The sequence below is a fragment of the Medicago truncatula genome, chromosome 1, assembly GCF_003473485.1.
Source record: "Medicago truncatula cultivar Jemalong A17 chromosome 1, MtrunA17r5.0-ANR, whole genome shotgun sequence".
NCBI classification, from domain to species: Eukaryota; Viridiplantae; Streptophyta; class Magnoliopsida; order Fabales; family Fabaceae; genus Medicago; species Medicago truncatula.
Genome location: NC_053042.1, coordinates 34,698,561 through 34,769,019, shown reverse-complemented (window position 1 = coordinate 34,769,019; position 70,459 = coordinate 34,698,561). Strand labels below are relative to the sequence as shown.

Genomic DNA, 70,459 nt, shown 5'->3' with positions numbered 1-70,459 from the left:
CCACCAAAGAGGTGTGATTCAAGGTCAATTTTTGACCCAAAATCACCCCCACTAAGTCATTTTTCTCTTTCCCTTTCATTGAAATAAATGATTTTCACATCTATTTTGTTTTTTTATTTCGTCGCCTTAGTGCGACGTTGGTTTGTTCATCGTGTTTGTGCGGCGTTGTTTGTACTTTGTTGTTTTATGCAATTAATATGGATGTTGTGAGTTTGTTTGCAGATTCATCCTTTTTGTTCTAGCGAATTTGCATTGTATCGATGTATTATATCAATTTGAATAAATGAATATCATTTATTTTTGTAAAAGAAATCTTAAATGTAGATTGACCTCTCAAAAAATAATCTTAAGTGTAAATAAAGAACTCTAAAAAAGACGAGTTTCTAAATAAAAAAACTCATAATTGTATATGCAAATGTTGTAGTCCATTTTTGGATCATTAATAATTACTAATGGTTTATGATTATGATGATAACGACAACTATGTTAATGTGGTCCGAAATCTAGTTGATCACTTTCGACAAAGTTAAATTTCAGGTGGAATTATGGAGTACCATTGATTGATTTCTATGGATATGTTCAAGAAGATATTGACCATATCTAACAGCATTTAATCTTGAATGATACTGTTACAAGGAAAAGTCAAGCATGATGTGTAATTAAAAACAGATAAACTTTGTGCTAAAAAGGTTATTCCTACCACCATTATGAAAGCTCTACATGATCAATTTCTAACCACATGTAATTTAGGTAAGATAATTAGATTTAGAGTGTTAATTTAAATATATGCCCTTGGAAATAAGGTAGCTAGGTTTAATTAGTGGCAATCGTCATTCAATAAGCTCTCACCCATATTGTATCCATGAATCTAATGTAATTTTGTTATTCAAGATTTCAATTAAAATATTTTTGGGCTTGTTTACTTTTTAATAGTGTTAAATTTTTCTTTTCCTAAAATTTGTGTTTATCATAAATTGCTAATAAGAAAGATAAAAAATTCTTTTGTAAAAAATAAAAAATAAAAAACTTTTGTAGTAAACAAGAAAAGAGTATAATTTATGAGTGCAAGAGAACACAAAAAATGAGAGAATTTTTTAATTGTGTTGAACAAAAAATTCTTGTGCTTGACTCAAATTAACAAGAACTGAAATTGTTGTCGGATTAAGACATCAACCATCTACCTTCTCCATTTTATTGAAAAGTTAATTTGTATCATAAAATCATGTGGGTAACCCTAATTTATCAAATCATAAACTTTTTCAAAATCAATTTTAAATAAAATAATATCCCCTTTCCTCCCTTTTGTTCCATCCATCGCCTCATTAGATATTGAAATACCGTCCAAAATTTGATCAGGATGTAATAAAAATATGCTTGAGTTTTTTGTCTTCTTTTTAAAGGTGAAGTTACAAAATACAAATGTCAATTACAAAATAGACTTCAAAACAACAGCACCACCAAAACAAAATAATGATAAATAATATCACATCTAAACATTTTGAATGGTTGAATATATGATTGATAAAAATCATATTTGAAGCCCTTTCCTTTGGTTTGATCCATTACTAGACCAATAGCTTCACCAAGTCAATCAATGAACCCATTAAAGTATGTCACCCAAAGATCACCAAATTTCGATGCTTCCAAATAGTTCATACACAAGTCAACTAAATCAAATGAATCTATTCCTTCAAAGCCTTTAAATTGAACCATATGACAAAAATTATTGTTTGTCACTGCACAATATAATCCTAACTAAAACAATATATTCGAAAATAATTTACTAGAAACTCAACATTCAAAACACGTATACTTCTTCTCCGATTCCACCCCCACCCTTTTAAAAAAGCATCTTGAGTTTTAGCATTCACCTTCCCAATGACCACCTTCAAATTATTCGCCAACAACTTAGATAAATTCAATGTTTATTTTCACTACAAAAACGCATGTTCAACTGCCACATTAATTTTTAGCTTCACAAGTTTACGTTGAGTATTGCCTTAGGAAGCGAGAGCGATATGCTTGATGTTAGTGGCAAAGTTGGCCAATTTTTTATGAGGGTGGCCAAATATAATGAAATAAAATAAAATAGTATTTTTTTTAAGGAAATATAAAATTTATTTTTAAAATTAATATATTAAATTTAATCATTAAGGAAAAAACACAACAATTTTACTTATGTAAAATGTAAGTTAAAGATGCATTTTACTTATATAAAATCACAACTAAGAGTCATTTACAAGAAATTTATCGTTCATTTTATATTTGAGTTTTGTCTTTATAATTTTATTGTTAACAAAATTCTGTTTTTGTATTCGCTTAGGATACCAAAAATATCTAAATAAGACAAAATAAATCTATCAAATAAGTGATAATTATTTCAGTATCATATTTCTCATAACCTTTGATAAATAATTTTTTTTTTTGAAGGATAAATAAACTTATTTGAGATAATTAAATATATTTTATGGAGGATAGTTAATCAGAAAATATGATACTGATAATAAAGTATGATATTAAATATATTTAACTACCTCAAATAAATTTAATAACGAGTTAAAGAGAGACTTTTGAAAGTGTTACAATTCCACACTGCTTGTTTAACCTCCTCCTCACTAAGCTTGAAGATAAAGAGAATCATTATCATCAATTCTATGAAAATATAAAAATGTCCTATATTCAACGTTTTAATTTTATTTTATCGTTATTATACCTCATTTACAACATAAACAATTTTACTATTAGTCAATGGTTGTATGTATTCTATTATTATCAATTCTATAAATGTCGATTAAGATTATGCACACTTCGTAATAAAATAATCGAATGCACTCACTTCTGTTACAAATGAGTTTAACGGTCTAAAATACAATTATTAGTAAAGTTACTAGATATGTGTATATTGAAAGAGAAAGAAGCAAACTAGTGAAAACAGATCTTAAATCCGAGAGAACTCGGGTTCGAGCCCCGTTAGTGTCTTTGGAGGGAGGTAAATATAATTGCCTTTGTAAGTGCTCTTTGAACCCGAAGGTCTTTCCTGTCTTGGACTGGGGCACCATCCCCTCACCCTAAAATTATGTAACAAAAAAAAAGTAGATACGTGTATTGAAAATATAATAAGAGTTTTAGTGAAATAATATTTAATGATAAATAATAAGATAAACATATATACGCATAATATGTATTTTAAATTGTTGAGTGGTGCTTGACATAATATCTCTTGTTTTGGTGAATCTCTTGTTTTTTGTGAATAAAAGGAGTAAGCCCCGCAAAAGAAACAAGAAACATCTAAGAAAACTAATACACACATCATCTTTATACAAGTAGTGTATGTTTGATTTCATTTTAGGGGATCAGAATTGATTCAGGAGATGTAGAATTGATTATGAAGGTGTTTGGTTGTTGTCGAGTATAATTGGTTTTGTCTCTGGACTGATTCTACTTGAAACTAGGATTTGTAGTTTTTAATTTTAGAATTGATTTTAACATACAAATTTATAGTTCAACTCACTTTTACATGAATGAATGTATTCAAATACAAATCATTTTTAGCTGCACAACCAAACGCACGCGTAATGTGTAACATGAATAATAGTATATTTTTTGTTTTGTTTTTACTTGTGCAGTAACCAACCATGGTTCATAGCCTCATAGGCAGCTCCTAGAAGTAATGAAGTGATAATAAAGTATTTATTGCGAGTGAAGCTCTGAAGCATGGGTACTCCAAACATGGAGAAGTACCGGTACCGCGTACGCGTAAGGTATTCGTAACTTAGTATTGAACCGTACCTATTTTTATTTAATTATTTCGTCGCAATTGGTGCAGCAAAAACGTACTGGCTTTGAAAAAATAATCAAAATTATCTTGCTTTTGATGAAAATAGTAGAGAGGATGCACAAAAAAAAAAAAAAAAAACTCTCAAGCAACATGATGATAGAAATGTAGTGATTCACTCTTTTTTTTCTATAACGTACCTTCATTTTTTAAAATTTACCCTATTACGTACCGGTACCAATACCTATGCATCATAGGAGTGAAGTTATGTGGTTCGATTTTTATCTAGACAAATCAACCTGCACAATTTTGTGCAATGTCTTTTGAGTAAAGCTTTTCCATTTTGAGGTAGCTAGAAAGGATCAGAGAGAAGAATCCAATTTATTTAGGAAGATTGAGACTTATACTAGAGACATATATTATATATAGGGTAGGATGACTACTTCAACAGCTGGATTACGCAAAAGTTGATTTGTATTAAGCGAAAAACAAGGTCCATAAGGTTATTAAGGTCACATTTTATCTTAATGGAACAAACAAAGATCTAATATGATTTTTGTTCGTTTATTTATTCTATATGACTTATGATTTGCAAAAGGCTTAATAGCAGTTTTAGTCTCCTAATTTTTTTAAAGTTGCGATTTTGGACTTTAATAAAAAAAACTACAAAACCGTCCCCTAAGTTTTGCATCTGTGATAGTTTTGGCCCACAAGGCCAATTTTAACTTGGTCTATGCTGACGTAACACCCTAAGTGAGGTGCCACGTGTTATTTTTTATTTTTATTTTTTACCAAAAATTGATCTTGGGGGTCAAAACTGCTATAGTTGCAAAATTTAGAGGACGGTTTTGTAGTTTTTTTTTCTTAGAGGCAACTTCGTAAAATTTAAGGGGTGAAAACTGCTATTAAGTCTTTGCAAAACACATGAATTTCGTGTAAATACTTGGACCTTCTCATTTCAAGTACATGTTATGTTAGCCACATGAATTATGTTTAATTACATAAACCAAGAAATGATTAAACAGTTTGTTAGAACAAAAACCGGTAACAAAAGATTAATAAGAAACTAAAATAAAAGACAATGAACACACTATCTTTGTTAAAACAGTTTAGCCAATGGTGCCTACCTCTGCGATTATAGAGCAACTATAGTATTGTTTCTGCTACTGTGATGAATTAGGGTTTAAGTGGTACAAACAATATATATAGTACCACTACAATTCAGTTTACAATATTACCCTTGAACCGTACCGCGAGAGCCTCCGCCTCTTGCCTTCTTTAGTGTCTTGAATATATGAGCCATACTTTAACACATTTGAAGAAAGAAGGTATATATTCCAGTGAATCTACCGGAAAAAAAAAAAAAAAAAAAAAAAAGAGGAAAGAATGCAGGAGGAGCAAGTAAAAATTGGAGGATAAAAACTAGTGAATTTCTAGCCTATATTATTCCTGCCAAGGGAAAAAAAAAAAATCAAAGGCCAAAATTGAAAAGGATAAGTTCATTCATGAAATAAATTAATCTGCATTTTTGCATGTATTAGAGACAACCATATTAGTATATTTATGCTCATGCATATTTTTTTTTGAAACTAGAACAGAATTAACTTTCACCTCCAAAATATTTGTCCATAGTATATATTATTCTGTATTCCTTCAAGTCTAGGAGATAAAAGTTAATAAGATATAGGTGTGTAATGAAGCTGTCAATATTCTATGATGATAATATATTGTCGAAGAATTACTTTCAATTCTTTGATAGACCATTTAATCAAATTAGTTTTCACCTTTCAAATCAGTTTCCATTAGGAATTTGATGCAAGCATGCATGTATATATAAATAAATAAGTCTATAACTTCTACACACAAATATAATCAAGGAGAACTTAAGTTAAGCACAAAATTTTAAAGCTATGACTAACAATGAACAAACATTTTGGGTGGTGTATGAGAAATTTAAGCCTCACCTTTTTATGGTTCTTGTTCAGGTGGCTCTTGTGCTTCAATATTTCCTAGTAGAGGCTTCATTTAATAATGGAATGGACCCTCATGTCTTTGTTACTTATCGTCATGCTATTGGGGGCATAGTAGTGCTTCCTTTTGCTTATTTTCTTGAAAGGTGAATCACTTATCCATCTATTGTGGCATGCATTCAATAAATTTGATAAAATAAGATCTTGTTTGGATAAATACTTTAGTTAAGCCCTTATAACATAAATGCTTATCATATAAGTTCATATTAATAAACCATTTCTATAACAAAAGATATAATAAGTTAAACTATTTTCATGAGTTCTTTTGACAAGCTTATGAAAATAAGCTGAGAACTATGAAGTATGGACCGACACGGGCACCGACATGCTGACACTGCTAATAATTTGAAAAAATGACATAATTCAATGTAATCATATGTGTCAGTGTTGAACACCGATGTGTGTCCGACACTAGAACACACCTAATCCGAAGATTGTTCCGTGCTTCATAGACTGAGCATAGTTTATGAACATGACATAAGTTGCTTTCACACGCTCTCTCAGACAATCTCACATTTGCTTAAGTCACTAGATAAACTCAAATAAGTCGAATCAAACTGGCCTAAGTCCTGTTGATACTACAAATCATATATGTCAAAATCAACAGCCCCTAAGTCATGTTGATGCTTGCAAAACCACTTATGTTACTTGCCAAAACATTCATGGTAAACCTATGACATTATGTGTGTTCATAAAAAGAATACGTATTTTGATATCCTTCATTCAGTTATGATCTAGAGCATGAACTTTTGTGAGAAAAATCATTCTCATATTATAAGTGTTGACTTTCATCCATATCTAATATTCTTCTTTGTAGAGAAGCAAGGCCAAAGTTGACAATGACAATGTTCATGGGGCTCTTTCTTCTTCCCTTATTCGGGTACTGTTGTAAAACGATTATACTTTTTCTTAAACAGAAACACAGTTATTTAGTTCTAATAACCAAATCTTGAAGAAACTCACATCTATCTTTGTTTACTTTCACTACGAAGAACAGAATCGGTCTTACCCTGAACATGTTTTTCGCAAGCTTGAAATATACCACTCCTTCCTTTGTAACATCAATGATCAACACAATCTCATCAATTACATTTATATTTGCAATTGGATTCAGGTGAGTAATTGAGTTTCTAATGTTATTTTTCAAGATTAGTCCTATTTTTCTTTTTCTAATAATCAATGTTCTACTAAAAATAATAGTTATATTCTTGTTGATTATTTTGTTTATGATTCATTGTAATAGGCTAGAGGCTATTGATGTTAAGAGCCCTCGCGGGCTGGCGAAAATCGTTGGAACTGTATTATCTTTGACTGGTGCTTTGATAATGATTTTGTATAAAGGACATACAATACAAAGCTTAAAGGGTGCCCCATTCCATCTTGGAGGCAAAATGGCTCATAATAACTGGATTAAAGGAACAATTTTGACTGTTGTGAGCTGCATATCATGGTCATTATGGTACATACTGCAGGTATATTCATCCATAATCAAGTACACATATACTTTTTATTTTCTGTTTTTAGGTGTTACCATGAAGAATTTAGGCCCAGATTGAATGTGGTTAGAACTTAGAATATCGTGCATTCGTTAAGAAAGCTAGAATGCTGGATAAAGATCGAGCGGTTTATATTTCAAACTCTGTAAATTAGATTTAAAAAGAAGATTGTGAACGCGAGTCGTTGAATTTTGATATTGTGACCGCATAAAATCTATTTTTGAGGAATTCCCCTGTAATATTTTTTTATCTTAGCTATAATATTTTGATTCCAATTTTAAAACGATGTCAAAAATAATATGTTTTTCACGAAACAGAATCATACTTGCACATTGAGAGATTTTGTAATGGTACCAACAAAAAGGAAAACAGACCACATACATCAAAGCTCATAGTTATTTTTCTTGCCTTTGTAGGCAATCATTGTGAAGAAATATCCTGCAAAACTGTCGCTAACAGCATGGATAAATTGCATTGGTGCAGCACAATCGGCTGTCTTTACAGTACTCGTGCAACGCAAACCTAGAGCATGGTTCTTAACATCAAGTGTTGAACTCTGCTGCATTTTATACGCGGTGAGTAAAGCATCTTATATGGTTATCAACACAAAAAAAAGAGTAAAGCATTTAGATGCTGAAACTTAGTCAACTTAAACAAAAATCTGAATTCAATCATGTATGAGTGATGACAGGGAGTTATATGTGGTGGTTTGCTTATCTACATTCAAATCTGGACCATGGCACAAAAAGGGCCAGTATTTGTGAGTATGTTTAATCCCCTTGGAACAATTTTGGTGTCTATGCTAGCATATTTTGTTTTGGGAGAACAACTTCACATTGGCAGGTAAATGCATTTAACTGTTCAAGCACATTATAAGTTTTATGTCCATGTTTCAAATGTTTAAGTATGTTTGGTTGTTTCAGTATACTGGGAGTGCTGATTGTTATCATGGGTCTTTACCTGCTAGTGTGGGGAAAAGAAGCGGATAGAGATTACAAGTCACAAGAGTCCTTTCCAGCACATGTTGAGGAGAAAGATTGCAAGACACAGATACAGACTTCAGTAACAGAGGAAGCATAAAAGAACCAAGCACAGAACTCAAATTAACAAATGTTGAAAAATGCACCTATTATTTACTGTGATGAACGAATCAGTCTCCCTAAGCTATGAATAACTGAAGGGTATATAGGAATAGAGTGCATGGCTAGCATTACTTTCATTGTATGCTGCTTGTTTAGATTATGAATTGATATAAGAACTCGGTAGTATTGGTTGTAGGTGTAGATATCGGAACTTAGCTGCTGAAGTAAATTTTGGCTGGTGTTATTGTACAAGAAATTTCCCTCAACCTTCTAAAAAGGTGGAAAGAATCTTTAAAATACATTTTAACAGAAATTAAGAAAAAGAAAGCATCAGCTACCATGATCCATTAGTCACTTGTGACTACACTAGTAAGGATTAAGGAATATATTTTCTATTTTGCTTTTACATGGATATGAAAAGTATAATAAATCAGCAGCAGTTAGTAAGCATGGATACTTCTGCAACAAGAAACATTTCCAGTCCATTCTAAGTTAATTTCATGGTCAAGTTGTATTCTGATTACACCATTTGCCCAAAAAGACGAGGTGATCTACAAAATTTACCTCTCCTAAATATACCAATAAGAAAGTAGATTTAACCAAGTACACAGAATGTCAAAAGAAAACAGATTCAAAATTTACAAGCAGCCCAAAAGAAAAGAACAATATACTTCTAAGCTCCAATGTGTCTCCTCCTTTGCTCATTTTGCTTCTTCAAGTGATGCTCTTAAGGATTCAGGGTTCAACATTTTGTTTACGCTACAAAAAAACATAATAATATAATCAATACAATGGCAAAGGGTATATTGTTGGAATTGTAAATTCATAACGGGCTATATTTTTTTAGAAAAGAAACTTACGAGACTAGCATATCTCCACTGGAGGCCGCCTTCTCAGAAATCCATTCAGGAACTAATTCTAACAACAAATGCAACTGTTCTTCAACTTCACCTATGAAACAAACAAGAAAGGTTTAATATCCAGAAGATTATAAATTAGCCAATCAATTATTTTTTTATAGAATTGTGTCTTACTTCTATCAACAATATCACGGTGACTTGAAATTATCTTGCTCATCAGCTCCTCTTTTGTGATAACAGAACGGTTTATTGAATGAAACATCATGTGAATCATGTTAAAGAGCTTAGGGAGGCTGGCAATAATTTTCTTCCGCTTCTTAGCTTGTGAGATAGCTGGATCCCTTTCCTCCATTGCTATTCTTTCTTTTTCCTGAATCTGCAGAAGGAATGGTTAATCTTGAATTCACTCATAAAAATAAATAAAGGATCTTAAAAGTATTCTTCATGTAGCAAAAGCAAGAGCATACCGAATGGAGAAGATTATCCGGGAGGATATCAAAAATGTCATCATCAATTGACAAACCGCCAGCATCATTTTCATTTTTCATAGGAGTGTCAAATTTCAATGACCTTGAACGAGGTGGGCGCTTAACCAACTTGTCCGGCGAGCTGGTAGAGTTGTCATCTGGGGTCATAAAACTTCTTTTAGGTGGCTTCAATGCAGGTGTAGCTGACATCAGCCTGGCTGGAGTAGATACAAATTTAGCTGGAGTTGACATAGCATCAACGGTTTTGAAGGATCCATCTTTGCTTTCAGCATACTCAATGGTTTTGCTAGGTGTAGCTAGTGTAACTCTGGATGGTGTGAAGCAGTCTGAAGAACCATGAATCGCAGGATGTGCTTCACTACTGGATGATTCTACAACGAACTCGGGTGTAGCTAGTGTAACTCTGGATGGTGTGAAGCAGTCTGAAGAACCATGAATCGCAGGATGTGCTTCACTACTGGATGATTCTACAACGAACTCGGGTGGGGATATTTTAGGGACCTCAGAGGTGGAATTTATTCTCAAGCTTGACTCTGATACTGGCACAACTGAGGGTTGGAATGAATCAGACTGAAGTGGCTGTACATTTTCCTTTAATTTCTGAGAAAACCGCCTTCTGAAAGATTGAGGCATATGAGAGGCAACTGCCGGCTTCTGGTTAAGAGCTTCAACTGATGTCTCAGCAGGAACTGACACATGACTTTCTGAGTTAGCAGGGTCTGTATTATCCGCAATGTCACTAGAAGCACGTGCAACAGATAGTTTCACTGCAGGGAATGATGAAGGAGGTTTCATCATGTGTACAAGAGGATCTTGTTTTGGGCGACTGAATGGCTCAGGCAGCATTTCCTCTGGAACTTCATCACCCTATACATAAAAGCATCTTTTAGGCTAAATAATATGCAATTTCCAAAAGGACTAACAATTGTGCTAGCATTAGCAAAAACTCATCATCAAAAGTTAACATCATTGATTAAAATTATCATTCCTTAGACTTTAAGCTACTTTCACACTGTTGAACTTGAACGAAGTGTCCCACAAACTTGGCCTTTTACTCAATTAGCAATAAAGCAGATTTAATAATAGAATCTTCAAATAGCAAATATCATACCATTAAAATCTCATAGTGACAAACTAAATGAAAAAATAAATTGAACATAAATTGTTTTGTATGACACCCACCACCACCTGACTATTCTTTCTACCAAACAAAGTCTTCACATGTATCAACACAATAAATGGAACCACCAACCAGTGTATGAAATTTATCTTGTCCCACAAATATAATGCAAAACTAGATAATCATTGATAACACAAAGCAAAGCCACAAGCAAAATGAAATATCAATAAGTATTGCTTCATAATAAAGCTATCAAACAGATAAGCAAAACTTAGAATTCATGCACACTATCATACCTCTGGGTGGGATTTCCAAAACTCATTAAGCCGCACACGAAACAACTTCCTCAGAGACATAGTCCCAGATTCAGACAACAACTTAGCATTAAACTCTACTGCATCAGGGTTTATACTAACATGAAGATCCGGCTTCATACAACTAGTTCGCTCATCAAACACCAACAACTTCTTAATAGCAATCGCTTCGGGTAAGATAAACTTCAACTGAGCCAAATGAGCATGCGTAAACCTCCTAAAAAAACTCATCAAAAACCAAAATCAGAAAGAAAAAAAACAATGGAAAATGTTTTTTTTTTAAAAAAAAAAACCAAAAATTAAATCTATCACAAAACAAACCTATCAGTTAAAGTTTCAATCTTTGGCCTGATATTATTAAACGACGTCATCGATCCTTTTAATCGCAACAATCTAATCGAACTATCCAAACTATCGAAAAACTCCCCCAAATTCTCATACCTGCAACAACAAAAAATTCAAAATTTTCAAAAACCTTAGATCCAAAAATTCAAAAATGCTTAAGAAAATCATAACCCACATCAAATAAATCAACAACAAAATTGACAATTACCAAAAACCCTAGATCTGAAAATTGAAACACTTACTTCTCAGGAAGATTGGATGATTCACTGCTCTTCCGCGGAGAAGCCAATGTGATTTGCCTTCTAGCAGATTTCCCCTTCAACGATGTCGTTTCATTGCTTTGTTTTTTCTGATCTTGAAGACCCTTAGCAACTTTTCTAATATCCGATATCGAAAGTGCGACACCGCGATTGCGGGTTCGCATCGGTGGTGGCTTCTCCAGTGATTTTTCTGGGGTTTTTGTGGTTAGTTCAATTGGATCTTTGAATAAAGATTTTGAGCTACGAAGATTGGGTTTTTTGGATCTGGTGTTGTGTGAAGATTGTGAAGGAGTTTCTGAAGAAGTTTTCATGGTTATGGATCTGAGAATGAGTGAAGAAGAAGAATTTTGGGTGAATGTGAGAGAAATTGGGGGTGGATTTTATTTATTAGGGTTTAATAGCGCGGGAAAATTGAGGGGTATTTCTCGCGTGCGATGATTGTGACGTTGCTTCCCGCCAAATAGACCCGTTGCTTACCGCGATTGATAAATGGGTTTGGGCCTGTGGGCTTTCTTGTTGAGGCCCAGTTCAATTTTTGTTAGATTTGGCCTGGTTCGAGATTATTGGAAATGGAATATTCGTTTTGAGACATTGCTTCTTCTAAATATAATCTAAAATTAGAAACTTGTGGGACAGGTTACCTATAGAGTTATATCCATATAAGGAATTGACCCTCAACTTTGATTAGGCACTAGATTATCCTAAAAAATATTGTAATTATAATATTAATATGAAATTTTATATTTGAAGTACTTCATGATCCGTTTCACCTTTAAGTATGTTGCCTCGTGTTTTGAGGTATTGTTCGTTTTAAGTGTGAGTTCTCACGATTTTGTCTTTTTGTAAAAGACGTCTCGTTAGTTTGAGAAGTGCAAGTGTTGTATATAAACTACCATTGATCTTGACTCCAAAGCTTTGTGAGACTTTTAAATTACCATTGAAGCTTATTTTATTTTGGCCCAATATTTTTTTTTTTAGCAAAAGCAAAATTAGGCCATTTCATTCAATAAAAGAGAGTACAAGTAATCAGGTGCATCACTAAAGATATGGGAGCTAGGATATGATAAGGCAGCTCTAGCTATAATATCAGCAATCTTATTAGCTTGCCTCCTGACGTGCCTCACAACATATCCATTGCGAGTTGCCAATAGATCCTTACATCTATAACAATTTTACTATCGGACTCAAAGATAACTGAGTTCATGCCCCTATCAATAGAAAATTTAACGGCCTCTAATAGTCCTAAAGCTTCAACAGGTGACGAAGAAGAAAGATTGAAATTCGACAACCCCAAAACAAGCTGTCTAGCAGAATCTCGAATGCATAAGCCATGTAATAGAACTATTGTTAAAGAGAGTGCAATCGACATTACACTTCATAGTTACAATTAGGGGCTTTGTCCAAGTGTCCGTCATTGTCGGTGATTGCACGGGTTTCCTAGCTTTCTGCATAAACTGCCATTCGTGAAGTGACTCTCATGCGCATCTGACCATGATAGATGGTGGTTGATCGACATTCTCCCAAAGTTTGGAGTTGCGATTCTTCCAAAGACTCCAAAGAATCATTGCCACAAGTTGCTGTTGATGTGAAGATAACCTGCTTAAAAAATCAAACAAAAAGATATTGAAGTCATTTGTATTGCCCAACATTTCACGGATCATGGTACCGAACTCCACAAGGTCCCAGCACTTTGTAGCCTTTGGACATACAAATAAAATGTGCATATGGGTTTCCGCCATGACTTCACAGCTTACACAAGACTCTTCACAGTGGACACCTCTTTTATTCAACCGGGTACGTGTAGGTAGGCAGCTATGACCAACACGCCATAAGAAGGACCGAACTTTGTGAGGGACGAGAAGCTTCCATATTATTTTCCAATTTCGGTCAAGACCGGCCTCAATGTTCCGCCGCTAAGGACATGCAAAGAGAGTAGGCCGATTTTACTATATAAGAGCCATTCACCGTACAATTCCATACCAGACTATCAACAAGAGATCTTTCTCGAAGGGGGATAGAAAGTATAACATTTTCATCGAGGACATTGAAAATAGAGGAAACGAGATTAGTGTTCTAAGATACCAAATCATTATTCATGAGATCCCGAACAAGCAAATTGTCTGTGTTAGGGAGAGGTGGAGTTGATGGTTTAGAGAATGGTAAAGATCGAATCCACGGTTCAGACCAAACACGGATTAGAGAGCCATCGCCAATCTTCCATCTCAAATCCAATTTAACAAGATTTTGGGAACTCCAAATGCTCCTCCAAGTATAGCTTGGATTATGATCTATACCAGCCTCTAAGAAACCCCGCCTAGAAAAATATTTTGCTTTGAGAATATGAGTGAGTAAGGAGCTAGGATCTTTGAGGAGTTTCCAACCTTGTTTACCAAGCATAGAGAGATTGAAAGCTTCCATGTTTCGAAAACCAAGACAACCTGAACTCTTGTGATGCGTTAACTTATCCCATCTCAACCAGTTTATACCGCGACTTCCATTCTTTTTTGAACCCTAATAAAAAGAATTCATCATTCTCTCTAATTCTTCACAGAGGGAGGACGAGAGTAAAAAGGCGCCCATGCAATATGATGGTATTGCTTGCGCTACCGATTTTATAAGAACTTCCTTACCGGCTCTAGATAACGATCTTGCACTACAGGATTGGCATTTCCTCCAAATTCTATCTATCTTTAATGTAGTTAAAAATGGATTTCTTGCTGCGACTAACCATTGAAGGAAGGCCTAGATAAGTACCGCTACCAATGTTCCTTGATACTTCCAAACAGTTGTGTAAGCTAGTAATTACATCCGGCTTTGTATTTTTACTAAAGGTTATATATAGCTGACTTACCAAAATTCAAGGCTTGTCCTGAGGCATTTTTTGTTAAACTATATTTTTTATGGAGTATTTTTTTTAAGAATTTTGAAGGATTGTTTTAGTGTTTGTATGGTTATATTTCCAGAAATCATATAAAATATAAAATATATTTCACATGTAGAATCTTTTTGGAAACTTTTATTTATTGCTCTATATATAAAGCAGTAAATGAAATAAATATTTTTTTTTACAAAAGATATAAAATAAACCTTAAATATTCTAAATATAAATAGAGATCTCGTATAAATATGGTGAGGCCTACGTTACCCTCTCTTATTTAGAGGGTAATTTACCCTCTTATGATATCAACCAATCAAAATGTACTATACATAGGTAACATTAAATGTCAAATAAATGAGTAGATTTTTTCCAAAAATAAAAGAGTTAATCTTAATTATTTTTTTTTGAAGGAGAGTTAATCTTAATCATAAGGTAACTTTTAATACTTTTAATTTTATTTAATTTTTTTTTTGAAACAACAAATGATTTAATTTTTTTTATTTTTATATTAAGGTGTTCAATCTTAATTAATTTACACTACATGACTTATAACAAATAAAATTTTACATCAAATTTCTTTCACCTCAAATCTTATTTTAAACACAAAAATCAAAACCTTAATTTCACAAATGTTGCAAGGCGGATGGTGGAGGCTTAGTCACTGGCGGAAGGGTTAAGCTTTACGAAAGTTAAGATTATTCTGAAAACAACAAAATTGATGTGCAAAGCTGCTATCAATTTTGAGGTTATTTTTATGTCGAACTTGAATATTGAGTTAGAAAATAATAATAATAATAATAATAATAATAATAATAATATACAGCGTGACAATTTATATAACTATTTTTTTTTTTGTGATGAAACTAAATATCTTTTTCTATAGGGGTTTGATTTTTGTGTTTAAAAGAAGATTTGAAGTGAATATAACAATAATTCATGATATTTGGAGATATATTTGTGTAGAATTTTTTTGATTCAATGAAGATGATGAAGATTCAAAGGAAGAAGATGAAGATGATGAACATCTTCATTATATTTCTGGATTTGTTTCATTTTTAATAAAAAGATATTTTAAAAAATAAAATTATGTTTTTTTTATAATAAAAAAAATGAGAAAAAGGATGTATATGTGCTTTTATAAGAGATAAAAGACCTAAGCGGAAAAAATAAAGATAAAAGACTCAAGTGTAACAAATAAATAAGATAAAGGATCTCTAATGTAATCATGTCTATAATTAAATAAAAATTAAAAGTATTAAAAATTACCTTATGATTATAATTGATTCTTTTTTAGAAAAAAATTGACTCATTTATGACATTTAATGTTGCCAATGTATATTACATTTTGATTGATTGATATCATGAGATGATAATACCTCTAAATAAGAGAGGGTAATCTAGAAAAAACCTATAAATATAAATTATAAATCTTAAAGATATCATATTTTACATCTATTTTTTTTTTGAGAGGATCTAAAATATATTTATATATTAAATCTTTAAAACAAATATATAACATTCTCTTAAAAAAAAATATATCCTTATTCTCAACAATTATTTTGATGGTTCATATTAAATTGGGTGGACTGAAGTTTTTTTTTTTAAGGGTCAAATAGCCTAATAATGAAAATAAAAAACCTCACGTAATAGTGCAAATAAGTGAAAAATCAAAGATTCAAACTAGTATATAAGAAATTATAACCTGATTATTATCAAATAAGAACATCAGAACCTGAGTTTTTTTTTTTTTTTTTTTTTGAGCAAAAAACACGAGTTTTATAACTCTACTATTTATGCCATAAATAAAAAGTATATGTGATATTATTCGATAAAATTATTATTTAAATTTTAAAAAAATAAAAAATAAAATAAAAAAAATGTACCCTTTGTTTGTGACGTTTGGGGAGTCACACATACCCTACCCAATGGTTCTTCTCCTCCAAAATCCTAATAATCCTATTTTGGCAATAAAAACTCTGCAAAAAAGATAAAAATCGAATAATAGAAAATCCCATAATTTTCGTACGAATTTGTTCTTCTTCTTCTCACTCCAATTTTATTCCTCTTCTCCACGCAACAAAACAACAAATACAAAACCCTGTTTTCTTCTTCTTCTTCTCGCCCTTTTCCTTCTTTGTCTCCTCCTCTAATACTCAATCATCACTCCCAATTCCAAATTTCTTAACTTTCACTGCTTTTTCCCCCAAATTCCTTTCTGGGTATCCTTATTTTTCTTTCTCTCATGTTTTCTGCTTAGTTCAAGGTAACTTTTTTTTTTTTTTTTATCCCTTTTCACCCCTCTTTTTTTTTTTTTTTTTTGCTTAAAAACCTTTCTTTTAACTCTTGTATTGTTCTGCTTTTTGTTTAAACACCGTTTTTTAGTACTATTTTGTTTTTATTAGTGTTTGTTGTTGCCAAAACTAGGTTTTTTTTTTTTTTTTACCTGTGAAATTCTGCTTATTAGAAATACATTGTGTTATTGTAATGTAATTGTTCTGTGATGCCACACTGAATTATTCAGCTCAATTTTATCAGGTGCTTAAATAGTTAAATTTGTTGCTTAGTGATATTGAAATTTGAATTCTTTACCTGTCTCTTGGAGTTTGGTGTTTGTGGATATGATCATATTGATTTAGCTGGATTTTGTATGTTGAATCCGGTGTCTCTGTGTCTCATCATGATATAATGAGTGTATATGACCTTGTTGAGCTGATCATATTTTGATTGTTGATTTTTTAAAACCTTTTAATACCTTTGGTCGAGCCTGTAAATAGGAGCCACTGTCGTTTGTTATAGTAGTTATGTTGCGGTAAAATGTAAGCAAGTGCGGCTGCAATCACAGTTGCAATGCTGTTGCGGATGTCCCCAAGCCTGTTATATTGCGGATCATAATTTAGAAATGCGTTTTGATTGCATGATTGCAGCATAAAGCTTTAAATTCCGTCCTCTGTGATTGGTTTAAATTTTCATTAGGGTAAAATTTGACATACTATCACTTTCAGTGCTGCCTCTGGAAGATACTAAATATTGATTCTGTTTTGTCTGTAGAACCTGGTCATAGCTATTTGGGTCTCTGGGGCATGGACTGGCTGTTTATGCCAATTTTCAGTATCTGTGAACAATGTTTACCAGGTCAAGAAATGCTAGTGCTTTTGGTATATTCAAATGGAAACGTCAAGGTGAATCGTCGGTGACGGAAAGTCTAATTCAGGATGTTCCTCCAGAGATTGAACTGTCTGATTACAGAAGGATCCCAAGTCCAGGAAGCGAGAGCCCTTCAGGGCTACTTAATGGTGATAGCCCTAATATCGAGCCAATTGGTGACTTGGATCTCTTCTTCGAAAGACTTTACAGCTACTACTGTGAGAAAGGGCTATGGTGCATCATCATAAAGTGGATTGTCGAACTTCTGAGTCTCGGATTCACTATATGTTTTTCGGCATTTTTTTTACTTTATGTTGATTGGAATGGACTCCGTAATGCTAAATGTGGGATGGATGCTGTGGAATCCGGGATGAAGCCCTGTGATCTCGCTAAAGAAGCTCTTCATCAACACCCTTTAACCCCGTTAACACTTAGCAAAGCTATTATTGTTGGATACTTAGGAATATTTTCTATCTATTGGATATTTTGCTTCTTAAGATTCTTTGCTCAACTAAAGGACACTATGGAAATCCGAGAGTTTTTCTACCATAGGTAAATGTGAATGATAAAATGTATTAACGGGATTGATTAATGAATTTATTTATGATTGAAGTATTTGACTTAATTTACCATGATCTTCTTGCAGTCTCCATGTTACCGATAGTGAAATTCAAACAATGCCGTGGGCTACAGTTCTTGAAAAGGTTGTTCTTGTGCAAAGCTCGAGACAGCTATGTGTGATAAAGGATCTTAATGCTCATGACATCGTGATGAGGTTAATGCGGAAGGAGAACTACTTGATTGGAATGCTCAACAAGGGTGTGCTTGCTTTTCCCATATCTCAGTGGGTTCCAGGTGCTGGTCCAACAGTGAAATCCAGTACCAATGGAACACAATATCGCCTAGTACTAACCAAGACTCTTGAGTGGACTTTGAATTGGTGCATTCTGCAAAGCATGTTTGATCGGTATGTTAATTATTACAAATATAAAAATACCAATTCCTGTACAGTTATTATGTTTAGTAGCTTTTTGTCTTGTAACTTGTAATGATATGGCTTTTCATCATCTCAGATGTAGATATAAAATTTTCTTTATAAACCAATTTGAGAATGATTATTTTTTGGTTTGAACTTCGAAGGATGCAATGATCGTTTAGTTGTAGGATTATGATTTACAGATATAAAGCTATCGAGTGTTTTATGCATGGAATTATTCAGAGATATACATTTTGTGAAAATAACAAGGTTTCTGGATTATAAATTGCAAAAGATCATGCATGCTTATTTTATGTTCTAATAAGTTTTAATTGTTTTTCTTTTTGTTTATTGAGTGGGAGGGTACTGAAGCTTTTCTTATATCAGAAGCTTTATAACATGCTTGACAGAAATTATCCCATGACTGTGAAAATAAGTTTCAATGAAATGGACAAGAGATTGAACATTATCAAATTTGCGGATATAGTTAAGTCAGACCGATAAATGATATTCTATAGCTCGTGACCTGGCTAATTTTTGTGATAGATACCACCGTATACATCACTTGGAGACATATATATTAGATGAAAAGATAAGGCTTTATACTACTCGCGTAGCCATTCTAGCCAAGAGTGTTGGAAAGCCATAGACGGTGTTAACAAATATTTAATCTTAACTCTGTTCCACATATTTTATCAGTGTTGTCAAATAGCGGATATAGCTAGCAGAATTCAAACAAATCGCTATTGTTTTGTGATACACCTTTAAATACAAACTGTTGTCAAGTAGCAAACAAGTTGTTTGGTAAGACTAGATGGGATAAGATTCGAAAGTGGTTTGGTCGTGTAGAGAGAAGACTTGCAGATTCTATAATAAGGAGAGTAGATCAGATGGAAGGTAGTCAAATCGATAGAGGGAGAGGAAGACCTAGAAAAGCTATAAGAGAAACTATTACGAAAGATCTAGAGATTAATGAGTTGGATAGAAATATAGTATTTGACGGAACATTGTGGCGTCATTTAAACCATGTAGCGGACCTCATTTTGAGGGATAAGGCTTGATTGTTTGTTGTTGTTGTTGTGGTCAAGTAGCGGTGTTATAGCACTGTAGCATAGCGTAATTTAACAAACCATATTTCTGCAGTCTTCGATTGACAACACAAATTTTATCTTCTGTGTATTTCATGTGAATTCATGTAGATTATGATGATCTGGTTAAGTAATTTGCATGATAATATGTTAACCATACTATTCCAATTCCAATGATGGTTTTCTCTTTTAAACACATATTCTCTGCAGAAACTTTTGTGTCAGAAGGGATTTTGTGTCAAATCCAAGGACATTAAAGAAAAGGCTTATGGTAGTTGGGCTTGCAATGCTTTTACTTTCTCCATTTCTCATCATATTCATGCTGGTATATCTCTTTCTGAGGCATGCTGAACAATTTTACAATCACCCAAGCACAGCATCATCTCGAAGATGGTCAAATTTGTCAAGATGGGTCTTTAGGGGATTCAATGAGGTACATTGTCATTCTTCTTTTGGTCTGTTTTTGCGGCTCATTCATTACTTCTATGGGTTTCATGTTAAATATCTGAAATAATCATAATGCAAGATTGATTTAAAGTTACGAGTGATTACCGAATAATGTTTTAGCTTTGCCATTGGCCCAATATCTTGTCTCGGGCTGTTGCAATTATTCTTACGTATTCTTTGCAATACAAAATGACAGGGTGATAGAGTTAGATGTCAACCACTGATATAAGCAGGGTGTATGAAATGAAAGAATGTCTCCAGTGTAACTTGTGATACAAAAGTATCACTCAAAATTATAAGGAAATTTTGCCGTGCAAATATAAGACTTCTGATGTTCTATAGAACAAATGTTGGGTTGTAAAGAGTAAAGACGGTTGACTAAATAGAAGATAGTCCAGTAGTTACAGGTATAGGGAAACCAAAAGAAAACTGTAGGTAAAACCGTTGAGAGAGATTTAGAGAGGTAATGGTCGTTAAAAAGATTTGGTTGCTGTTGTTGTAACTGTATATAACATTTTTTAAATTGTGTTGTAAATGTGCTCTCTTGGACTTGCATGATAAGAGTTACTTGTTTGAAAATGGTATCATATAATTAACTATTAATTAGTTGAAACAAGCACCAAGTTATCTTTTTAGCATAATGTCATTTATATTTCTTTTGCTTTTGTGCTAATGCTTACAAATAAAACTTGTTTTTATAGGTGGACCATCTCTTCAGGCATCGAATTAATAGCAGTGTATTACATGCTTCTGATTATCTCAAGCAATTTCCTTCACCCATCATATCCATCATCGCAAAATTCATCTCATTTGTATCAGGTGGCTTTGCTGCAATTCTGATCATCATTGCTTTTCTAGAGGAATCTCTGCTGGAGGGCCATGTAATGATTTTTCTATGACTTCGTCAAAGATAAATTATACAGACACATCATGATAATCATTAACAAATTATTTCATTTTTCCTTATTTTCATTATACTCATTTTTTTTATACAAAAATCAACGCAGATATTTGGTCGGAACTTGTTGTGGTATGCTGCTGTTTTTGGAACTATAACTGCTATTAGCCGGGCTGCAATTGTTAATGAGCTTCTGGTCATAGACCCTGAAGGAGCAATGTCTATGGTAGTTCAGCATACACATTATATGCCAAAGAGATGGCGTGGCAAAGAAAGTACTGAAATGGTCCGAATTGAGTTTGAAACCTTATTCCAGGTACCTCTAGGTGTTGGTTTAATGTAATTTCATTAAACTTGACCTAACATTATGTTTGTCGATGTTTTCATGATAGTAAAGGTTTGAATACTACAGCTTATGCTAATCTGTTTTTGATGGTGCAGTATACTGGAATGATGTTACTTGAAGAGATGGCCTCAATTTTCCTTACTCCATACTTACTCCTGTTGGTTGTTCCAAAGGTCATTTGCTGTATTTTGACATTACCATATTTACACATTATATATAGGGTATCTTTATTTAAATGCTATACAGTGTAACTTATTGGGTTTCTTTTCATTTTTTCAGCATGTTGATGATATCTTGCAGTTTATTGAAGATTTTACTGTGGATGTTGAAGGTGTTGGTGATGTATGCAGGTTAGAATTGATTGTTATAATACTCATATAGGTTGAATCACTTGGTCGCTGGCAATTATTTGGGCTGCTTATATTATATGAAATTCTCTTTATTCACAATTTTAATGTGTTGATGGTAGTCAATAATTATGCCTTGTTGTATGATACTATTGCAGTTTTAGTGTCTTTGATTTTCAAAAGCATGGAAACAGCAGATATGGTTCTCCGTACGATTCACCTTGCAGCAAAAGAAGTTCCCAGGGGAAGTTGGAGAAATCATTTTTAAGGTATGTTCATGGCAGAGCTCATCAGACTAGTTGACTATTTGTTTGGTTTAACATTTATTATTCTCATTGCAGCTTCCAAAGTAGTTATCCTTCATGGGAACCAAATGCTGCGGGGAAGCAGTTTTTGCTAAATCTGAGAACATTCAGAGAGCAAAAGTTATCAGGACATGTAAACAGACAAGGATTTCCCCCTCTCAGAACGTGGAGAGGTAGTCCCAACACGAGAAGCAATTTAGACAACAGAAATAGGTTTTTATCCAGAGATATGTCAAACAGCACCTTTGCAACCGGCAATCACTTAGGTTCATTGTGGTTTATTGAAGCCAACAATCAAAACAATCATCCTTATCTTCTCGACTGGTACTATACTTCCGGCCCACGTGATGCGACTTCAAGAGATGTTCCAACTGATCCATTTGAAGAAACTCGACATCTCTCCAGAAATTGGATGCCGTCCAACTTGACACGGAATGAACCTGAGTATGAAGAATACGTAAACACATATCATGATGATCGCACTGCTTCTCCTCTTGGGGCTTCCACATCTGCTCCCATATTTAAGGATAGCATAATTCAGGATCAAGATTCCAATGATCTACACCACCCTACCAGGAGTCATTGGTGGGCTAGAAGTCATCATCAGGAGGGTGGACATGGTCAAACAAGCTTTTTTGAGCCTCCAAATTTCAATCACGAAAGAGCATACAATATTTACAACGATAAATTATCTGATATAGGGTCAGAGAATGAAGATCAGGAACAAGAGATGTACTGGAGTTATCACAAATCATCTCATAAAGAACATATAGATGACTTAGAATCAGGAGAATATAATCTACATTTTGATGATATTTATAGCAGACCTCCAGTAAATTCCACTGTAAATCCAAACACTACAATCTTTTGAGTGATGGTTTTATTTTGATTAATTATTTGGGAGGGTAATGGTTTCATGAATCTGGATTGCAAGAATTTCCAACTCATGATTGTCCCTTCTTTATTGTGTGGAAAGTGGAAACTCTATTCTTTGCTGTATATAGATTCATTGACACGTGGTTAGTTTGTTGATGATCCTCATCGTTATGTTTTCTCAGAAAGTTTCATGAACATTATCATAAAAAAGAATGATAAAAATTTAAGGCTTAAATAGGTCTTTTTGTCCTTGCAAATATAAGTCATTTGAATTTTCGTCCAAGTTACTAATCATTCCATTTTGCCATTGCAAATATTAATCATTTGAAATATGGTCCTAATTACATCTGATTAGTAACTTTAGGGACGAAAATTCAAATGACTTATATTTGCAGGGACGAAAGACTTATTTAAGCCAACCACCTCGCCCAATCATCACTTGCCACATGGGCACCACGTCGCTAATGACAGCCCACCCCAGCAAAAAAAACCCAATTAGGATCAAAATTCAAATGATTAAATTTTGCGGTGGCAGATTGGAATGATTATTAACTTCAGGGACGAAAATTCAAATGGTCAAAATTTAATGAATGAACTTTTTACAGCAATTTTACGAGAGTGTCAAAAGTTTGTTAAAAAAAAACATAATTGAGAAAGCTTAAAGTCGTGTTTGGTGGTAAATTTTTTACAGTAGATATCAAATGTGCGTTTTGATAAGTCATCACAAGAGCAACTGGGGTGTCAATGTTTTTTCATATGTCCTTGTTATGGTCTGGAGGAGGGAGTTGTTCTTCATATCCTTAGGAAATGCATGTATGCAACCTTAGTTTAGACCATGTTTGTTCCTTCTAACCCTGTTACTCACTTATTATTATTTTTTTTTTATTGCATGGCATGTGTTTTCGACAATAACATAAATCTAGCGCATGGAGCTCACAAGGACAGCTCTAAAACTACTTTCATGACTGCTTGGGAGTATTACTTTTCCCACCCTATAAGCTTCTCGCACGCCCTGTGTTTTTTTTTTCTTCAAAAATGCCCTTGAAGTTTCCGGATTTCATAATCCGGAATGGTGTTTTCCTTTGTTATAGGGTGAAAAATGAAGTTACGGATTTTGTAATCCGGAAACTTCAAAAATAGGGCGCGTTACATGATGTTTTCGGATTACATAATCCGAAAACCCCCTAAACACCCTTTTTTCCATGGTGCAATCCAAATTACGTAATCCGGACAGCACCAGCACCGATTCTGAACATGTTTGTAACAGTTTCATATCACATTTGCCTTCATGTATTGTTACTAGTTCTCTTTGTGCTTGTGTTGATGTATGATTGAAGTACTTTGTTGTCTTCTGTTAATTGTTCTGTGTGACAAGTTGATAAAATGACATATTTTGTGTATATGACTAACCTAAATCTTTGTTGAATCCTCATGATATGAATCAAAATGATTCTGTTTGCCTTCTTTTTTTGTTGCCTTCTTTTTTTGCACATTACTGTTATTAGATTGAGCTAGATGTTATTCTTTGGACCAAAAGGGAATATAACAACAATGAATAGTTGAGTATACCATTTAAAATTGATTAGATAGATCATACATGTAAACTATATTTTTAATTGATTTTCTGGTGAAATCCTGTGCTTTTAGTCAACTTTTAGCAATCTTCTATCGGAACTCAATTGACTTCCTTGGTAATTCACACAGAATTTTTTTTACTGCTGAACTTGTGCTTCAGTTGTTCTAATATTTGCTGCTTAGACTTTTTACAATTATGTTTTTTGTAAGCTAAGTTGGGAATGACTTGTCTTTATTAATAGTTCTGTTATGTTTTTTGGAAATTTTGCAGGGCACGCGAGAAGTCAACAGGATGGGAAAAGTAATACTCACTGTTTGGTGGCACCAAAGGGCTGGGCGAAACAAAATAGTCTTAGAGAAAATTTTCCAATACTTGACAGACTTATGTCATCCAAAAGTTTGCTAGAGAATTTGATGGTAGCACACTTAGGTGTTTTTTTTTTTGGTTACAGACACTTAGGTGTTTGAACAAAGGACCGTGCCAATTGCTCCTTTAAAATATTTTATTTGAGTGTATCAATGATAATTTTTTATTGATTAATTATATTTATAATGACATATACTCGATATAGTTTATTACATTTTTTTTTGAAGGATAAAGAAGAAATGTGACATATACTCATATTGTGTTTGTTAGACGATATATTTTGTGTTAATAAACGAAAAATAATAATATTATGTTTGTTACATTTTTTAATATTTGAATTCATCCTCATCCGTTATCTTTCTAAAAAAGATTATTTTGTCTATATATAGACTATAGTACATGGATGAAGCATGAATTAGCGATATATCCATCTACCAAGCAAAACAAACCCTTCTTTCAAAACATAAAAGGAAACAAACCCTTATTTCTAAACATAAACCAACCACCCCTAAAAAAAAAAAAAAAACAAACAAACCAACCATCTATCAATGAAGATCGATCGATCTACCATGAGATCTGGCTACGCTCAAACCCTAGCAATGAAAAGGAAAAAGACAAGTTCATCATATTCATCATCATATTTACCTTTAACAGCCGATTGTTTGGAGACTATAATGAGATTATCAGAAATCAACTTGAGTTCTCTATCACTCATCTCGAAACAGTTTCTCTCCATCACCCATCGTCTTCGATCATCAATCATTGTCAAAGATGCAACCCTTCCTTACCTTCCTCGTCTCTTCAAAAGGTTCACCAATCTCACCTCCCTCGACCTCTCCCACTATACAAGTATCCACTCGACGAACTTCTCATCAAAATCTCTAATTTCCCATTGAAACAACTCACATCACTCAAACTCCCTCTCGAATCCGATTTCCCCACAAATGGCTTGCAGGCTTTCTCCAAGACCATTACATCTTTAACTTCTCTCACTTTGTTCCCATGCTTATTTTGATAACAACCACCTCTTGTTACTCATTGCCGATTGTTTCCCTTTGCTCAAACAACTCAACCTCTCTCACCCTTTGTTTGACCCCACGTACCTCGACAACGTTCACATTAATGGATTTCAATCTCTCTTGTCCAACTCTCCATATATACAACATTTGGATCTTAGTTTCACTTGTTTTCTCAATGATCAACATGTTGCCGACTTCTCTTTGCTTCTTCCTCATTTAGTGTCTATAAACCTTACTCGATGTTGGAAGCTAACAGAATCAGCTTTGTTTTCGCTCGTTACAAATTGTCCTTCACTTACTGACATCAAAATGGTTCACACAACTATTGGGAAAGATGATATTTCTTTTGCTTCTGTCATAGGCAGCCCCAAATTAAAGTCTCTTTCTTTGGCTGGCTGTTAATACTTGAGAGATGAAAACATCCTATTGTTTACTTCTATTTTCCCCAATTTGGAGGTGCTTGATTTGAGCTATTGTACGGATGTCACAGAGAAGGGAGCGAATCATGTCGTTCAAAAATGCACACAACTCAAGGAGATCAATATGAGATCTTGTGATCAAGTGCAAAATCAAAGTTGGAAGAAGTTGAAGTAGTTGTGTCACAAGCTGCTAGTATTACTAAATATCTTTATAATCATTGTTATGCCTTGTATTTGATGAGAAAGCATACAGGTTTCGTCCTGCACCAACTCGGTTTGCTACTAATTTCATTGCTTTGCAAAGTATTTTAGCTCAAAAGAATTCCTCAAGAGGCATGGTAACATCTAATGAATGGACAACCTCAGCATATGCCAGAGAAGTAAAGGCAAAAAAATTTGTGGAGGACGTTTTAGATTCTGGATTCTGGAGTAAATCTGCCGATATAGTGAAACTCACTGAACCACTAGTCCGTGTGTTGCGTATGGTTAATAGTGAAGATAAACCTGCTATGGGTTATCTTTACAAATCTATAATCACAGCTAGAGAGGACATGGTGAAGAGATTTCAAAGAAACAAGACGAAAGTGGAGCCTTACTTGAAGATATTAGATAACCATTGGGACTCACAGCTTCATAAGAATCTTCATGCTGCTGGTTATTGGTTAAATCCAGCTTGTCGATATAATGATGTGGAATTTGAGAGGAATGCTCAGACAACATCAGACCTTTTAGATGTCATTGAGAGGTATGCCCATGGAAATCCTGAACTTCGTAGGAAGTTAACTAATGAGATGAGAATGTTCAAAGATGCCGATTGTGATTTTGGAAAGAAATCTGCTGTGGATGAACGATGTGTAGTGCAAGCCGGTACTTCATAACTTCTGAAACTTAATATAATTTTTTAGTTTAAATATTTAGTACAAACATGCATTGACTTAAAAACCAAATGCAATATATAGATCAATGGTGGGAAACTTATGGCACTGCTGTACCGAATTTGCAAAGGTTGGATGTTCGTGTTTTAAGCCAGACCTGTAGTGCCTCAGGTTGTGAATGAAACTGGAGTGTATTTGAGCATATTCATTCTATTCTAAGAAAAGAAATAGGTTGGAGCATCAAAAGCTTAATGATTTAGTCTTTGTTCGTTACAACATGAGGCTCGAGAATAGGTATTTTTATGTTTATTTTTCTTTAACCATTTATTTGTCTTGTTATATTTAAATACATGTGCTTAGATTTAATCTACATGTGTTTAGGAAAAGTAGACATCAAAGTTATGACCCTACAAATGCTGAAACACTTGGTGACCATTCTGATTGGGTATTGGAGGATTCACCACCCCTCTTAACAAATGAAGAGATGGAAGCATTGCGCAATGATCTTGCAAATATGACCATCCAACCAATATCAAATGACATTAATATGTTTTGAATTTTGATTTTGATTATATTGTGAATGTGAAGTGAATCAATTTTAGCAGCTTTTAATTGTCAACTTTTTTTAAATGTTGTCGTAGATCAATTGGAGTTGGACGAGGATGAGGATGTGGGTAATGCACGAGACAATACCATGGAAAATCTGAATCAAGTTGGAAACAATGACAGGGAAAGCGATGAATGAAGAAGATGAATATGGATATCAAGACTATGACAATTTGACACCATGAGCATAAATAAGTTATTGATCGCTGAAATGTTATAACTTATTTGAGTTTCTGTTTTTTTGTTGACTATGTTTAGAACTTACTTTGGTTTGTAAGTCTATTATTTTTTTGTTGACTATGTTCAGAACTTAGTTGGGCTTGTAAGTCTATTATATTTTGATTTCTAACAATTTAGGAAATATTATGTTTTAAAGATAATATGAATTGGAACTTATGTGAGGTTTTTTATGTAGTACTATTGTTAAATGATGTATGAGTTAATTTGAATTTGAATTGCGCTGCAGTTGTGAATATAATTTTTTTAATGTATGAACTTTAAATATAAAAAAATGACAGGATTTATTTTTTTTTTTTTATCAAAATTTCATTAACCGTGTAATTTATGGTCATAAAATATTTTATATAGACCGGGTCAATAGTCATACAGTCCGACCAATGACCCAATGATTCAATCAATTATCCAGTGCCTTGTCTGAGTCGATCACCAATCGAGATTTTAAAACACTCATATAAGGTGTATTTATGGTATATACTAATATCATATAGTCATATTATGATTGACTATAATTTAGTCACGACTACTTAGCCAAACTTATACCACATCAGTATATAACAATCTACTAAAAATAACTTATATGATAAACACTTAACTAAAATGTTTATCATATAATTACATTACAAGTACTTATACATAAATTATTTTTGTAACAAAACAGAGTGCAACATTAGGTTAATGAAATATATATCTGTATTTTTTAAAGCTAAAACAAATGCTCCCAAAACCTTAGCTATTCACTAGTGACATATCGTAATGATTAGGATCTTTCATGGCTATTCACTAACATATGACCTAGATTAGAACATAAAAAAATCTCAATAAGCAAATATTAAATATTAAAACCTAATGATTTAGGTAATATTACCCTGCAGTTTTTGTCACTTTTCTTGGTTTTTTAAACTTGTGCTTTTTGTTGTTGATAATAGTATTCAACCTGCTCATGATGTTGCCCAATCTTTCTCGGACCTCCATTCTTAGCATTGTGGTTTTACCATCACAACTAAAAAAAAAGAGGAGAAAGAATATGAATAACGTCAAAAAAAACAAAAAATAATGATAAAGCAAATTAATAATAAAAATGAACCTGAAGACTTAAAAGAACGGAGCCCCCAACCCGGTCTCTAAAAGAAAAAATTACTCATATTATAACCCGTATTTTAATAAATAAACTATTAGTATTTGCCTAAAATATAAAATAAATAAATTTTAGTTTTTTTTTTTGACAAAAAAGTAAATAAATTCTATTCATCTAACTTGAATAAATTATCAATAATATTGATTTTTTTTAAAGTTATCAATAATATTAGTGTTTATGTTATATGTATAATATTTATTGAAAATTTATATCATTTAAAATTAATAAAAGAAATAAGATTGCTAATATTATAACACATAATTTTTTTGTGGTGATATCATCCATAATTTGTTAAATAAACTATTAATATCCTCCAAACAGTTCTTAGCACTGTGGTTTTTACCACCACAACTAAAAAAAAGGAGAAAGAATATGAATAACGTCACAAAAAACAAAAATAATGACAAAGAAAATTAATAATAAAAAAGAACATGAAGACTTAAAGAACGAAGTCCAACCCGGTCTCTAAAAAAAAATTACTCATATTAGAACCCGTATTTTAATAAATAAACTATTAGTATCTGCCTAAAATATAAAATAAATAAATTTTAGTTTTTTTTGTTGACAAAAAAGTAAATAAATTCTATTTATCTAAATTGAATAAATTATCGATAATATTAATTTTTTTAAATTATCAATAATATTATTGTTTATGTTATATGTATAATATTTATTGAAAATTTATATCATTTAAAATTAATAAAAGAAATAAGATTGCTCATATTATAACACGTAATTTTTTTGTGGTGATATAACCCATAATTTGTTAAATGAACTATTAATATCCCCCCCCCCCCCCCCCCCCAAATGGATGGTGGGATTGGACATCTAAGATTAATCGGTTATTGAGATAGATAATGAGTTTTTTTTATTATTATTATTTTTTTTAAAAAAACTAATCAAAATATAGAATAAATAAATCCTAGTTATTTATCTAAGTTCAAAAATTATCAAGAGTGCGTGAATATATAAAATTGATTACAACAAATAATTTAATAAATAATCATAAATTTTCTCTATCAATTTAATATTTAAATAATGCATGAATTATCTATTAAATTTGACAAAATCTATGGTAAATGAAATATAATTTAAAATGAAAACAATGAAGGAAAAAACTGAGAAACAAATAAACAAAACTCATGTGAATTTATTTATGTGCTTTTTCGTATACTTAGCTTAAAACATACTTTTCATGAGTAGTTTATTTATGAACCATATGAAAAGCACCTAAAAATATGATCCTAAGTTTTTTGTTAGAGTTAAAGTATGGATAAAACTTAGGTGCATTTTCTTAAATGCTTTTCGTGTGGTACTTCACATAAAATACTCACAACTACTTATGATTTCTCAAATTCATATTTATTTTAAAGTTTGTTATAACCACAAAAAATAAATTTTAATTATATGACGAACTATATGAAAATAATGAAAGGAAAATGCACCTAAGTTTTTTCCTTAAAATAAGCTTCTCGTATTTTGAATAACACATATTAACAATTAGTTGTTAAAAAAGAACACAAAGTATATAAATAAATAAAAAAAGATCAAATGAATATAATAGTAATAATAGACTTAAGAAGGGAAAAAAATAAGGGTCTTGTTAACGAGTATCCGGGACACTTTTTAAGGATTTCAAATTTAGTAATTATTCTCTTAAAAAGTTAATTATTACAATTTTCATTGCATTGAAAACACAATTTATTTATAAAAATTTACCATTTAAAGTGCTTAAAGATTGTCCGGGGACACTTGTTAACATTTCCCAAAAAACAATAGTAACATTAGCGGTGATTAGAGAAGCCAAAAAAATTATATGCATGATATCTACATATAAAATCCACCATTGACACGAAATAGATAGCTTAACAAGTAAAATAAATTAATATTTCCTGTACTTCAAATTAATGGTAATTAAGACGTTCGATTTCTGTAGAGATATTTATACAATATAAAACATCGATTTTTTTGATTAAAAACTGTTATGGAGTTAGAATAGTACATTCCCATAATAAACAAATTATAAAATTAAATGATGTTTTAATAAATATAAAGTTAAACTTGTTGAATCAAATTAATAAATGGATTGTATATATGTTTATATGGTGAAATGATGATTAGGTGATTAATATGATGGATGTCATGATGTTGTTGTTTTCCCGTCTTTTGTGCAAAATTTGAAATTAAAACGATGTTTATTTAAGTGGATAGTTGTTTATGATGATGTTTGATGATGTCGGGTGATGATTATGTTGATGATTTAAATGATGATGAATTATTATTGGCGATGAATTCTTACATGCAAAAGATGTTGATATTAGCGATGAACGCATGTATGCAAAATGTTGAGGTTGATGATGATGATTGTTGAATGAACGTATGCATTATTGAGTCATATGTTCATGCATTCATAAATGTTGAGTCGGATATTTATATCCATATTGATGATGACTAGAATACTTTGTATTCATATTGACGATGATAATGATACTGTTGTATCATATTGGCGATGAAAATGATATTGTTGTATCCTATTGGCGATGAGTGGTACCACATGGATATAGAGTCGTGTCTAGAGCGCATTGCATACATTTAAAGTGTCATGTCTGACTATGTGCTTAGTGATTATGTGCATTGGTGAAACTTAGTGACTTATGTGCTTGGTGAAGTTTGGTGAAAATGTGAAGATGTGAGACGTAGTTGTTGCAATATTACGCTTGTATGATTGATATATGAATATACTGTGTGGTTGTTGTGAATTAATTTTAACTAAGTATTAATAATCATGTGAAATTAATTATGTCGTTTTACTTTCATTTGATTATGCTTTTATTGTGGAATGTAATCTAACTCCAGTGGTCGTTTGGTTGACCGCCTACCTTATTCTTATGAATGGGTAGACGATGTGTAAGATTAGTTGCTTGATTTGAGGTGAGTATGCTTGAGGCTAGCTTTGGAGCTATCTCATATTTTGCTTTGGAGTCGTAGCTTAGTGGTCTGATTAGGGTGTCCGTTTTATTTCATATTTTGGATGTTTTGATTTCTCTGTATGTGGAGACTTGAGAGTTACATTTGGTGATGTATTTTCATTATATGACATGGCTACTTTGGAGACTTGTGTTATCTGTTGATGAGATGCATTGTTATTATTCCGTTGCGATGTTTTTGAAAAATTAAGTATGCATGTTTTTGATTTATGGAAGAAGTAACATCTAAATTCTTTACATGATTGTATCATTTGCGTGTTTTATTGCTTTTAGAGATTATGTTGTTACAACAAGTGCAAAATTTTAGCCGAAAATAATGTGTTGAATCGAATCACACACATTCTAAATTGTATCAAACATGTGAAAAAGAGTGAATATGGAGCTATGAAGATTGATACGATTGATACTATATTTGAATCAATTCAACCTTTCCTAGATGAAGGTTAATAAAATTTAAGGGTTTGTGAATCATATCAATGCCTTGGAAAACAAGTCCAAAACGAATTAATGATACAAATAAGAAGATTTTGAATCGAATCAACAATGATATGATTCAAAAACCATGTATCGTATCAAAATGTAGGACACAAGCCCTGCAATGGCAAAGATGGGAATTGATACGATTCAAAATCCATTGAATCGAATCAAACATATAGAAAAACCTTTTCCCACTCAAAAAGAAGATTTTTATGCATATGGAAAACTTTATTCGACATCCAAGAATCATATGAAATGACGACAAAGAGTGCGAGACGCTTTAACACATTCTTGGCTATAGCTACTATTTATATAGACATCATTAAAATAAACTATAGCTAATTCTATATCTAAACGTCATCAAAACAAACCTAATGCTATATGCAACTTCAAAAACCCTTAACCTTATCCAACTTCTTCCCAACCTCTCTCTAAGCCTTCCTAGAAGCCTTGACCTTCCGGTTAGCCTCATCTTCCACTTCCTTCAGTCTTCAACCTTTTTCAATGCCTCCACGTGATGTTTCTTAGCATCCTCTAGGGTCTTGAGAGCCTTATCCTTCTTGGACTCTCACATAAGATCCCCAAAGATATCAGTATCATTGGTAGCCAGCAGGGTGGAGAGAGCAACCATTTGAAAAGAGCTCATGACGCTATTAGCGAGCATCTTCCTCTATTGTTGTTTCAATTTTGGCGTTTGGTGATGCAAATTCCGGTGACCAATGTGAGACATCTAAGCAATGATCGAAAATTAACCAGGGACCGCCATAGATGACTTTCTCCTTATCAGCCACTTGATCAAATTTCTCCATATAGAAACCATTATCATTTTCCATGATTTCAAAACCCCCTGGAGTTTCCAGACTTTGTATAGACGGTCTTTCATTATGTTGTACCCGAGATTCTTACCCAACGGCTTGACAACGAGGGCATCTTTCCAAGGAATACAAAGTTCTTGGAAGATTTGTGGTTCTAGGTAGACTTTTGGAAGGACATCGAATTCAATTCGGACAAGTTTTTTTTTTCTTTCTATCATGTCTTCTTTGGGACGGGGAGAGATTTCTTGTGAGGCACCTAGGAGTTTTTCGCGGAAGGAAGGCTTGGTAATGGTGGATTGTGTTCGATCAGAAGGATTTTTGGTTTGTAGCATGTTGGTATCACCATGTGCGGTGAAGACGAATTCAATGTTCATCGCCATAGACCTAATAATAATTTTCTTTACGGCAATCAAAGAAGTGGACTACTATCAATCGCTAGTAAATAGTAAACTAGTGGAGCTATGTTTTCGCATCAACTTTGAAATCGCAAATCGTAAACCGCTGAGAACTAGGATCTAAGTTGATAAATTTATAGCACCAAAAACATATTTAATTTAGGATTTTGCTAGAAGACACCTTTTATGAAGGTGTTTTTTAGCAAATTATCCTATAGGCATTTGCTAAAAGACACCAACTAATTTTTATGAAGGTGTCTTTTTAATGAGTCAATAATTATTGATTTTAAATATAATATTTGAGATTATTTTATTTAGATTTAATATGTTTTTATTTCCGTTTTAGAACTATTTTACTTCAAATGCAAGTTATTTTATTTCAGGAACAAATATTTGAAAGATTGAGTCTTAGAGCAAAAGAAATGAGAATTGGAGCTGATTCATGCCAAAAATATGAAGATCTTATACAAAAATATATTGTGCAAAGAAATTGAAGATCCTTCACCAAAATATAAAGATGGCGCGCCCCTTTTTGTCCTTTTGCTGCTTTTGCTTCTCCGACAAGCTACCTATTTTTAGTATTTCTGACCTAGAGCCCATGGTTTCTTGTGCAACATTTTAGTGATTTAATTCTTGGGGCTCAAATCAATGTTAGACTATAAATAGAGCAGCCATCTAGTTTGTAAAATCATCTTTTGTTCTTAGAAATAATTGTTCTTGGAAATAATAAGTGACAATTGTTTCTTTGAATAAAAGTTCATCTTTACTTTCTTCTTCTTCTTCTTTTTCTCCATGTCTACAATGGACGTGGGTGAGTAGACTTCTTTGTCTTGGGATTGTTGGATGAGTCTAATGACCTAATCCCTATCAAACCAAGATTTGAAATATTAAGCGATGGATCGAAAGATGAAGTTTTAATATTGGAACAAGTGAATTTAGTCAAGGATTGCGAAATATGAGAATAATCTAACAAACCTTGTTTCGAGCTTCAAGGATTTCAATAGCAATCAACCATGAGAATAGGCGTGGTTGCTAGAGAAATACACTCACTGAGACCGAAAGGAGATGTGATGGGTTAAAGAGAAAATTGTCTTTAGAAAATAGGTTCAACATAAAGTTCTAGGTTTAGGGTTTGGTTTGTGAATGATTTGTCACCATGATGAACCAATAATCCCAAGACGTTTTTTATTAATAACTCCTTTTCTTTTTCTTTACCTAAACCCTCCCTCCAAGCCGGCCCTAGTCTCTCTCTCTAAGTTTTCTTTTACAGTTTCTTCATTGAGGGGTAGTTTTGGGTCAATTATTGACCTGAAATCACCCATCTTCATCTTTTTCTCTCTATTTCAATCTAAATAAGTGATTTTCACATAAATCTAGTTTTTTTTTTTGTGATTTCATCATCTAAGTGTGGTGGTTTGTTGTTCGTCGTCTTGTGTTGTTTGATCTCCCGTCATTGTGCGGTGTTCATTTGATTCTTATCGAAAGATCGATTATTCAATCAAAGATTTAGGCGTTAACGTTGTAGATCCGGTGGCCATGAATATTCCGGTCACTTTAATTTTATCATATATTTTTGTAGGCATTATAGCGTTATATGCTATTAACTTGGATGTTGTGATTCATCCTTTACATTTTTAGCGGTGTTGAATGATGTAATTTCTTGATTTGAATTAATGAATATCTTTTTGTTTTTGTCAAAAAAAATTATTGTTATTTTAATTCAAATAAATCACAAACTTTCAACTATTGAACTTTCTTCTAACCATTGTTGACAAGTTAATTGAATTAATAACTCTCTATTGGAACGATACTCTTTATTACTACTTCGGTGAACCGTGCACTTGCGGATTTACTGCTTTAACAACTTTCATAAAAACTAAACATTTTTTTTTTTTTATTGAAGTATAAAAACTAAACATTGTCTTCTAGCAAAACCCTTTATTTAAGTATTTAACGAAAAACAAAATGTAACATAGTCAAAACGACAACGTTTTCTTATTAAAAAAAAAAAAAAAAAACCGACAACGTTTACGTTGTTGAAATCACATTACCTCCACGAAAGAGGGGTTTTGCGAAGGTTTAACCCAAAATCGAAGCCAAAGCAAATTCGCCATGAGAAAACTCTTGAATTCTCTCACCTTCTTCTCTCACCTCGCTCGTCGAGCTTCACCTTCTCTCTCTCCTCTCCGCGATGCACTCATCAACCCTCTTTTCACCCCCAACAAACCCTTATACACCCCATTTCAAACCATGTCAACCCTCATCCAAAACCCCCCTCAAATCTCCCCAAGACAACGAAAAATCATCGAAAAATCGCATCTTGAAGAAGCATTTGAGTCCGCCAAAACAACCGAAGAAATGCTCAAAGCATTTAGTGAGATGGAAATTTCATTCAATGAAAAGGAGCTTGGTTTAGCTGCATTGAAAATTGGTCTTAAGCTTGATCGTGAAGGTGAGGATCCTGAAAAAGCTCTTGAATTTGCTAATAGAGCTTTGAAAGTGTTTGAAAATGAAAAGAAAGATTCTTTTCCTTATGCTATGAGTTTGCAGTTAATGGGTAGTCTTAATTATGGTTTAAATAGGTTTAGTGATAGTTTAGGGTATCTTAATAAGGCTAATAGGGTTTTGGGTAGGTTAGAGAATGAGGGTGTTTGTGTTGATGATATTAGGCCTGTGCTTCATGCTGTGCAATTTGAGCTGGCTAATGTTAAGACGGCGATGGGGAGGAGAGAAGAGGCGCTTGAGAATCTTCGGAAGTGTTTGGAGATTAAGGAGATGACTTTTGACGAAGATAGTGAGGAGTTGGGGAAAGGGAATAGGGATTTAGCGGAAGCATTTGTTGCAGTTTTGAATTTTAAGGAGGCACTTCCGTATTGTTTGAAGGCGTTGGAGATACATATGAAACGATTAGGGATGAATTCTGTGGAGGTTGCGCATGATAGGAAGCTTCTTGGGATTGTTTATAGTGGGATGGAGGAGCATGAGAAGGCGTTGGAGCAGAATGTTTTGGCGCAGAGGATTTTGAAAAATTGGAATCTTAGTTCGGATTTGCTGCGCGCTGAAGTTGATGCTGCGAATATGATGATCGCTTTGGGAAGATATGATGAGGCTGTTGGTGCTTTAAAGAATGTTGTGAATCAGACTGAGAAAGATAGTGAGACTAGAGCTCTTGTGCTTGTATCAATGGGGAAAGCGTTATGTAATCAGGAAAAGTTTGCAGACTGTAAAAGGTGTTTAGAGATTTCTCTTGGGATTCTTGATAAAAGAGAACAGATTACGCCGGTGGAAGTTTCTGAGGCATACTCGGAGATATCCATGCTATATGAAACCATGAATGAGTTCGAAACTGCGATTTCGTTGCTGAAGAGGGCACTAGCTTTGCTTGAGAAGCTCCCGCAAGAGCAGCACTCGGAGGGAAGTGTATCTGCAAGAATAGGGTGGTTGTTGTTGCTGACAGGTAAGGTGAAGCAGGCTATTCCTTATTTGGAAAGTGCTGCTGAAAGGTTGAAAGAGAGCTTTGGTCCCAAACATTTTGGAGTTGGTTATATCTACAACAATTTGGGGGCAGCATATTTAGAATTGGATAGACCTCAGTCAGCAGCGCAGATGTTTGCGGTAGCCAAGGATATCATGGAGGTTTCTCTCGGTCCACATCATGCAGATACAATTGAAGCATGTCAGAATCTTTCAAAGGCTTATGGTGATATTGGAAGGTATGGATTGTTTTATTGCTTTGACTTTATTCCTTGATATTGTTTCTCTTGGTTTGTTGATTATGAAAACAATTGGTTTTGGGTACACTTTACTCTAGCAGTTTAAACATTTAACTTTTGGACATATACCTAATAGTGTGGGATTCAGATTCCATTGGAACAATTATTTTGAGACTTCAGGATGGCTGAATTCTCTTGCATTCAAGTGTAATGATTTCTGACATAAAATAGAGTGCAGGGTATAATTAATATGTCTGCTTCTATTTCTTCATTGTGTTGATTAACTGCTTTCAAAAGAAAAATCAGGCTGTGTTTGGATCAACAACTTAATTAAGCGCTTATCATATAATTACTTTATGTCTAAGCTTTTTCTATAACAAAAGATAAAATAAAGTTAAACTATTTTCATATAAGTAGCTTGTTGAAGAACTTATGAAAATAAGCTGAAAACATTTTATGAACATGTCATAAGCTGTTTATATAAGCTCTCCAAACACTATCGCTAGTTCTTATGCTAGTAGATAACCTCAAATAAGCCATTCCAAACAGGTCCTTATTCATGCTATGCTCATAATCCTATAGTTTCCATTGCTACCTCTCATATAGTTCTTATCATCTATCAAACCAAGTTTTATTGCCTTCTAAGAATGAGTTAATTGTTTAACAACTATATTCTCTTCTGTGCTCACCAAGAGATTTCTGATTTGGTGGTTTGTGTTGTACAATGAAGATTTCTAGTCTTCACATATTAGATAAAATAAGATGTAACCGAGTAGAATTTGAATGATGAAATTCTCGAGAGGGTAGATCTTGAGTATAAAGAATTATGGCCTGAGCCCATAATTGCATATGGAATTACTGCTAATGTAGTCACTAGTCGGCCATCAATGTTTTGCTTATTTTTGGAACTTTATGTAAACTTATTTCATTACTTAGATTGGTCCATTTCGAGCTCAATTGCAGATGTTTATTTTGTTTGCAGTCCACACAAATTTTATTTATGAAGTTTATGCACACACGATCCTGTCCTATAAAGTATTTACTTGAATTACAAACCATTTAGGAATCGGAAAGTATATTTGAGCCTTGGTTGTCCCCGGTCCAGAGGTTCTCTTAAAGGAAATTAATGAATTAAATGTAACATACTGTGAATGGAATGTGCAAACTTGTTTCTGTCCCTTGTTTTTGGATAATGTGCATGTATTTTCACTTGTTTAATTTAATTGTCATTGCATTGTCAACTGTTATATGTTTTTCCAACGGGAAAAATTAATGTTTTTCTAAAATATTGAATATTGGAATTGCAGCTATTCCCTTGCAATTGAGTTTCAACAGCAAGTTATAGATGCTTGGGAAAGCCATGGAGCAAGTGCAGAAGAAGAACTAAGAGAAGCTCAGCGACTACTCGAACAATTAAAGAAAAAAGCTCGTGGTGTCTCTGCAAATGAGGTTCCTATGAAGGCTCTTCCCTTTCCTAATAATAACACACCTGCAGCATCCAGTAACTCCCAGCCTGACACACCGCTACGTCAATCCTGACAGTTTAGCAGACATCCTCTTTCACAACACAGCATATTTTGATGAATCCCTATGGTACTGGTATAAAGTTTGTTTGCCAATACCAATAAGCTAGCTTATATAATTTATTTGACTAGTTTATTAGTATTATTTGACTGAATTGGTTGCTGTTTTTGAGTTTTTTTTATACCGATTTGTGTAGGTAATTCCTTAATTTATTGCTATATCTCTCGTATATTTTGGGTTTGTCATTATATTACGTTATATTATTTGTATTTATTTTTAATATTCTAATTCAGTTCTCAAAAGTTGGCCATTGTACATTAAAGTGGAATTTCCTCTTCAAATAATATAATACTTCCTCTGGACTTACTGAAGTATAATCAATCGGCTTAGAATAATGCTAGAAACCCATTCTCCAACACACACATCACAAAGCACTCTTTTTTTTTTTTTTTTTTTTCTCGTTAAAATTCATGAGTTAAACCAAATTTAAATGGGACACACGTAGTTTGATTGGACCCATATGAATTTGGACCAATAGAAGAAAGTGTGTGTTCGAGAATGTGTTTCTAACACTCTTCATGTGTTTAAGCTTTGGGGAGTAGAGTTTATGAATATGTTGATGCTTGGTAACTGATTCCTGCTAGTAATAGGATACTCACTAAAGAACAAAGAGTGGGAAAGACAGTCACAATAATGAGAACAAGGTTGGGTAGGGTAACCACTGCCATTTCTGTATGGGCGCTCGATCGGAGTTGTTGGGCAAGTTGCTATTCTTTCTTTTTGCCTGGGATGCATCTGTTCAGGTGAAAATGTACCGTTGATTTTTACTATTAGATTTTTTTATAACCATGTTATAGGTACAAGTGCCCACCATAATTTATTTTTGACTAATTTATGTCATGGAATCTGTTGAATACAAGGTGGATTCTCTCATCTCAATTAGGTTTACCTAAGAGTTAGAAATCGAGTCTCTGATCACTTGGTTAAGGTGTCTGGGTCCCTTGGTATTACTATTAGATTAATTCAAATGAAAACCTATATTTTATTATAACTGTTAATACGCACTTTTTAATATAGTAAAACTTGAGCTATTTTAATCTTAACACAAGATTAAAATAGCTCACATTTAAGTAGACAATTTAGTTAAATGATGGTATTATTGAAAAAAGTTGATAAATATTGTTTTGGTATTTTAAAGGAACAAATAATTTAAGAGTAAACCACCAATTTGGTGAGTTGTGACTAGACAACACTTATAACTAGAGAGTGAGAGTAATTGAACAGTTGGCGAGTTGTAACAATGCACATGAAACAAGTAATATGCACGTTGTTCATCAATCCATTAATCTCTGGTACTTCAAACTTCAAAATTATATTCTAGATGGCAATCCTTGTGGCAGCTTTGTGCAAGTTACATTCTACAGAGAAAGAGTACCTCACATTTTAAATTATTTACACAGAAAAACTGTCATCTTGATTTGATTCTTGGCATCTCTAGCATACATTATTGACAGTACCCTTCATGAGTTATTTTGGGATTACAGAAGGTCTAAATAATGTCTGTCCAGGGGGAATGTACTGGTGATTGAGACTTGAGAGGGACATAGAGAGGTAGAAAACCAACTTTTGTCTAAGGGTATTCTCTAACTTTTGAATTTTCTACCCTTAGATAGGGACATATTTATTGCTGTATTATTATGTTGTTGTCCAACATCCATAATATCATTGCAGTGAGGCCTAAAGGAAGCAGTGATAATTTCCAAACATATCATTTCTCATGCTGCTACTTATGATTTCTCAATTCTCATTGTCTTGATCCCTCTAAGCTCTTTGGTTCTGATATATAGCTTCTCCTAATTCACCACTAGCTCTGCAATCAGGATATCCTAGGCTGTATTTACTATCAATATATCGGTAGTCGTTAGATCAAAATTGTACAGTTTCAAAACATGTACATTTTTTTTTTTATCCAAAATATCAAATTTAAAATTTGAACCATCCAATCTTAATCCATCGGTTACAAACATGTCGATTGTGTGAATGCATGATATCTCGAGGGAATCTATATGCCATAGCATGCTGGAAAGATGGACCCCCAAAACATAATGTTTTACAACTTGTCAGTGAATTACTTGTTCTCAGTAAAAAAAAAGAAAAAAGTATTAGAAGATATATTGTGCTGACAATCATTCACAATCATTTACATTCACTTTTGAGTAAAACAAAACTTCAGAAAGGTAAAGAACTACACCTTGTAATTTAAGCAAGGGACTAAAGTTTAAAAGCATTTTTTTTTCATAACAATAATCACAGTGTCAGGCTCTCACTAAGTCACCACTATCACTTGCATAAGTCCCTCTACATGCTGCATTTGCCTACGCTGTTTATCAATTATCACTACTAAGATTCAATTCAAAGATCTCTAACTTCATTTGGATAATAACTAGAAACAAAGAAAAACAAAACAAAGCAGAAAAATATATGAAAATAAAAAATGAAAAATCTTCTTACATTAAACATCATTCTCCAAAAGGAAGAACTGCATTTTTGGATCCCTTTCCATAATAACAAAATGGAAAGAACTGTCTTCTACTTCTGCTATTACAATCCTCACTTGCACTAGCTTCGTTCTGGTGGTGCCTATTTTGTTGCATAATGGCTTGAACATCCATGAAAACTTGTCTGTCATTTGCAGAATCCATCGAGAAAGATCTTCGAATCGGCTGGATCGAAAATGTTTCATCTTTCTTTCTGATAATATTAATGCACTCATCTCCCATGATGGAAACATGATGACACTTCTTTGGTTTCATTTTCCTCGTGGAGTGATAATTTCTACTATGTTCTATGCTTCCCCTTGACTCATTTCTTTCTTGTTCAACCTCATTTTCTCCACCACCCAATTCAATGACCACATAATCTTCATCACTACCTAAGTTAGAGAGTAACTGAGAATCCTGAGGAGAAGAACTTGGAGCTATGATAATGTCAAATTGAGTATTTGTTGTATTTCCTGAAATGCTTGATCTACAAAGAGGACAATTAGAATTTGTTTGAAGCCAAATATCAATGCAATCCAAGTGAAAAGCATGGTTGCAATTTGGAAGAATTTTTATCACATCCTGTTCTTGAAACTCTGTCAAACAAACCACACAACCATACACACTTTGATCCTCACATTCTCCTTTTATAAACTGAAAAGATGGGATTTCTCTGATGACTGATTCGTCTAGTCCTCGGTTCCACAATGTAGGAGACAATGCTATGAAATGATCTTCCTCGTTCTGTCGAACTCGAAGAACCGAAATCCATCTCGTTGGGTTAACTTGGTTCCAGTTTGAGCAGCACTTGGTTAAAAAGGTGAAGTAGCTGAGGAGCAACAAAATGGTAGCCATGATGCTTAGAACAACAATGGCAAATATTGGAAAAGCATAGTCTGAAACAGGTTGTGGAGGGTGAGGATAAAATGTATTATCCTGAGTTATGATAGGTGGTAGAGCTTGGTATCCAAGCTTGTAGAATTGGTTCTTGTTCATTGCCATGAGAAGATATGTGAATTGAGATATGGAATGGCCTTAAAAGGTAAGGTGCATAGAAAATAATAGGTTTGACTAATGCGGTTTGCTATGTAAAGAAATCATATTGTATTGGGAGAAAAAGGATTCACTTAAGCAAATTATATTTATTGGATAAGCAAGAGTGTTCAAACGAGATGATTCAGATCTCTTTTACGTTAACCAGAGGTTCTGAATTCGAATACAGTATTGAGAATACAACAGCGTTAAAACTCTTAAAGCAGAGTTTTGTCATTCATTGTGGTCCTATCCGACTCGAAGAATTAGTCTTTGCAGTTCGAAGCCAAAGCAAAGTGATAGAATTGTTAGTAAAAGAAGACTTGAGGAAATTGATTAATTTTTAGTAAAAAAAGACATGTGCATGTGCTGATTACAAGAGGTAAAAGGAAACACTTGAAGAGAAGCATGGGGGGCCAAGATTTGTCTTAATCAGGAAGTACAAAAGGGTTTGGATTAATATATATAATTGTAGCATTTTCCACAACTTTATGGTGTGTTACTTAATACCTTGGTGTGTTACTTAATGGCAGCATTTTCCTCCTCAATTCTAACTAGTCAGCTCAATTCTGATGTGTTGAAAATAGAGATATTCTCAATTGAAATCTCTCAATTTTTATCAATTGTACCATCTCAACTATTAAACATGAGAGAAAAGAGAAATCAAATTATAAAGAAAAAAAGAGATTGAGTTTAATGATCAAGAGGTAACAATTGAAAAAATTTGAGAAGATTTCAATTGAGAGAATTCATTCATGTCTTGATGGTCCTACCACCCTTTGATAATTTCCAAACATATGTTTAGCTGACACATTGATTACATTAGCAGATAATTAAATGAAAATACGAAGGGAAGAAAAAGGTGCATAGTGGTTATCTCATATATAACTTGATTATTCTATATCTTTTAAAAGAGAAATGATGGTAAATAACTCCAAACTTCTTGTCATAGTACACCAAAAATAAAACATCTTGTCAAATAGGATATTCTTTTCAAATGACATAAGCAGGGCAATTTCTATGCAACAAATAATACACTAATTGTTAGGTATTAAATTTTTAATTGGATTATAAAAATTTAGGTGAGTTGGATTTTAAGGACTCACGAGGATTGCAGACCCTAATCAAGGATCATCCACAAAAGAGATGCTTACTTTGTATCAGAAATTAAACAATAAATCAACTTTTTATCAGCTGAATCAACTTTCATCCACGTTAAGTATTAAATTGAGATAATAATGAAAAGCCGGCAACCTAAGTATGCAAGCCGGCAACTTTATTCATAAAAGATATACAACATAAAACAAACCATGACTAGGATGAAGCTTATAAAATAATATGAAAAGATGCAACTACAAACACAATCCTAATAAAAAACAGGAACATCACTTTCAAGTTCCCAATTGTTGCAAAAAATATAATTATCTTTGTCAAAATTAAGATATATTAATGCACAACATGTTTGCTCTTCTCCATCAACATAGAACCCTTCCACTTTTAGCCTTTAATCTCATTGTGTCAAGCATAATCAAACTATACTAAGCAATGGATAAACTTATTACAAGTTGTTGGTCCAACTTTCAATCTGTCCCTGAGAATTACATATTTCCACCAGAATCAAGACCAGGAAATTTCAAAATCCCATTCAATAGTAGCATTCCAGTGATTGATCTTAGTGAAGCACAAAAGGGTGATAGAACTAATATAATTCAGAAAATGATCAAAGCTTCTGAGGAGTTTGGATTCTTTCAGGTTCTTAGTTTACACTAATTTCTTTTTCCAAGTTTATAACTTTGTCCAATGCACTAGTTAAATATTTATATACTATATGTTACAGATTATCAATCATGGAGTCCCAGTGAATCAAATGAAAGAAACAATGAATGTTTTTAAGGAGGTGTTTCATATGCCTGATGAGTACAAGAAAAGTTTGTGTTCTAATGACCCTTCAAAACCATGTAAGATGTTTACTAGTAGTATCAACTATGACAGTGAAAAGGTTCATCTATGGAGAGACAATCTTAGGCATCAATGTTATCCTTTGGAGCAGTGGCAACACATATGGCCTGAAAATCCACCTAGATACAGGTAAATGAATATAATTTCGAGCTATGACACTCTCTTACTACTAATAGATGTCATAATCGAAATTTCTGAATTTGTCCTCGAGTGCATGTAATAGCTCATTCCAATAGACCTTTTTTGGCAGGGAATGTGTTGGTGATTTCTCAACTGAAGTTAAGAAACTGGGTTCGAGGATCATGAATTTATTCGGTGAAGGGCTTGGCCTAGAGTATGGTTATTTTGACAATGATCTTACCGGTTCAATTCTTTTGTCGGTTAATCATTATCCACCATGTCCGGAACCAAATTTGACATTAGGAATTACCAAACACTCAGATCCTAACCTCATCACCATTTTACTGCAAGACGATGTATCTGGTCTTCAAGTATTCAAGGATGGAGAGTGGATCGCTGTTGAGGCTCTTCCTCATGCTTTTGTCATCAACGTAGGCTACCAATTGCAGGTACACTTATTTAGGCATTTTAACTTGAATTCCGAAATTGATCCACCACCAACCGATAAATCGTCTCAAAAATCACATTACATATCATAAACAATTAGCCACTAACTATAATAACGGTCCTTTAGATTATGTAAAAAAAAAAATGTAACTTGCGATCCAAGTCAAAATGGTGCTATTTGAATGTTTAGATTGAATGCTCTTTGCCTTAAAATCGATTTAAATTTCAAAATGAATCACTATATCCATCACAATATGGTACACAAAATTGTTTCTCTTCAATTTTGTCTCTTTTGTTATATATGTACTTTGACAAATTTTGTTGACTTGTGGTACAGATAATCAGTAATGGTAAGCTAAAAAGTGCTGAGCATAGGGCTGTGACAAATTCAAGTCATGCTCGTACAACTGGTGCATTTTTTGTAGCTCCTTCAGATGATTGTTACGTAGAGCCAGCACAAGCTATCACTGATGAACATAATCCACCAATTTTCAAGTCCTTCAAATACAAGGATTTCAATTCCCACTACTTTAACAAATATGCTGACACAGACGTGGTGCTGAAATCATTTGAGGCACCAAAGAATTAAATGAAATAAGTTTTTTGGAAGGAAAAATGTATTGTATTTGATGATGTAAAAGAGATATGTAATAATATAAAAATAACTCATTCTCATCTTGGATTCTCTAGAGCTTTACCACGAAGTTAGTTGTTTAGTCACACACACGGTGGAACTTTCAAAATAATCTAATTCATGGAGAGAGATCTAAGAGGTGCTAAAATCCTTTCATAAATAATTATCATTCCACTACCATCAAAAGTCGTGTTCCAAACATTTTACAACTTTATATTTGCCTACTCCCTAATAATCAACATTCATTTTTTTCACAAATGCAATTTTTACATTACTTATATTTCGCATCACTCATATATTACTCCTTTTTCATATGAAGACTTCAAATTTCTAGATCAAGTTTTTCAACATAAAAAGGCATTGTGTGGTTCAGAGCTGTGTAGAGCAATTTTGGGACCTAAGTAAAAAAAAAAAGAAGAGTGTTTGATGTAATATAAATCATCAATCCTCATATTTACGTCATATATCTTTTTAGCTATAAAATTGTTTATCGAATTTTATGATTAAAATTCTAATATATATATATATATTTTTTTTGAAGTGAAATTTTAATATATCTCTATCAATGCATAGGAGTTGATTCGATTGATTTTGCAATATTGTTAACAGGCCGGCCTAATAATTTTGAAATAGAAAATGCACTTCTTCTTTTCATTTTTGCTCATTTTCACTCCAAAATTCTCCTTTTAACCCCAGCGTAAGTTGACTACTGTTTGATATCCAACGCGAGTTAACTGCACTCGATACCAGCGTGAGTTAACTTGCGTTGGGTTATGTTTTGTTTTTACATTAGAATAGGCAAGCTTTCTGCCATTGTGTTTAAAAAAGAAAGCAAAATGAAATTTCTCCCTCCAAGTACAAATTTCATCAAACTGAACCAAATCAACTTCAACTATAAGTAAGTGCTTATGATCCTTTTGCATTGGTTTTTCTGTTTTGTTTTAAATGATAGAACCAAAGTTTTATTTTTATTTTCATATGGAAGAAAGAAAATACCAAAGTTTTGGTCATAATCTTTCAAAAATAAAGTTTTGGACATAAATAAAGCTAATTTTCAAAATTGACACAAGTCATCTGTCTATTGAAAATCAAAACATGTTAGAGTTGCAAATTAGGATGTTGCATTTTTAGGTTATTTTGATGCTAATGCAATTTTATGTCATGCAATTTTAGTTTGTTGCAAATATTTTATGATGAAATTTATTATTTGATTTATCATTTATTTATGACGCTAAAATATAGTGAAAATAAGTTACACAATTTTTTTTAAAAATGTTGAGTAGTTTTTATTAAAAAAATATGAGTATTCATCATTTATTAATTTAATTTTAACAAAAAAAATAGAAAAATAATTTGGGTAACCCATTGCCCAACCCAAACAAGAAATTAGTGGATTTCCCCAAATCGGTCCAATAGTATAACATGTGGTTATTTTATCTCATCCAAACTGAAGTATTATATATGGTTCAGGTCTTGGGTTGGGCAAACTCAGCCCAAACCGACCCACGTACACCCCTAAGTTTACAAGCAAGAGACTTCCAAATGTCCAATCACAACTGAAAGAGACTTATAAATGCTCAATCACAACTGAAAGAGACTTCTAAAGGTTTACAAATGAAGTATTGGTTCTTACACTTGATATAAAATCAAAGGTGTAAACAATAAAATATTGAACAAACTCTTAAACTAAGAATTTCTAAGATACAAACTTTGATAAGAAATTCTTAAATGTTCTATGCGCTTTTTGATTTGACAGAGCAGGGGCACAACAAAAATATCAGATTCTTGTTATTGTTCTTCAGTTCCTTATATTTGCATGGATTTGAGATACGTTTGAGAATAGTGTCAGCGCATTAAGAGTCGTTGAGAAGCTTCAAATCAAGGACATTGGACCATTGCCTGATATGGATAATGTCGTTGATTAGACATTCGAAATTCCTTTCATGAAACTAGAATTATCCGTTCATTGTCTTTCTCCTTGAAGTTCTTTGTTTGTTTCTACACGTGGCCAGAAGAAGACAAATTGTACTATCAGAGTATTGATAGAGACAACTATAGAAGATGACAAATCTGACGTGAATTCCGAGTCCATCAGGATCTTCTGTACTTCAAAGTCTGATGTAGATCTTCAGCTTACGAGTGACATCCTTTCTTCTGATCCAAGATGTTCACTTCTGGTTGACCTTTCTTCAGATCTTCTACCATAGTGTTTAGCTTCTCTTGTGCTTCTCATGCTCTTATACATGTTTAGACCTTGTTAAATTTTAATCTATGATTTTAGGCACTTGAACATATATTAGCATATTAATTACTCTTCGATTTTTTTATCATCAAAACTCTAGAGAAATTGTACAAACCAATTTTATTCCAACGGATGTATATTTCTCCAAACTTATTTTTGAATCTTACTTTGTCTCGTAAAAAGGAAGACTACCTACACCAAGTCAATAATTTTTATATATAATACTCTAGTTAATTAATGTTCCATAGACTAGTGTATGTTCCACATTCATCAATCTATATATGTTTCCAAGCATACTTCTATTATTCTATATTGGCATATGAATAGTCCAGCAATATTAGGGTTGACTGGGTGGCCTCTTCAATGGCCTTGGCCACTCCAAGTATATCATTTTAATGAAAAATAACTGTCCAAAAGGAATAGTGGACAAGACACTATTTTGTTTATGAAAACTTCTCCTAAAAAAAAATTCTCTTGTCCAAATTTATGTTGAAGACGTTATTTTTTTGCTGTAAATATTCTATTCTTAAATACTTCTTGATTAACTGTCATTCCCATAAAGCTACGATTCATTATGCAAGTCAACTTGCTAAATCCTCCATGTGTTGGAGTAATTGTAATAAAAACAGTACTTTTAGAAGTAATCATGGGATATCTGGCATTTGCCAATTTTTTTGGCATTGCTTGTTCTTTTCATGTTGAGCTATCAACTATTATGAGTTGAAATGAGATAACACATGCTAAATTTGGTCTTGCCTTTGGATTTAGTGTGAAATATACGTCTTATTGTTTAGTCTTTTTCTAAATGCCTTGCAAATTAAGAAATAGGTGGAGAATTTGTCTTTCTTGCTAAGAAAATGAGCTTCCATTTTTCAAACCCTAGTTTTACTTGGTGGGACCACCAACCTTCCCCTTACGTAATTACGTTGGTTAACTAATTTACTAAGCATAGAAACATTTTGTTATCATTGCTAATAAAAAGAAAAGGATGTATGCGTTAAATAAAACACATTTCTAATAAAACAAAAAACGAAGAAGAAAGGAAATAACTGAAGTTACAAGAGCAGTAGGTGAAGAAGCCAAGCCCGCACAACCAAAATCAATTTACTTTGCCGAAGAAGCTACCCTTTCTTTCTTCTATTGGAATTGATTTTGAAGGATAGAACTGATTTCTCAGAAAACATCCAAACACATATTTAGTAAAGTAAACTTACATTTGGACTTGCAAACTTATGTCTATCACATTTCAACGTGTGACCAAACAGCCTAAATGAAGTGTAGGTATTGGCTCCAAAACTAAAACGATAGAGATCAGAGAGAATAAAAATACAATGAGACTATGTGAGAGAGAATTGTCTAAAAAATTGTCATAAAATGATTGTATAAATATCATTTAAGTAACAACTATGACTTTTTGTTTCTTTCTTCCGAAATTCAAAGAAGTCGATCAAATCCAAATCTCATCGCCTTAGTCGATTGCTCACATAGACCAATTTGAATTGTTGCTAGAATACAAAATACAACGGTTGTTGGTCTTCACCAGCTTCGACCAGTGCCTCCGGCGGAGAGCAATTGAGAATTGAAACCCGACAATAAGGCGGTGGCGTTCCACAGACGACGCTCGTGAGGTCAAACAAAAACAAAAGGGATATTATTATGAAATTGAATCGACGTTCAAATATGTTCGTTACAAATTTTAATCGGAGAACAGTAAAAAAAAAAAAACTATAATATATTGTAAGTAAATTTTGTCCTTCAACTTTTTTCCTTCGCTAATGCTGGCTACAAGATCAATATCTTTTTGGGGTGTTGTAGATAATTATTGTCTTATTCAGGACATATGCACGTGCATCAAATTGGTGCAGTTTTGCCACTAAATTTTAAAATGAACAAAAAATTATTATATGATCATAGTTAAACCATAAAACAGGTTAAAGGATCAAATATTTAATTTAACCTATAGGATTTAATCTTGCCTCATCATTTCAAAATGTTTGATCCATGATCCCTTAGTGCTGCCGATAGATATATTTGAATATATTTTTTTTAAACAGTGATATATTTGAATATCATATTAAATTTTTATATTTGGTTAATTTATCCTTACAAAATTAGTTGCTAAGTGGAGATCGTCACTCTTTATAAACTCTATTCAGTTTATATCTTTATGAGAAATGCTAACGAATGCATCTAATATATTCTTTAATGTCCTTTAATAATAAATTTTTATAAAAATACGTGTATCAATTTAGTAGAATTTGTAATATTTAACTTTTTGAATGAATAATTTTAAATTTACGGTTCGAGTATCTCGTAGTGCTCGTTAACAAAACCCTATCTCGTTTTGTCAAGAAAAAAAAAACAAGGGAGCGGTTATGGTGCATAAGGAATATGCACCGTACATAAATCCAAGCCCATTAAACCGGTAGTCCAACATATTTGCTTCCTACACCCCCAAGCGAACCCAAACGAAACAAAATGAAACAACACTACAACTGCGGAAATCATCATTTTAGTTCAATGATGATTTCAGAGTGTTGATTTGGTTCAATGACAGTCACAAATGTCCTTATTATAGTATGTTTTGTATAAAATTATGCCAAAATCATTTTGCTGTGGAAATGGTTTATGTGAGTTGTACTCCATAACCATTAGATGTACTTGATGGTTTCCAGCAGCTGTACTCCAAAATCATTAGATGTACTTAATGGTTTCCAGCAGTTTCCCAGCCATAAATCCCTTTAACATCACAAAGATTTCGAATCCAGTAACAACTTCAGATCTGAAACCGTGAACACAAAACTATCAGATCCATCAAATTCGTGAAAGGAAGCGAATCCTCAAGAACAATCATCGATGATTCGGAAACATCAATTTGTTCCTCAACACAACCAGAAACTTCGATTGGTGCTATGGTGGAAGGAACTGCATCGTTCGTCAATTCAACAACATCAATCTCCTCTTGCATAAATCCAATATTCTTGCACATGAGTTGTGGATTTCACGTGCATATTCAGCAATATGTGAATTGTGTTGTTTCGATTCAATCATAGAAGAAATGAGTTGAGATGAACATGACTATTTTGGAAGAAATATTTGAAGCAAATGAAGTTTGATTTGGTGTAGTTTGAGAAGCCTAAGATTATTACACGTGTACACTAGATCTGATGGTTGTGAAATGTTTATGAACAGAAATTCTTATGCACAATAACTTTGCCCATTTATAATGACTTGCTTCAAAAATAATAAATAAATTATAATTTTAATCACGTTGCGATTCCATTTTGATTTTGATCAAAAAAAGTAGTATAGATAGCCGTGAAAAACCAGACCACCAATGCACCAACCCCCAATTTGCCAGCCAGAATAGGAAAACTATATCATGTGATGTACCAACACCCAAGAGAAAACTATGCCATGCGAACCACATGGGTATGCTTTAAAATATTAAGATCAAGAGGTACAATATAATCATTATAAAACCACACATATATTGCTCTTTTCTCCATCAACAAATTAAAAACCTTTCATTCTTCACCTTGAAAAGCAATGGAGAAACTTATTACAAATCGTTGGTCCAATATTCAATATGTCCCTGAAAACTATATATTTCCCCCAGAATCAAGACCAGGGAATGTGAAAATCCCATTCAGTAATAGCATCCCAGTGATTGATCTAAGTGAAGCATGTAAGGGTGATAGAAGCAATATAATCAAGAAAATTATCAAAGCTGCTGAGGAGTTTGGATTCTTTCAGGTTCATCTAGTTCGTGCCATTTATTTTTCTTGCTTTTAATTTAATACATTTTTTTTTGTTTGGTTCTTCGTTGGTCGAATGTATTCAGAAGTTTAAAGTGAACATTAAAATTAGTTTAGCGGCCTAATTAATTAATGGGATTGAAACAGGTTATTAATCATGGGATTTCAATGGATCAAATGAAGGAAACAATGAGTATTTTTAAGGAGATTTTTCATATGCCTGATGAGTACAAGAAAAACTTGTGTACTAATGACCCTTCCAAGCCATGCAAGATGTTTACTAGCAGTTTCAACTATGCAACTGAAAAGGTTCATCTATGGCGAGACAGTCTTCGCCACCCATGTTATCCTTTGGAGCAATGGCAACACTTATGGCCTGAAAATCCAACTACATACAGGTAAATAAAAATGAATGAATAGCATAAGTATTATCCTTGCATATGTAATAGTTTGATCTAATAAACCTTTTTTAACAGAGAGTGTGTAGGGGATTTCTCAAATGAAGTTAAGGAATTAGGTTCGCGGCTCATGAATTTGATCAGTGAAGGGCTCGGCCTGAAGTGTGGATATTTTGACAATGATCTTACCGGGTCAATGATTCTTTCGGTTAATCATTATCCACGATGTCCTGAACCAAATTTGGCACTGGGAATGAGTAAACACTCTGATCCAAACCTCATCACTATTTTAATGCAAGATGATGTATCTGGTCTTCAAGTATTGAAGGATGGAAAGTGGATTGCTCTTGAGGCTCGTCCTCATGCCTTCATCATAAATGTAGGCTACCAGCTGCAGGTACGCTTATTAGTCATATATAAATATAAATGGAATATTTTTTATATGCAATCTTTTTTATTTGTTCTCTAAAAGAGTCACTGATATTGGATGGTCACAACTTTTCGTTTCTGTTTCTCTAAATTTTTTGTGAGACATTTACTCTTTCAAGTTTTCCATCACTATTTTTATTCCATACTTTTTAGTCAACTCATGTCTAACCTTCATATTTTTTAATGACATTTCCAAAAAATGTGCACAATATTATGACAATCTCCTCCAAAACAAATTATAATTTTATAACAAAACATGAATTAAATATGAATTTTTAAGCATTATATATGTGTGTTTTTTTCTTTTCTAAGTGATTAAATAATTTTATAACTTATGCTAAATTGGTCCCTAAATGGAGTCCCTTACTATAATTTCCAATTTTATTTTTTAAGAGGATAATTTTCATCTTTTATATTATGTGAAAAACTAACTTGCTAGAGAGTTTGCAAGGACAATAATACTTTCTCAAAATATTGGTTAGATACTCCCTTCGATCTTATTTACATGAGAACGTTGGGTTAACAAAAGTTGATGTATCTGATTCAAAATTCAGTATAGATACATCAACTTTTGTTGACTCAATTTACTTTCATAAGTCATCCCTTCAACAAAAAAAATGTGTTTCTATTTTGATGGTATAATACGTGTACTTGATTCCATTTACTTCTGAATTGCATTATATGTATTTCCTTGTATCATTGTTATAAACAAAACTCTACTTTTTAGATATATTGAATAATTAATGTATCGAATTTTTTTTTTTTTTTTGACAAGGTATCTAATCTTTATTATAGACTGGATACATTAATCATTCAATGTATCTAGAAAGTAAAATTTTGTTTATAAGAGTGACCATAGTAGTTTGAATTGTATTGACTTGTGGTAATTATCACAGATAATTAGTAATGATAAACTAAAAAGTGTAGAGCATAGAGTGGTGACCAATGCAAGTCAAGGTCGCACAACTGCTGCTTTTTGCTTAGCTCCTTCAGATGATTGCACTGTAGAGCCAGCACAATCTTTCATTGATGAACACAATCCACCAATGTGCAAACCTTTCAAATACAAGGATTTCAGTTCCCACTACTTTAACAAATATGGTGACACCGATGTAGTGCTTACATCATTTGGGGCAACAAAGAATTAAGGTTTTGCTTCCAAGTGTTAACATAATTTATGTTATCATAGATAACATAAATTAAATTTCTAATTTGGTATTTTCATTTATAAACTTCTATGTATTTTAAGTCCTATCTTTAGTCTTGACAAACATGTTATAGGACAAGTATTGAACTCGTGATTGCCACAAATGATTAATTGATTTGTCTGGATACCAATTTAGTTGGAAAATCAATTATCACAAATGATGTCTTGCATTGCATTAGTCTTTTATCAAAAAAAAAAAAAAAAAACCCATTTTTTTTATTTTGAAGGAAAAAAAAACCTATTTTGAATTTGTGATGCACATGTGAAAGCATATTATTTTGGTTAAATATATAGAGAAACATAGTTTTATAGTGTTGAGAATGAACAAATATAAAATAACTTTAAAATATGAAGAGCAATTATAATTGGCATGTTTATTTTCTCTAATTTTAATTTTAAATTCATCTGTATTTAAAAAAAAAAAAAGGAAAAAAAGAAAAAGAAAGATTTAATGGTATTAAGCTGGTGATTGGTGCGTTATTTTAATTATTTGAATGTTTGTCCTTGTGAGCTTAGCTAAATTGATATGAACAATGCATTGTATATGCAAGGTCCGAGATTCAAACCCCAACCACCACAGAAAAAAAAAAAATATTATTTGGGTGTTTCAACTTTCAATGTTCTGATATTATGCATCACAAAAGCTTAAGATTGTTTTCTTTTTCCACCTTTAAAGGACATACTTCACTGTTTCCAGGGGATCAAGCACAATTTTTTTTATTGATAATGAAGAATTAAGAGGAAGACGATTAACATTAATTAGAGTAGAATATGTATTTTGGATTTAGCACTCTAGATGCGATTTTTTGTTGTTTTCGTCGTTCTTCAAGGTTTTTTTTAAAGTAATTTGTAAGTTTGATAGGCTAAACAATAAGTATCCGACACAATGACACAAGATAGAACATCACAAAACAAGACAGAACAATATATAACAAAATTTTATGATATTGAATAATTTTTGGTCTTATACGATTTTTGGTGGACAACAAACTATTTTGGTATTTTAGATAATTTACAGTCCTCGTGAGCTTAACTCATTTGGCAAGGACAATGCATAATATATGTAAGATCCGGGGTTCGAATCCAGACACCTCCAAAAAAAAAATAACAACTTACATGTGAGGAAAAAAGTTGTGATGTGGGTTAGTGAGGGACAAGACTTTCAGTTTTGTCATGTCCCCTGCCTCCAATTTGTTATGTCCCTAAAACAGTCTTTCAAATCAAACAGTGTAAAATTCGAGTTGTCATGTCCTTCATTTTTTTAGCAGATCAAACTCATCATTAATTCCCTTAGTGCACTTCTTATGCTAGGAAACCTTGGTGTGACTAATATATATTCTATTCTGGTTTGTTCAAGAAACATTAAAGTAGAATCTCAAATTTGCAAAAATCCTAATCACCCACAACTAATGGAGTGTAGGTAAACCCACAAGTAACTTGATTAACGAGAATAAACTTAGGGGACCAAAACATAAAAAAAAAAAAAAAGTAATAAAGTGAAATTATAAATAAGTTAATGGATGATATATGTAATTAAACTTTAGTATATAGTCTTGCCGTCACTTATTCAAATTTTTGATTCGTCAAAAAACAACCAATTCAATTTATAAGATGAAAATTGTCACTCGTTGTAAATTTTATCCAAATTCTATCTTTATTCTATGTGAGATTTTTGTTTTCTTAATAGTATCAACATAATTGGAATAAAGACTCAATTTAATTCTTCACAGTTTTGTTTTTCTGACATTTTATACGGAGACAAATTAGTCTCTCTATTATAATAAATCAAAATCGACATAGAGACTCATTTGTCTCCTATATGAAAATATTAAAGACTAGTTTTATTTTTTGGTCAGAGATTAAATTAAGTTTTTATTCTTTATAATATTATTGCAATTTCAATTTGGTTGAAAAAGAGTAGTATGGATACCCGTGATAAAACCATACCCTTCGAAGCACCAGCATCAAATGAGAAAGACTATAACCTTCTAGCTAAAATAGGAAAACTATACCATGTGTTGTACCCACACTCGATGAGAAAAAATGTACATTTGCCAGCCATAATAGGAAATTTATACTCGTGAATCACATGGTATGGTTGAGTGGTTGAAGATATTGGTATCAAAGGATACATTCTTATCATTATAATTAATAAATGTACACATTCATCACTATTGTGTGAAGTAGAGTCAAGCTAGCGACACTAAACTATTACAAATTGTTGGTGAAGCACATAAGGGTGATAGAACCAAAATAATTCAAAAAATTATTAAAGCTGCTCAGAAGTTTGGATTCTTTAAGGTTCATATAGTTCATGCCATTTATTTTCTTGTTTTTAATTCAATACATTTTTTTTGGTTTGGTTTAGGTTGGTCCAATGTATTTGGAAGCGTGAACATCAAAGAAAAATTAACATAAAAAGAATAACAATATGTCCTCAATTTGAAAATTTCAACTTATAATTATTATTAAATAATAGTGTTATTTTTGTTCAAATGCATAATGATTTATAAATATAATTTTTATATCCCTTAAAATAATTTACTCTTTTTTTCTGTCTAACAAAAGATATGGTTTGTCTTATGCTTGTAATGACCCTAGTTTAGATAACAGTAAGATTTTCATTCAACCCAAAATATTTTAAGGCCTAAAACGAATTATGATGTGAAGTTTTTATATAAGATTTCAAATATGTCAAATGGATTTTTATTTATTTTTAATGAGTGATCAATATATTTATTTTTCTTTTTTTGTGGAAGACCTATGATTTTTATGTTAATTGTCAACACATTTTGAAGCCTAAAGTGACTTTTAATGTAAGTTTTTTTTTTTTTTTTATGTGAGATTAATTGATACAAAAATAAATATATGACCCACTCATATCAAAATTTAAAAAGGAAAAATTGACGACTGCCCTTAGACATTGGTTAAAATACTAAAAGAACAAGTTGTATTTCCAAAGACAAAATTTATTTTAGTAGAATCCTTAAACAATGTCCTTAGTGAATGAGAAGTGAGATAATTACGAATTAATCACTCTTTTTGTCGGTTTTATTCTTTGAGTGTGAACCAACATATTCTTTGGCGACTCCTTAAAATATTACTCCTTTTTACAAGTGAGACTAAGTAGTACACATTTTATTACTTTTTTAAACGTGAGACCCGTTAGTTACTCATGAAAGAGAGAAGATCCTTATATAGTTGTTTGTTCCTTAATAGGGACTCATTTTTTCTTCTTTCAATGGAGGGTCCTTAACGGGAAGTGATCCTGGTCATATATGTATTTTTAACTAGTTTAAGTCGTATTATGTATAAGAATCTCTCACCATTTTTTTTTATAAAGTATTAAAAACACATAAAAAGCATAAGACAAGTTTGAAGAAATATTTTAGAGGTGCTAAAAATAGAAATAAAAAGGTATATTTATTGAGACCAAAAAGTTATTTAACTCTTTTAGAAAATTACCGGATCATTTATTAACCAAAGAAAAATTAAAATCACAATTAATACATCATTTATTTAAATTGGAAAATCAATTTTGGATATTAAATGATTCATATAATAGATTTTTTTTTCTCATGAATTAAACATGACTCTTAAGTCATACATATATATCAATCACAAACAACATTGCCAACTACATGCATCAACCACAAGTATCTCTTGCAAAATATGCATATCTCTCATGAATTAAATATGATTTTTTTTTTAGTAATGTATCTTTTGTGAGGATGAATATTATATATACTAGTTGAAGACGAACACGTGAATATTATAGGTATAGATAATAGATATTTTTCAATTATATATTGCGATAAACTATACTTATCATTTTCAATGATATCAACAGTATATTAAATATCTTTCAAAAAATATAACTAGTATAAAATAAATTTGTATATTTTTTAATAGCATCAACAAAATAGCATTTTAATGATCAAATTTTCTTAAAGTTATAATTGATAGGAGAAAAAGACAGCCCAAAACAGTCTACTTTCTTTATTAATTTTCTTAAAGATAAATTTGATAGTATCTCGAAATGATTCTTAATTTTTTTTGGTGGTGTTTAAGGTTCGAACCTTGGACCTTGCATATATTATGCATTGTTCTTACCAACTGAGCTAAGTTCACGAGGACAAATAATTCTTAATTTAATTGACCATAAAAAATAATAAACATAAAAAGATTATTAATTTTGTTTTTTTAATAGGAGAAAATGAATAATACTCTTGTGTTTAGGGATGAAAATGAATATTCTTATGATACTTGTGTCTAACAAGTATATAATATTCAGCAATAACATTTCAGCGATGAAACACATGAGGGAGTGATAGAACCAATATAATTCAAAAAGTTATTAAAGCTGCTCAGGAGTTTTGATTCTTTCAGATTTATATAGTTCATTTTTTTTTATTTTTAAAGAAGGTTTATACCGTTCTTATCATTTATTTTCTTGTTTTTAATTCAATACAGTTTTATTTTTACAGGAGTTTAGACAGGAGTTTTATACAGGAGTTATACAAGAGTTTATACAGGAGTTTTAATTCAATAAGGTTTATACAGGAGTTTGGACATTATACAAAGTTTCAACTTAACATTATTATTAAATAATAGTTTTATTTTTGTCTAGATGCCTAAAGGTTTATAAATCTAATTTTTATATTTATTCAAAAAATCTACTTTTTTTTTTTCTTTTTTTTAATGTCTAAAACAAGATTTGGTTAGTCTTATGCTTGTACTAACCCTAGTTTAGATGAACAAACTTTAAGGCCTAAAGGAATTTTAATGTGAATTTTTTTTTTTTATATAAGATTTCAAAAATGTAAAGTAGATTTTTATTTATTTTTAAAGAGTGATCAATATATTTATTTTTCTTATTTTTGTATAAGACCTGTGATTTTAATGTTAACTTTCAACACATTTTGAAGCCTAATGTGAATTTTAATATAAGGTTTCTTATGTGAGATAAGTTGTTAAATGACTTACTCACTAGTATAAAAAAGCTAAGACAAACAAAATATATCAAGAATAAAAATAAAAATTCAAGAATATGCGCAATTGCATTTTACCTTTTTTAAATATCAAAATTAAAATTCAATTTTACCTTTTTTAAATAAATAAAACAAAAAATAAATCAAGAATACACGCAATGGCATTATTAGTTTTTTATTTTTGTCTCGTAAAAAAGTATTCTATTTTTGTAAATAAATTAAAAGGGCCTTATTTTATGCATATACTCGTTGCAAATTGGTGATAAAAATACAAGTACAAAATATGAAGAAAAAAAAAATCATATCATATTAAGAAACAACATCACAATTCACAATATCAACCTAAATATATAACAACAACACATAGAGGAGATTCATAATTGTGATTTAATTAACGATTACCAATTGCAGTGTGTCAATTACGATAAAAAAAATTGACGAAAATAAAATTGATAAAAAAGGAAAGAGCGATCTAGACAAACTTTTTCTTCGCATTTGGAATCACATGACTATGTGTTACGATCGAAGAAAAGGAGAAGATCTCTAGTTTGACGAACATTATCAGTAGGAGCACGTGGCTTTGGCTTGAAGAGACCCTTCATGGTCGCATACAAAAATCGTTCACAAAAATAAATAAATTGATTCTCCAAAAAAATGAAGAAAAATTAAATCGCTTGATTAAACAAGCATAAATACAATCGCATTATCAACGTTCATTTCAAAGGGCCTTATTTATTTATATTTTTTTACGCAAATGGACCAATATTCATACATAAGACGAAGAAAAAATATTTGACCACAAAAAGAAGAAAAACTGAAACACTGAATTCACAATTTTTTTTTTTTTTTTTTTAAAGAATTCAATAATTAGGGGGGAATTATTAAAAAAGAGATCTATTTTGTGCTAATTTTTGGAGCCTTGAGCAAGGCTGCGAGGGTTTGAGCCACCTTATGCTTATTTTAGTCCTATTTTCAATGCACAAGTAAAATATTTACACATTATCGAGTATGTATAATCCTAGAATAATGTTTAGTGGAAATTATAATGAGATTGAAGCAGGTTATTAACCATGGAGTTTCATTGAATCAAATGACCAAAATCATATTTTAGCCTTTTAATTATGCACACGCAGTAGATTGTTACGATAGACCTTGTTTGATAGATAATGTGTAGGAGATTTTTCAAATGAAGTTAAAGAATTAGGTTCGAGGCTCATGAATTTGATCAGGGGAGGACTTGGTTTGGTTTGAAGTGTGGATATTTTGACAATGATCTTACTGGTCAATGATATTATTAGTTTATCATTACCCGGCATGCCCTAAACCAAGTTTGACATTAGGAATGAGCAAACTTTCAGATCCAAATCTTATTACCATTTTAATGCAAGATGATGTATGTGGTCTTCAAGTATTGAAGGATGGAGAGTGGATCGCTCTTGAATCTCTTTCTCGTACTTGTATATAATTGGAATATTTTATTTCATTAATAATATTCAATCATTCATTTTCTTGAAAAGATTCATTTATATTGGTTACAGATAATCAATAACGGTAAACTAAAAAGTGTAGAACATAGGTTGTGACAAATTCAAATGAAGGTCGAACAAGTGCTGCATTTTGCCTAGCTCCTTCAGCTGATTGTACTGTATAGCCAGCACAAGCTATCATTGATGTCTTTCAAATATAAGGATTTTTACTCCCACTACTTTAACAACTATGGAAACACGAATGTGGTGCTAAAAACGTTTGAGTCAATAATTAAATGAAATAATATTTTGAAATTGAAGGCAAAAAGTGTTGTATTGATGATGTATTGTTGGTACACTTTAAATCTTATCTTTCTAATTATAAATGTCAAAGGATTCAAGGTTGAGTTAGATCAATGATGTGCACATATGTGCACATTTTACTATGTGCTTGAGTTCCTTACTATGCTTTTTTCATTTTGATAGTAGATTTTGTGTTGGTTAGTATTAGCTTGTTTTTGGTTAGGTTTTGGTCATGGTTTTTTACTTTGTGGTTTGTAATTGTATCATTGGCACACATTGTCTTTGGATATCTTTTCTCAATATATTTTTTTGGATTTATTTTGGTCCCTTAACTTCTCTCCGTTACATATTTTGGTCATTTCCGTTAGTTTTAATTCAAAAACGTTAGGTTTACTTCATCTTCTTCTCCTCTTTTTCATCTTCATATCATCTCCATCAACTTTCAATAACAAGAATCCTAGAAAAATTCCAGAAGATAATGAAGAAAACTTGACGTTTTTGAATTAAAACTAACATAAATGACCAAAATGTGTAACAGAGAAAAGATAAGGGACCAAAATAAATCGAATTTTATTTAAGGGATCAAAGCGACAGTACCTAAATAGTTAGGGGACCAAAAATGCAATTTAGCCTATAGTAAAAGAATGAAATAAATGAAGGTTAGCTTCTATTAATCTTTGTATTTAAAACAATATTATTTGTACAGAAGAAACTACAAGAAAACGGTAAATAGAGGTTAGGTTTTCAAAACCCCTTCAATATACCTATAAAAGACGGTAAATAGAGGTTAGGTTACCACACATAAAACTTTGGGTTAATTAAAGGTCCCAAATATAGGCATGAGAAAAAAACCGCAAATATAAAATTTAATCCCACTTTCATTTTCCTCCATTTTCCCACATTTTCATTCGCTTCAAATCATTTCTTTTGTTTTATTTACTATTTTCAACCAAAGAAATAATCAATTTCAGAGTTAAAAGCTAAACAAGATCACACAAGATAAAACCACGTCAAAAAGGTCAAAACATGCGTTTGACTGATGAAAACGCAAAACCAAACATGTAGAATTGTGTTACTGAGTTTACATTAATCTGTTAGAGTAGTGCTGAGCCGGCAATGTCAGTCAGACTCATTGCTGATGTGGCAGAATTGGCTAGCCAGCTCAGCAAAGTAGTTAGATCCTAAACTACTTATATATAGACTACTCACAGTGTTACTCAAACATAAGGTGAAATACAAAGATTCTGAGCTATGAAGCTCAAGAACACTAAAAAATATAATTCTAATTTTAATTCTAATACTTTATATTTGGTACCCATATAAAGCACATTGTATTTCCAAATGTTGTTGATATGTTCAAATTGAACTAACATTTATGGCTTCATTTGATAAGAATTAGCTTGTTGAGGTAACTAAGAAACTATGCCAACACAACACTTCCATCAATCAAATGAGATATAGACCCAAAGAAAAATATCATGAGTACACAAGCTATGAACACAATTGAATCATAATAACATAACCAAAGAAAACTATTGGTTTTGGAATATACATTTTCAACACCTACTAACAACATTAATCAGCCACATCATCCAAGTTACAGTAATAAAACCTTCCATCAAAAGACTAATACAAATTGAGAACAAACCAAATCACCTGAAGTCTAAGAACAGATATTGTATCACTTGCACATCAATGAGTAAAAAACATGTTGGCACAAGTCTACAATCATCATCAGGAGTGAAGAAAAGCATATAATGCTGCAATGAACCAAATGACACAGAAACAAAAATGGTTTCTTCTTATCCAAAAGCACTTGAGGTTGCGATCGCGTCTGAATTCCCTCCTCTGGCAGTGCATTGTGTTTGAGATCTTGCAAAACATATTCAACTATCTCATCCCTAAGCTTCTTATCCGAGGATCAGCATAGTCCAAATTGAGGATTTCATCAGGTTTAAAATTTTTGAGAAAATTAACAGTGATATCATCCTCCACATAAGTGAATTTGTCGAATTCACACGCATCAAAGCAATTACTCGAACTATTTTCCCATGTGTCTGTTTTCTTTTCCGGCTGAAGCAAAGTTATAGAAGAAGGTTCTTCCAACAAGATAGTCTGAAACAAAGATTAACATTTTGTGAGAGCTAACTTAAAACCAGGTTCTGGAGAAATCGTGACACGTTTGCAGAGCAATGTGGCACGATTGGATGTTTCAGTTATGAAGCAAGTCACTGGAAAAAACGTGGCACGATGGGATCGCAATGTGGCACGATGGTGCGCTGGAGGGGAAAAACATAAACGTATTTTTCAGTGCAGATTTGTTCCAAATTTTAAGCGATACTTTTACTATAAATATAGACATTGTATCAGAGTAAACCTTGAGATAGAGGGAGCTGAAAACAAGAGTTTAGAAACAAACAATAAACTAGGGTTTTAGAGATTTCTCTAAGAGGGAGACACTAGGGTTGTGGTTGATTTACCTTGGGAAACACTGTTAGGATGAGTCTTTTGGTTACGCGAAGAGATGGAGACTTTGTGTAGAATTAGGTTTGGAGACTTATTCTTGTAACCCATTGATATCTCTTTTGTAAAGTTACTCATCATTATAGTGGAATGGATGACTGCTCTCTTCCCAGACTAGGTCAGTTTTGGACCGAACTGGATAAACAAAATTCGTGTGTGCTCTCTTTCTTTCTCTCGCTGTCTTTTTACTATTTTTGTTTGTGTTTATAACTTCCATACACTTTGTTTTGGTTGCTTGATTATTACTTGCTTCACACATCAGGTATTTTATTGGTGTGATTTTCATCGAATTCACAACACATTCAATCAGTTGAAACATCGACGGTTCTTAAGCGCTTAATTATTTCTGGAAATTCAAATCGCACGAAATGCCTAATAATTCCAAGTGCTTGGAAGTTGCAGACACAATTGCATTGAAAAATCACGCACATATCATGATATATCAATAGATCAAAACCTAATCATCCTTTTCTGAATCCAAATTAGTAAATAATCATAGAAAATTTATTTGAACATTGAAAACTTTCCTGAAGCTTTAATTCGATAAATTAACAACAAATCATCGTAAGTAAACTTTCCTGAAGCTGTTATCAACTATATATCAACATATCTAAAACTAATCATCGTTTCTGATGCATAATTAGTACGAAAATTAATTTGCACATTAAAATATTTCACGAAGCTTGAAATTGATAAATAAACAACAAATTGTTAAACTATAACTAATTTTCAGTTTAAAAGTTTAGTGTTGCATAATTAACGTTTCAGACGCATAATTAGTAAATAATCCCAGAATATTTTCACGAAGCAGAGTTTGGTTGGTGTTTGTTGCTCTTTCGTTTGGCAGTTTAAACGTTTTGCTGATTTCAATTTTGACTGTATTTATAGCTGGAATGTTCTCTAATATTGTGAGGATAATTTTTTTTTAATTCACCCCTAAAAGAAAAATTAATTCAAACCTCTAAAAAAGAAATTTATCGGTATTTTTTTAGGGAAACTAATTTATCTTCTAACAATTACTTTTGTGATCTTTTAAAAAAAAAAGGATAATATTTTTATTAAGACCAAGTATATAAGAAAGAAGTTTACTAAAGATTGTTCATCGGCTCAACCATGTTTTTTTGACTCACTCACTTATTAATTGTCTTATGATGAAGGACTACAAATTACAATTACTCATATTTATAGAGAGACAAACGAGATAGTTGACTTGAACGTTGTGCCCATCATATACGTATGAGTACCCATTCTTAGATCATCCACAATTACGCTTTTTTTTTTTTTTTTTTTTTTTTTTTAGGGATCCACAATTAGGCTCTGTTAACCTTTTGTGGTCATAGTTTTAAAATTCACTGGTTCGCTGGTTGAACCACTAGGTCACTGGTTAAACCGCATGACTGAATTGGATTAAATCGAATGACCCGGTCTTATAACTCGGTGTTTAAATATTTTATTTATCATTATTTATTTATTTGTTAAAAGAATTAAAATAATTTAGTGTAATTTTTTAAAAGAAGTTTTTGGTCAAAATATGTTTATTGTCCAATTTCTATATATGCCCCCTTTAAATTAATTTATCCAATTTAGTTGACTCAAGCCCACTTAAGTTGGGTGCGGTTATCATGCATAAGGAATCCTTATGTATCCTGCATAAATCCCAGCCCATTATGCTAAAACCATTTTGCAGTGAAAATGGTTTTTGTGAGTTGGACTCCAAAACCATTTTGCTGTGAAAATGGTTTCTGTGAGTTGTACTCCAAAACCATTAGATGTACATTTATGGTTTTCTTTGATCCAGCAGGGTGTAATTGAAAACAGAACCGCTAGAAATCAGCCTTGGGTAGAGGAGGCGACCACCATCGGCTAGTGTCAAGGTCACCTAAACCAAACCCAAAGCTCGGATTCAAGCCTCGATCAAGCACTCGAATGCCGCCACAATCAAGTCGCCGGTCACAAACGTGACCAAGAAGAACTTCTCCTTTCCACTAATAACAACAACCGCTCCTGACCGTGACCGTGGTCACGATCGAGACATTTACAGAGAAAGAGAACGTGATAGAGACAGAGACGTCAGAGCAAATCTGATGGTTGTGAGAGTGTGAGCTGAGAGACCTAGAATTATTATACGTGTACAATAAATATGATGGTTGTGAAATGTATGCAGACTGCATAAGGAAATGACTTATGCATAATAACTTTTGTCACTTAAGTTGCCTTAAGATACGTCAAAAAAAAAAAAAAAAAACAAGTAGGCTTAAGTTATAACCCTAAAATATTGATTCCCTCCTCTCTCATGTTACCAACAACGAAAATGATAGCCGCCGCACATGAATCAAAATTTGTGACCTCACATGAGCAATACTATTTCGTTTCTGCAGGATGTTGTACTGCTTCTTTTACAATGCTTCTTCTCCATCTTTCGTGTTCAATTTTCCATTCTCTGAAACATATAACCTGGTCCGGTTCATTGTGTGTCCGAGTCGCCGGTTCTGTAAAAAATCGGCCGGTTTTCTCGAACCAGACCGAGTTGTTAACATGGCCAATCCAACTTCGTGCTTAGACCGGTAGGGTGACCGGTTTCCTGTCTGACCGGTTCGACCGACCGATCCGATCCGAGTTTTAAAACTACATATGTGGTAGGATGTAACTGAATTTTATTTTAATCGTCGTCTTATCTTATAATTTGACATTACGGCCTCCCTTGTATAAAAAAAAAATTACTTCATTCATTGTTTTCTTTTTACAAAACTCCATTTTATAAGGTACTAGTGCTCCAAGGTACTAGAGACTATGACGTTCTTTCTCTATGTCATCAAGCAAATTTAACTTTAACTTATTGACTACTAAATCATTCTTCAATAAAATAAAATAAAAATATAATAATCATTAACAAATTAAAGATAAGACTACTAAATCTCTAATTTCAAGCCTACCAATAAAATACCATTTCCCCCTAAAATAATATTCCCTCCGTTTCACAATGAGTGTCGTTTGGTTACTTTTTTGTTACTTAGTTAATACCCAAAGGGCACACTATTTAACATTCTTCAAATGTTTAATAAATAGGTTCCACTTAAAATATTTAGACATACATTAATTTTCTCCAATAAGAGAGTGTGTGTTAGAAAGAGTGTTGAAAAGAGAGTGTTAGTAGCACTCTCTTTTTAACACTTTTCCAAATACCCACTTTCTTATTGGTTTAAATTAGGCTTAATTACACTTTTGATCCTACCATTTAGATCAACTCACGAAAATGGTCATATCTTTTTAAAATCGAACAAAATCGTCCTTAAACTATATGTTTTTTTTTTTTTTTTTTTTTCTTTTTTTTTTTCAATTTTAGTCCTATTTCCCTATTTTCAACTCCATAAATGCAGAGAAATGACAGTTTTAGTCCAACTACCTATGCTCAACCATGAAATAAACAAAGAATAAAACATGTGGATACAAGGAATCTACTTTATTCAGCACACTAACCTAATTTCCGAGACATGTTACATATCTGAAACATGTCTTAGAAATTAGGGTTTTTCTTGGTTTGTGTGCTGAACAAAGTAGATTCCTTGTACCCACATGATTTATTCCTTGTTTATTTCATGGTTGAGCATAAGTGGTTGGACTAAAACCGTCATTTCTGTGCGTTTATGGAGTTGGAAATAGGGAGATAGGACTAAAACTGCAAAAAACATATAGTTTAGGGACGATTTTGTTCGATTTAAAAGAGGTAGGACCAATTTTCGTGAGTTGGTCAAAATGCAAGAACCAAAAGTGTAATTAAGCCTTTAAATTAAGGTGTGTCTCTGTTAACACCAAAAATGAAATATTTAGTCGAACTTATGATTATATTTTCGACAAGGCAGATGGGTTATTTCGACATGTTGCAAGATTTCGACCAAGAGCATATAGACTTCGATACACCGCAATTTCTACCAAAGACAAACATAAATAATTCGAAGTTGCAATTGGAGTGCATAGTGACAAACAAGCCTGAAGTTTATTGAAGTTATTTTTTAATGTCTTGTGATTATGCCAAGTGTAGGGCTCTAAGTATAGGAAGTTATTGGTAGTTTTTTCTTCAAAGTCTATATATATCAGTTTGTAATAATAACAATGGGTTGGTTTCTTGATTTCTGAAAACTCTGTAACACCCACGCCATGGGAGCAAACGGGTTCAAGAGTGGAGAGATTGACAGATTCCGACCACCCTTTAAATTCCTACAATTTAATATCATTGTTCTTGTTTTACTTTCCTTTTTCTTTTGCATTTCTTTTCATCTTTATTCTATTTCTTTTTATTTTTAACATGCTCACTTGAGCAATTTTCTATAATGTTGTCATGAGACAATTTGTTATTACAAGATGTTGGAAGCCATTCTGACATTAATGTTCTTAAAGAATGCATGAAGTGATGTCATAAACCGCGAGACTTGAACGATCCCCCTTTAAAAATACATTTGTCACCATCGATCGACATTTATGTCCTAAAACCTTTGATGGATACTATTGATGGATAATGGAGTTTACATTACCAAAAATCGGTGTAAACAGTCTCACACTTTGAAAATAGGCCCCACTTAAAATAGTGGGACATACATTAAATTAAGGTGGGTGTCGCACCTTGGAAATAGGTTCGACTTAAAATAATGGAACATATATTAATTTTCTTCAATAAAAGAGTGAATGTTAGAGAAGATGTTGAAAAGAGAGTATCTCTAACATTACTCATATGAAGAAAAAAAAGACATATATTAAAATTTGTTAGGCTTCATTTATTATCAAACATTTTTGGACCAGTATGATAATAATGCATCACATTTATTTTTGAAATATTTATGCATCACATTTATTCCATCCGTTTCAAAATATAAGCAAAATTCACTTTTTAGGTTTATTTATTTAATGATGTATGTGGTTCATTCATTAATGAACCACATACATCATTAAATGAATGAACCTAAAAAGTGAATTTTGCTTATATGTTAAAACGGAGGGAGTAGTTGTTAAAAATAAAATAAAATAATAATCACGTGATTTAATTTATTGGTCTTCTCCGTCAACATATATAGACTCCTCCCAATTCTTGCCAATAATTATCATTGTATACCCTAAAAACAACTATCATGGTAGACTTAAGAGTAATATGCATGATTTTTATTTGTTGGGAAATGCTAAGAGTGTCTTAAAAACACTCTTTTAGGATTTTATATAGTACTCCCTCCGTCCTGAAATATAAGCAAAAAAATGCTATTTTTTTGTCCCAAAATATAAGGAAAAAAAATTAAAGTTGACCAATTTTAATCTAGTGTTCCAAAATTACCCTTTTACATTTATGGAGCATGAACATTGAAGTTCAATTACCTAAGCGTGTTTAAGGAGTATTGGAATTGGAATGCCACTAATATTAAGTACCTGCAATAGTTAAGTGTATTGGAATCATGGTTTACAGTATTGAAATCAACAGGATTACAACTATTTAGTGTATTGAAATCACATGATAGTATTCATGCTTCCTTCTCCATTTGAAGTTTAATATTCTTCTTTTATCTCTATCACACAAAAATGGCAGGACACCAACCTTTGTTTGATGGACCATCATTTGATTTGGGAATTGAAGAAGACATAGAGAATTTGTCACTTCTTATTGTGGAAGACACATTAGATAAAGAGGTGGGAGTATAAATGTGTTTTTTTTTTAATAAGTGTGTTTTTTTTCTTAATAAGTGTTTTTTTTTTTTTTTTTTTGCTTATATTTCAGGACGGAGGGAGTATAATTTCTTTTTTTAGAGCATCCACCCACATCCATACCACTCAATTTGGTAGTATAAATGGACCCCACTTGATATATTATATTTCTTCACACTTAAAACAACTCAACTACATTTTCTAAATATTCATACCCTGATCCAAAATTTTAAAATGGGTTCCACTAATTTCACAATAACCAATCACAACGCAAAAAGTATGTGTTCTTTTTAGTTTATATATTATTTTATTCCAACACAAGCTTAAGACGCGGTGGTAGTAGATTGCTATGGTAGCCATTTTAAAAGTGCTTTACAAAGGCAAATATCAATACTTTTCTGACACAATGTCTTTATTATCTGTTAAGATACCACGAAATATGATCGATAATCATGCTCTTAGTGTCCTTAATCAATGCCCGTCGGATACCGGTTAATATTTCCGTTAAAATTAACTTCCACTTCCTCAGTTTTTTTTTTTTTAAACAACGTTTATTTAACATAAGTCCACGTGACAAGTGTCACATGACTTTTCTTTGATTGAAGTAGGTTATCAATCATGGAATCTCAATGAATCAAATGAAAGAAACAATGAGTGTTTTCAAGGAGGTGTTTGAGATGCCTAATGAGTACAAGCAAAACATGTATGCTAATGATGATTTGAAGACATGTAGGAAGTTTACTAGCAGTCTTAGATATGAAACTGAAAAGGTTCATTTATGGAGGGATAGTCTTAGACACCCATCTCATCCTTTGGACCAGTGGCAACACTTATGGCCTGAAAATCCAATTACATACAGGTAAAGAAAAATAAACAAATGGTGTGTAAAATAAATAAAAAGACTAAAAAAAAAAAAAGGCTCAATATTCTCATTTTGCCAATGATAAGAATTTGATTGCATAAGTCCTTCCATTGTATTCAATCCATTAATATTGTCACTCTTAATTTGCATATGTAGTTAAAAATTATAATTGATCGGTATGCTTTCTTGCAGAGAGTGTGTTGGAGATTTTTCGGTTAAAATTAAGGAGTTGGGTTGGAGGATCATGGATTTGATTAGTGAAGGGCTTGGTCTGCAGCGTGGATATTTTGACAACGATCTTACCGGATCATTGATTACCTCAATTAATCATTATCCACCGTGCCCTTAACCAAGTTTGACATTAGGTTTATCCAAACACAAAGATCCTTACCTCATCACCATTTTAATGCAAGATGATGTAAGTGGTCTTCAAGTATTAAAGGATGGAAAGTGGATCACGGTTGAGCCTCTTCCTGGTGCATTTGTCGTCAACATAGGACATCTATTGGAGGTACACTTAATGATTGACCTAATGAAATACATCAGTTATCCACCCATGGACTATTATGTATCTTTGTTATTTATGTACTTTATCATTTTGTTGATTTTTGGTGGGTTACAATATTTGGTGGTACAGATAATTA

General features: G+C 32.4%; 9 protein-coding genes across 12 annotated transcripts in view; 7 read left to right on the top strand and 2 right to left on the bottom strand.

Moving 5' to 3' along the window:
* Positions 1-5,685: 5,685 nt before the first annotated feature.
* Positions 5,686-8,381, top strand: LOC25484296 (WAT1-related protein At1g21890). Its single transcript, XM_039830971.1, has 5 exons — positions 5,686-5,891; positions 7,049-7,277; positions 7,718-7,876; positions 7,993-8,144; positions 8,225-8,381. The coding sequence occupies exons 1-5, from the start codon at positions 5,686-5,688 to the stop codon at positions 8,379-8,381; spliced, it is 903 nt and encodes a 300-aa protein (XP_039686905.1).
* Positions 8,382-8,840: 459 nt separating this feature from the next.
* On the bottom strand, positions 8,841-12,182 carry LOC25484295 (CDT1-like protein a, chloroplastic). Of its 4 annotated transcripts, none has more exons than XM_039828102.1 (8): positions 11,753-12,182; positions 11,487-11,606; positions 11,148-11,382; positions 10,163-10,598; positions 9,711-10,066; positions 9,418-9,619; positions 9,244-9,334; positions 8,841-9,142 (listed from the first exon to the last, which is right to left on the bottom strand). In XM_039828102.1, exons 1-8 carry the CDS (start codon positions 12,079-12,081, stop codon positions 9,085-9,087), a joined length of 1,827 nt encoding a protein of 608 aa, XP_039684036.1. In that variant the 5' UTR covers positions 12,082-12,182; the 3' UTR covers positions 8,841-9,084. The 4 variants fall into 4 exon arrangements, with proteins under 4 accessions (XP_039684036.1, XP_039684037.1, XP_039684034.1 ...); XM_039828103.1 differs by having other exon boundaries at positions 9,711-10,081; positions 10,178-10,598; XM_039828100.1 differs by having other exon boundaries at positions 9,711-10,112; positions 10,209-10,598; positions 11,753-12,181.
* A 4,392-nt stretch (positions 12,183-16,574) lies between these two features.
* Positions 16,575-23,240, top strand: LOC25484294 (autophagy-related protein 9). Its single transcript, XM_013613069.3, has 10 exons — positions 16,575-16,911; positions 17,697-18,344; positions 18,439-18,759; positions 20,067-20,289; positions 21,005-21,184; positions 21,311-21,517; positions 21,643-21,720; positions 21,827-21,897; positions 22,053-22,163; positions 22,236-23,240. The coding sequence occupies exons 2-10, from the start codon at positions 17,770-17,772 to the stop codon at positions 23,068-23,070; spliced, it is 2,601 nt and encodes an 866-aa protein (XP_013468523.1). The 5' UTR covers positions 16,575-16,911; positions 17,697-17,769; the 3' UTR covers positions 23,071-23,240.
* Positions 23,241-35,991: 12,751 nt separating this feature from the next.
* On the top strand, positions 35,992-39,502 carry LOC25484292 (protein KINESIN LIGHT CHAIN-RELATED 2). The gene is made up of 2 exons (XM_013613067.3): positions 35,992-37,698; positions 39,006-39,502. The coding sequence occupies exons 1-2, from the start codon at positions 36,098-36,100 to the stop codon at positions 39,235-39,237; spliced, it is 1,833 nt and encodes a 610-aa protein (XP_013468521.1). The 5' UTR covers positions 35,992-36,097; the 3' UTR covers positions 39,238-39,502.
* A 1,930-nt stretch (positions 39,503-41,432) lies between these two features.
* Positions 41,433-42,919, bottom strand: LOC25484291 (RING-H2 finger protein ATL16). Its single transcript, XM_013613066.3, has one exon. It carries the CDS (start codon positions 42,762-42,764, stop codon positions 41,742-41,744), a length of 1,023 nt encoding a protein of 340 aa, XP_013468520.1. The 5' UTR covers positions 42,765-42,919; the 3' UTR covers positions 41,433-41,741.
* Positions 42,920-44,264: 1,345 nt separating this feature from the next.
* LOC25484290 (protein DOWNY MILDEW RESISTANCE 6) lies at positions 44,265-46,002 on the top strand. Its single transcript, XM_013613065.3, has 4 exons — positions 44,265-44,546; positions 44,632-44,882; positions 45,004-45,322; positions 45,658-46,002. The coding sequence occupies exons 1-4, from the start codon at positions 44,340-44,342 to the stop codon at positions 45,907-45,909; spliced, it is 1,029 nt and encodes a 342-aa protein (XP_013468519.1). The 5' UTR covers positions 44,265-44,339; the 3' UTR covers positions 45,910-46,002.
* A 5,470-nt stretch (positions 46,003-51,472) lies between these two features.
* LOC25484289 (flavanone 3-dioxygenase 2) lies at positions 51,473-54,146 on the top strand. The gene is made up of 4 exons (XM_013613063.3): positions 51,473-51,952; positions 52,102-52,352; positions 52,431-52,749; positions 53,678-54,146. The coding sequence occupies exons 1-4, from the start codon at positions 51,746-51,748 to the stop codon at positions 53,927-53,929; spliced, it is 1,029 nt and encodes a 342-aa protein (XP_013468517.1). The 5' UTR covers positions 51,473-51,745; the 3' UTR covers positions 53,930-54,146.
* Positions 54,147-68,830: 14,684 nt separating this feature from the next.
* LOC120575795 (hyoscyamine 6-dioxygenase) lies at positions 68,831-70,164 on the top strand. The gene is made up of 3 exons (XM_039830967.1): positions 68,831-68,938; positions 69,562-69,812; positions 70,008-70,164. The coding sequence occupies exons 1-3, from the start codon at positions 68,831-68,833 to the stop codon at positions 70,162-70,164; spliced, it is 516 nt and encodes a 171-aa protein (XP_039686901.1).
* LOC25484287 (protein DMR6-LIKE OXYGENASE 2) overlaps positions 69,492-70,459 on the top strand; it is a 1,307-nt gene continuing 339 nt past the window's right edge. Inside the window, exons 1-2 of the mRNA XM_039827483.1 lie at positions 69,492-70,326; positions 70,453-70,459. The exon at positions 70,453-70,459 is cut by the window's right edge and continues 339 nt beyond it. Of these exons, the coding sequence (XP_039683417.1) occupies positions 70,222-70,326; positions 70,453-70,459 (112 nt within the window). The 5' untranslated portion in view covers positions 69,492-70,221. The remainder of the gene's footprint in view (positions 70,327-70,452) is intronic.

What these genes read in the sequence shown, in the direction of transcription:
- LOC25484290 (XM_013613065.3), top strand. Translation starts at nt 44,340, where the DNA reads ATGGATAAACTTATTACAAGTTGTTGGTCCAACTTTCAATCTGTCCCT. An exon ending in GAAAATCCACCTAGATACAG is followed by an intron (nt 44,883 to 45,003) that starts GTAAATGAATAT and finishes CTTTTTTGGCAG; the next exon opens with GGAATGTGTTGGTGATTTCT. An exon ending in ACGTAGGCTACCAATTGCAG is followed by an intron (nt 45,323 to 45,657) that starts GTACACTTATTT and finishes CTTGTGGTACAG; the next exon opens with ATAATCAGTAATGGTAAGCT.
- LOC25484289 (XM_013613063.3), top strand. Translation starts at nt 51,746, where the DNA reads ATGGAGAAACTTATTACAAATCGTTGGTCCAATATTCAATATGTCCCT. An exon ending in AGGAGTTTGGATTCTTTCAG is followed by an intron (nt 51,953 to 52,101) that starts GTTCATCTAGTT and finishes GGATTGAAACAG; the next exon opens with GTTATTAATCATGGGATTTC. An exon ending in GAAAATCCAACTACATACAG is followed by an intron (nt 52,353 to 52,430) that starts GTAAATAAAAAT and finishes CTTTTTTAACAG; the next exon opens with AGAGTGTGTAGGGGATTTCT.
- LOC25484296 (XM_039830971.1), top strand. Translation starts at nt 5,686, where the DNA reads ATGACTAACAATGAACAAACATTTTGGGTGGTGTATGAGAAATTTAAG. An exon ending in TCTGCTGCATTTTATACGCG is followed by an intron (nt 7,877 to 7,992) that starts GTGAGTAAAGCA and finishes GAGTGATGACAG; the next exon opens with GGAGTTATATGTGGTGGTTT. An exon ending in GAACAACTTCACATTGGCAG is followed by an intron (nt 8,145 to 8,224) that starts GTAAATGCATTT and finishes TGGTTGTTTCAG; the next exon opens with TATACTGGGAGTGCTGATTG.
- LOC25484294 (XM_013613069.3), top strand. Translation starts at nt 17,770, where the DNA reads ATGTTTACCAGGTCAAGAAATGCTAGTGCTTTTGGTATATTCAAATGG. An exon ending in CTGCAAAGCATGTTTGATCG is followed by an intron (nt 18,760 to 20,066) that starts GTATGTTAATTA and finishes TATTCTCTGCAG; the next exon opens with AAACTTTTGTGTCAGAAGGG. An exon ending in TCTTTAGGGGATTCAATGAG is followed by an intron (nt 20,290 to 21,004) that starts GTACATTGTCAT and finishes TTGTTTTTATAG; the next exon opens with GTGGACCATCTCTTCAGGCA.
- LOC25484292 (XM_013613067.3), top strand. Translation starts at nt 36,098, where the DNA reads ATGAGAAAACTCTTGAATTCTCTCACCTTCTTCTCTCACCTCGCTCGT. An exon ending in GCTTATGGTGATATTGGAAG is followed by an intron (nt 37,699 to 39,005) that starts GTATGGATTGTT and finishes TTGGAATTGCAG; the next exon opens with CTATTCCCTTGCAATTGAGT.
- LOC25484291 (XM_013613066.3), bottom strand. Translation starts at nt 42,764, where the DNA reads ATGGCAATGAACAAGAACCAATTCTACAAGCTTGGATACCAAGCTCTA.
- LOC120575795 (XM_039830967.1), top strand. Translation starts at nt 68,831, where the DNA reads ATGGCAGGACACCAACCTTTGTTTGATGGACCATCATTTGATTTGGGA. An exon ending in AAGACACATTAGATAAAGAG is followed by an intron (nt 68,939 to 69,561) that starts GTGGGAGTATAA and finishes TGATTGAAGTAG; the next exon opens with GTTATCAATCATGGAATCTC. An exon ending in GAAAATCCAATTACATACAG is followed by an intron (nt 69,813 to 70,007) that starts GTAAAGAAAAAT and finishes GCTTTCTTGCAG; the next exon opens with AGAGTGTGTTGGAGATTTTT.
- LOC25484295 (XM_024779775.2), bottom strand. Translation starts at nt 12,081, where the DNA reads ATGAAAACTTCTTCAGAAACTCCTTCACAATCTTCACACAACACCAGA. An exon ending in CGGATAATCTTCTCCATTCG is followed by an intron (nt 9,620 to 9,710) that starts GTATGCTCTTGC and finishes TTCCTTCTGCAG; the next exon opens with ATTCAGGAAAAAGAAAGAAT. An exon ending in AGTGGAGATATGCTAGTCTC is followed by an intron (nt 9,143 to 9,243) that starts GTAAGTTTCTTT and finishes GTTTTTTTGTAG; the next exon opens with CGTAAACAAAATGTTGAACC.